This window comes from Perognathus longimembris, chromosome 4 (genome assembly GCF_023159225.1).
Source record: "Perognathus longimembris pacificus isolate PPM17 chromosome 4, ASM2315922v1, whole genome shotgun sequence".
Lineage (NCBI taxonomy): Eukaryota > Metazoa > Chordata > Mammalia > Rodentia > Heteromyidae > Perognathus > Perognathus longimembris.
This window is the reverse complement of record NC_063164.1, coordinates 42,698,419-42,770,507: the sequence shown is the minus strand read 5'-3', so window position 1 is coordinate 42,770,507 and position 72,089 is coordinate 42,698,419. Positions and strand designations below refer to the sequence as shown.

The 72,089-nt window shown below is 39.5% G+C and overlaps 1 protein-coding gene across 1 annotated transcript; it reads right to left on the bottom strand.

The window, feature by feature from the left end:
• Window positions 1-38,538: 38,538 nt before the first annotated feature.
• Window positions 38,539-67,001, bottom strand: Frzb (frizzled related protein). Its single transcript, XM_048345134.1, has 6 exons — window positions 65,968-67,001; window positions 58,912-58,959; window positions 48,280-48,345; window positions 43,624-43,828; window positions 43,172-43,235; window positions 38,539-40,092 (listed from the first exon to the last, which is right to left on the bottom strand). Exons 1-6 carry the CDS (start codon window positions 66,677-66,679, stop codon window positions 39,976-39,978), a joined length of 1,212 nt encoding a protein of 403 aa, XP_048201091.1. The 5' UTR covers window positions 66,680-67,001; the 3' UTR covers window positions 38,539-39,975.
• Window positions 67,002-72,089: the final 5,088 nt, after the last annotated feature.

Sequence of the window (72,089 nt, the reverse complement as noted above, 5' to 3'; positions counted from 1 at the left end):
AACTTCTAACAAGGTAAGAAGTAGAACTGTGACTCTCAATCCTTGAGGAAAAGAAGCTCGGGGACAGTGCCTAAGCCCTGAGTTGAAGCTCTAGGACAGGTACCCAAAAAAAGGCAAGAAGAAAATTAGCCATTCTCCCATCTCAGTTGTTATTACTAATAAAGCTAAAGTTTCATTCTTTACATAGGGGAGCTTCACTCCAGAGCTCCCTGCAAGTAACCTTAAATTCACTGGAATTTCTATTTTTACAATAACATACTTGAGAGGGAAATTTATTGAGTGTGCCTTTAAGATCTACAGTCCATTGTTTCCTGTAAATAACCTGAAATATTTTCATCAATTAAAGCCAGGCCTGCAAAGATCCACAGACCTGACCATGTCTTCTGAAACCTGTATCCCTATTGAATTGCTTTTTTTTTTTTTTTACTGACTTTGTCTTTGGGGTTCACATGACACAGTGTGGGATGTTGTAAGAAATGGTCCTAAGAAAATTTTACTGGAAAATAGTCTTCTTTATCACATAGTGATTTCTTTATGAGAATTTACAAGAGAAATTTCTTCCTGGCCTCCCAACCAGAAATAATTATGCTACTATTGAGCAAATAGTTTGTTTTTAATCTCCTAAACACTATGAATCATGCCACTGATCATTTTTCCTTCTCCGTTTTGTTTGCCAAAAATCTTAGAGGCAAATTTGTGGTCAGTCTGTAGCAGAACTGTAGGACTTTACAATTCCCACCTTGTGTAATATTAGCCTTATATTCAGCTTTATTGTTGAGTCAGTCAAGTGCCATAGAGCCAGAAAGCCTGAGTTTTAGGCTACAATGTTCTAACTTGAAATTTGTACAGGTATCCTCACTTACTGATGCCTCTTTTTTTTTCTCCTAATATACATTAGGATGCTTTTTTAAAAAAGCTGACGTGGGCAGATCGGACTTGTTCTCTGGAAAATCTGATCTGCTTGCTAAAGGTTCCATTCTATTATGTGGTATTTTAAATGAGTGTCTATTATGCTTCAGGCTAGTCTGTTGGAGCCTAGCTCAACTTAATGCACAGCAATGTTTTCCTTTGTTTTAACACAACCATACAAGGCAGACTTGATCACACTTAGAAGGCAGATAGGGCTTTCCTTCCTCAGTCCACATTCACTTCATTTTGGAAACAAGGACAGTTGTATTCCCAAATGAGAGCTCACATTCTTCATTTCACAGTAATGCTGCTAGCATGGAGTCTTCTTCTATTGCCTGCCCAAGCATTAGGGCCTCTGCTCCTCACTGGTTTCCCTTGCATATAAATGATGCATTTAAACTCAAGTGTGAAGACCTTCCATCAATTATAAAATCTGATTATTTATGCCTGACCCAGTTATACAAAAATCGAATTCATCTTTACAACCACTGTGTACGTGTGAGCTGCTTAGACTGACTGGGAGAATTTGCTTTGCTCAAAGTTGTGGGCCTATTCAATCCTCCATCATGCTTTTAGTAAGTAGCCAGGAGTTAAAGTCCTGCAGTCTCCCCCAGCTCTTCTATACCTAATTTCACACATTTCTCTGACCTTGATGAGGACAGGATCCCAGCTGCAGCTCCATTGCCCCACTAATTGACATCTCAACTCTGGTGCAGGGGGGGTTGAGATCCCTGAAAACTGCCTGTTTGCTCCATAGACAGACGCCAGCCTGAGTCAAGACCTTGCTGCTGGCATGAGAAGGTCAACCCTTGAGTGGCACCTTAACTGGCACCTCAAGTGGCAGGTTGTCCAGGCAGGCTTGAGCACATGTCCCAGAGCCACAGTTTGACTCTGGCACCAAGCGTATGAGGACATTTTAGATGCTTTTCTGGACCAAGGCTAAGCAGAACCAACAGCAAATGCGTGTCCAGCCAATGGCAAAATGTGTGCACAAGACTAAAAGTAGTTCTACAAGAATATATTTACACAGTAGCTCCAATATGGATTGTCATTGAGATAGACCTTACTTTAGTATTTGTAGTTTTCTGAACCTATTTGATGTCTGAACAAGCCCTAATTTGCTTCCAGTTACAATTTGTGCTAATGATGGATTGTATGAGTAAATCCCTTTATACCCTGTGACCATTCAAAGGGCACCGGAAGAACATCTGAAATTCTTGACCAGTACACAAGATAAGGTCTTAACATGGGCATTTATTTACTTTACATTAATTCCCAGAGCATCTAGGGCTCTCAAGAAGCTTCCAACTGGTTTCTTGGCTCTTTGTTGTATGCATGGAAACCATAAAGGATATCCAACAAAAAGTTACAAACTAGAAAAGGACATAAAAAGCACTGAGCATACACTTTGGGTAAAATAAAACTTTGTGTTTTAACTTCATGACTTAAACATTACAGCTTCTGTTTCACTTTTCTGACTCTGGTGCAGAAAGAGACTTCATTTTAGGTCAGAGATGAAAGGGATGTGTACTCTAGTCATTGTTATTTATTCCTTGAGTTTTACTCACAGAAAATTTTCTATTAAAATAAAAATAGAGGCTGGGAATATGGCCTAGTGGCCAAAAGTGCTTGCATGGTATACATGAAGCCCTGGGTTCAATTCCCCAGCACCACATATATAGAAAATGGCCAGAAGTGGTGCTGTCGCTCAAGTGGCAGAGTGCTAGCCTTGAGAAAAGGAGGAGGATGGGGAGGAGGGGGAGGAGGGGGAGGGGAGGGGGAGGAGGGGAGGAGGGGGAGGGAGAGGAGGAAGAAGGGAAGGGGGAGGAGGGGGAGGGGAGGAGGGGGAGGGGGTGGAGGGGGTGGAGGAGGAGGAGGAGGAGGAGGAGGAGAAGGAGAAGGAGAAGGAGAAGGAGAAGAAGAAGAAGAAGAAGAAGAAGAAGAAGAAGAAGAAGAAGAAGAAGAAGAAGAAGAAGAAGAAGAAGAAGAAGAAGAAGAAGAAGAAGAAGAGGAAGAAGAAGAGGAAGAAGAAGAGGAAGAAGAAGAGGAAGAAGAAGAGGAAGAAGAAGAGGAAGAAGAAGAGGAAGAAGAAGAGGAAGAAGAAGAGGAAGAAGAAGAGGAAGAAGAAAGAAGAAGAAGAAGAAGAAGAAGAAGAAGAAGAAGAAGAAGAAGAAGAAGAAGAAGAAGAAGAAGAAGAAGAAGAAGAAGCAGCCAAGTGCTCAGTGCTAAGGCCCTGAGTGCAAGGCCCAGGACTGGCAAAAAATAAATAAATAAAAATAATCCTCAGACCATATCTTTGACTTTGCTTTATCGACTTTTTGAGACAAGTCTATGGTATTCCTAATAAAAGTAGGTTTGAATAAAAGAAGGGACTTTGCCAAGAAATAGGTATATGGGCTCAGTAGTCATACAACAATATAATTATCACTGGCAGAGAATCCTCATGGAAGGAGACCAGGAAATATCAATGCATCACATCAAGAGAGGAAAAGAGAATCATTAGCATGGTGCAGTTGCACACACCTGTAATCCCAGCACTAGGGAAGTTGAGGCAGGATGATTGTGAATCTGAACCTATCTTGGACTACATAGCAAGATTCTACCTCCCTCTACCTCCTGCAAATAAACACAAAACAAACCAAAAAGTTATAAAATGGAAAAGAGTGATGGTGAGAAGCACAGGGCTGGAGCAAGAAAGGTGCTGCTTAGCCAGGATGGCCAGAGAAGATCTCACTAATGAGAGACAGGATATCGCCAGGGGGTCTGGTGAGGGAATGGGTTACAAGATAGTGAAGGAAAACCACCCAGGGAAGTTTCTGGAGTTCATTTTGCTGGCTGCTGAACAAGAGTCAAATTCTGAGTCCTAATCTTGGCTCTGACAGCAACCTGCCCTGCTTCACCTCATCTTTCAAATGAAGGTAACAATGCCTGCCCTGTCTGTACTTTGGAGCTACTGAAGTTTGAGTTTATGTTTAGAAAATATTTTGAGCCCCACAGGCAAAGAATATTAGGAAAGCACAAGGTACAATTAAGCTATTTTGCCCTTATTTTTCTCCTGTCCTTTTTAATTTTGGCTGTTAGTTTATTAAAAAAACAAACAAACAAACAGAGTTGGTGGCCTATGCCTCCCTCTTAGTAAGCTAACCTCGTCTGTCAGCGTAAACACACTCAATCATCAAGTGCAGTCCCGATATCATCCTCTTCAATGAAGGGTCAAGATCCACATCAGACTAACAGGAAAAGTTCTACAGAACATTAAGACACAGTATCTCAGTCATTGCTGGACTTGGTGGATAAGGGTTAACCCTTACCAGAAAGATCCTCTATAAAATTTATTCTGAGAAAAGCAAATGAATGCAGGATGTTACTGAGTCTTCTAGGCAGGAAAAGAGAATTGTGTAGATAAAGCTCTGGCAGAGACAAACATACAGAAACCCTGTAAGCCATGGCTTAGTTTTTCTAACAGACCTTTTCAATAGCCATTACTTACAGTTTTATTCTGACCTCCCAAGGGTTGGAAGCACTGCTTAAATAGAAGAGTTCATGTCCAACAAGCTCAAGATTTCAACCCTTAACACTGTTAAAAAGAAAAAAAAATAAGAGGAATGCACTAATAACTTCCTTTCATGCTTGGGAATATGGCTTAGTGGTAGAGTCCTTCCCTCGCCTGCATGAAGCCCTGAGTTCGATTCCTCAGTACCACACACACAACAAAAGCCAAAGTGGTGCTGTGGCTCAAATAGTGGAGTGCTAGACTTGAGCAAAAGCAGCTCAAGGACAGTGCCTAGGCCCTGAGTTCAAGCCCCAAGACAGGGAAAAATAAAAAAAAAACTTCCATTCATTATCTTTTACATAAAGTAGTGCATGATAGTAAATCTGGAGGAAATAGGAGTATTGAAGAAGAAAATAATTAGGAAGATTTTTTTATATATAACACTATGTATTAAGTAATTTTATTCTTTTAAAAATAGAACTTTCAGGGGCTGGGGATATGGCCTAGTGGCAAGAGTGCCTGCCTCCTATACATGAAGCCCTGGGTTCGATTCCCCAGCACCACATATACAGAAAATAGCCAGAAGTGGCGCTGTGGCTCAAGTGGCAGAGTGCTAGCCTTGAGCAAAAGAAGCCAGGGACAGTGCTCAGGCCCTGAGTCCAAGCCCCAGGACTGGCCAAAAAAATAAAATAAAATAAAATAGAACTTTCAAGAAATAATTGATCATTTAAAATAATATTTTAGATCTTTGAAGCATAACTATTTTAGTATAAAAGCATCAAGAAAAAATAAATATCCAGTTTAATTTATAATTAGGAAGATTTTTAAAGTATTGAATTAGATGATGAACAGCAAAAATTATAGTTTGAAGTTAAATTTAGTGACATTTTTAAAAAACAACTCTACCACAGAAACTGCCAAGCATAACATTTAAAATAGAGTTAATGGGATAGAAGGTGTAAGAGATCAAACTCGGGTCCTTATGCATGCCAAAAATATGTTCTACCACTGAATTTTTCCTATGTCCCCTAGTATATAAGGTGATGAAACCCAAATATGCATCATGCAACTTTTAACAACTTTCACTTCATTGCCACTTTGTTTCATCTGTGCCTGGATCCAGATCCAATTTTCTTGGGTTTTATTGTATTGTGTTGATGAAAAACCCAGCTATATCACTGCATCACTAGGTACAGATGATTTTTAATCATCTTGATGGTTACATTCTGGAAAGTCTTCACAAACACTGAACTCCCAGGTACTAAATCACTGCTCCTAGGGAAAGCACAAGGCCAGGTCCCTATAAGTCTCTGGTTACATTTTTTTGTCTACCAGTCAATATGGAACTTTGCTTTGTGTAGGTGGCTATTTAAAGACACCTGGTTTACCATTTTCAGATCAATTGGTTCAATATTATGATTTTACAAAAATAGCTAATATGTACAACTAATTTTATATTGTTACTGCATTCTTAACAACTTAGTTGTAATTGTTCCAGATGAATTTTTACTTAGGAAAACCTTTTTTGACTATAAAGCACCTTAGCTCGGAAGATGAAATAGATATAAAACAAAGAATGAGTAACAAACATAATTCTCACATAGATAATATCTGAATCTCCTTTAAAAAAAAGTTGTTGGGTCTTGTTAGTACCAAACCCAGTAGTAAAGGTTGATAGAAGAAAAACAGAAAATCAAGGTCTAAAGATTCCAGTGTAAATTTCAACTATTTTAATCTATGTCCTTTGAGGAATGTAAACATCTCCACCAAAAAAAGAAGGGAAAAAACTGAATAGTTTCTAAACTTCATTGCTGATGTTGCCAAAATTTTGTTTACCGAAATTGAACTGTCATAACATTCATCCCATATATTCCTACCTTGAGGACATGTCTATAACTGATTTCTTTGTGCTATTTTAAAACCTTCTTTTGGCTTCAACCCCAAACTCAAAGAAACAACTACTAGTTTTACCAATTTGAATTTTAATTAAAGACAGTCTTATGCTTCAAAACTAGGTTCCTAAGTAAGACCAAACATCACACTCTTTATCTGTTTTATGGAGTGATTGTCAAATTTGACCACAGAGACAATTCTTTTGGAAGAGGACTGTAATACTCAAGAGGTCAGAATGGCTGCAGCTGGACTATAATGCTGCTAGCTATTGATAAAGGTAGGGCTCCACCTTAGGGTTTCTAATTCCTAGGTCAATTCCTTTTCCACGATCAATTGGAATACCTTTTCAAAATGTTAGCAAATATTACACAGAATGAAAAACTTAATTGTTCAGTCAAGAAATGGTACATCCTACTCTATTCTTCTAAACAAATTTGAGTGTTGTTTGATTTTGGTCTCATTGGTACCCACATTCACCAATTCAGAAGAGAGCTATCAGGCTGGGAATATGGCCTAGTGGCAAGAGTGCTTGCCCTGTATACATGAAGCCCTAGGTTCTATTCCTCAGCACCACATATATAGAAAACAGCCAGAAGTGGTGCTTTGGATCAAGTGGCAGACTGCTAGCCTTAGCAAAAAGAAGCCAGGGACAGTGCTCAGGCCCTGAGTCCAAGCCCCAGGACTGGCAAAAAGAAGAAGGAGGAGGAGGGGGAGAGGGAAGGGGAGGAGAGAGAAAGAGGGGAAGGGAGAAGTGGAGGGGGAGGGGGAGGAGGAGGAGGGAGCTATATTCAGACAGGCATTGATGGCTTATGCCTGTAATCTAGCTACTCAGAAGGCTGAGATCTGAGGATCGCCATCCCAGGCAGAAAAGTCCCCATGAGATTCTAATCTCCAATTTAACCCCTCAAAAACCATAAGTGCTACTGTCTCAAAAGGTAAAGTGCTAAACTTGAATACAAAGAGGCTCAGAGACAGCACCCAGGCCCTGAGTGCAAGCTCCACAAATGACCAAAAACAAACAAAATACCTATCTTCATTCATAACTGAAACATACTTCCAATTTACTTTGAATATTTTTAACATTCATTTATTCATTTAATGTCTCCTGCCATAAGAGTGGACATTACATAAAGGGTCTCTTGTTTTGATCTATTTACCTAGTTTTCAGAGCAAGTGAGCATTGCATGGCATCCTAAAAGAACATCAAAACAAATGGCTTATGTAGGATCTTGAGCACATTTTTCTTTTTTGGCATGAGTAGACAGTACTGGGGTTTGAACTCAGGGTCTCATGCTTGCTAGGGTGGTACAATATCACTAAGCCTCTGATCTTGTTTTCCATTGGTTATTTTTTGGCTAGAGAATCACTTCCTGCCCAGACCCAAACCTGAGATTTGATTTTAAGATTAGTTGGAGTCACAAGCTTACACCACAATATCCAGTTTCCCTCAACGGAATTGTGATCTCATAGATCTTTTAGCCCAGGCAAACCTCCAACAGTAATCCCCTCATTCTGATCCTCCCAAGTACCTAGAATGATAATTTGTTTGGCAGAGTAGGTTCCTATCACATGAGCAACTGACAATATGTTGTCAATTGTGTTGGCTGCCTTTCCAGAATCCATTTACTGTCTTCCCAGGCTGAATAGCTCACCTCTCTGTACCACTTCAGGACCTCTCAGCCCAAATCATATCTTGTCTCAACACCATGTGGACATTGTCAACTCCACGGAGTCAGCCTGCCCATGCAGAGCCCTAACATGAGGTAGGTCTCACAATGCACAATTTCTTTTGATCAACAAGATATGAAAGCTATTGGGTAATTTATTTTTCATAACATAACCCTTTTCTGACATAACCCTTCACATTATTTCCAACACTTTTTTCCTTAGTCTTCAAATTTTCAGTCTTGCCAATCTTTTCAACCCCATTCTTTCTAACTCTTGTTTCTTTAGGGATTTGTTAGGTTGTTGTGGAAAGAAAAAGGAAAAGAAATAGAGAATACAATGCATTAAAGTGGATTAATAACTATAACTCAGCCCAGACAGGCATATCGCTGATGGGTGACACAACTCAAACTGCACTTTACCCTTGGCACATGGAGAGAGAAACAGATACCTAACAATACTTCTCTATAATTTCCCCAGTTCTCCCCCATCCTTGGGATCCTCTCTCCTCTTCAGTAGGAAACTCTGCCCAGCCTGTACTTCTGAAATTCAAAACTTTCAGCCTGATTGGAATACCTGTAACCCCAATATTTATTGGCTAAAGCTAGCCTGAGACTTACTTGGGCAACATAGTGAGAGACCTGTATCAAAAATTTTTTTCAATTTCAATTTTTCTTCACTTTTTAAAATAAAAATTTCAACATTTTCCCCCTAAAAGCCTTTCTAAAACTGGAGAATATTATGATAACCTTTGCCACAGGGTTGTTGTCCAGTCCTCTTGCACATCAGAATCACCTGGGGAGGTCTGGGGACATTTAGCCAGATTGATTCTGGGAACCTATCCCCAAAGATTCAGGGTCAGGTGAACTGTTAGGGGCAGTGGTGATCACAGAGTTTCTATGCCAGGGTGCTACAACATTGCACTTTCCTTATCGAAGAACTAAATGAAAAAATAATTTTTCTCTTGTGTAACATTGTTAGAGAAGTGGCAGAGGGGTAGATGCTACCATTTTCTAGTTAGACTGAAGCATTTAGATATTTTTCACTCTGGAATTCACTCTGGAATTTGACATTAGTGCTAACGTATGTATAGATCAGGATTGCCTGCCTAGGTTTTCAAACTTCCCTTCATAAAAATATAGAATCTCAGAGCAGCACACGTGGTAAAACTGCTTAAAATAAACGAACCTATTCCCAGCATCCCAGCCACCTGGACTGGGGAGCGAGTACTCATGCTTCATTGATAGCTGGCTGGGTGCCTTTCCCTTTCACAAATTTGGCAACCCTTTGGGTTGGTGGCCTGGACAACAGGCCTTCTCACACCCTCTTCTCCACCCCCAATCCTTTGGAACTCAGCTACAATTCCGCTAATGTCTTCAGACAAAGGCATCATTTTATTCAGCCTTTATTAATAGCAGTAAGTGTTAGAAACTTTGTAGACTGAATTCTGTGGGGAGAAAAGTTAGAGCCCGGGTGTGGATTTAAGCATTACCATCACCTCATCAGTTCATGCCTCTGTTTTCTTTTCCTTAGAACCAAAATAGACAAAGGGAAAAAACATGGATTACAGTTTTCCAGCTGGAAATGAAACATTGCTTTGGGTTTACTAGTGATGTTTATGTTTACATAGAATAACATAATCAATCTCTATCTTTTGTGGCTTGCTCTGCCTCCCTTTTGTTGCTAGGTGCTTTGATTCAGAGATTTTTTTCTTTTAACTCACGTACTGCATCTAGTTAATAAGTAATAAAACTTCTTTCTTTTAAGAAAATTAATAAGTAGCATATTGAAATTCTAGAATTTTTATCTTGTTTGCATGAATTACCTTTTCTCCTAACACTAAGCAGCCCTGAATCCAAAAATTAATCTGATCATCCCAGAAAAAATTGTCTTGCAGCTGCTCAAGGAAAACTAGCAAATGCCATGTGGTATGTGGCATACAAGGAACTTGAGGGCCAGCTGGTCTCCGTGTCAAGCAACAAACTGTTTCTTATATCTGTTCTGTGCTGGCAGTACAGTGAATATAAAAGACACATTCGAAGCCAGGCACTAGTGGCTCACACCTGTAATCAATCCTAGTTATTCAGAAGGCTGGCATCTGAGGATTGTGGCTCGAAGCCAGCCTGGGCAGGAATGTACACGTGACTCTTATCTCCAATAAACTACAAAAAAATAATAATAGCTGGAAGTGGTAGAACACTATTCTTGAGTTCAAGCCCCAGGACTGGCACACACACACACAAAAAAAGAAAAATGTCATACACATACAAAAAAAGTCACTGTAGTACTCCAAGGTGAAAGCACATGCGCTCTTTTGCTCATGATATTCAGGCCCATTCTGGGAATAGAGACCCATTACAAAAACTACCTGCTGAAATGCTATAAAATCACTAATCTTGCCTTGGAAATTACCTGCAAAACCAAAAGAAAACAAAAACTAAAGGAGGGGCTGGGGATATAGCCTAGTGGCAAGAGTGCCTGCCTCGGATACACGAGGCCCTGGGTTCGATTCCCCAGCACCACATATACAGAAAACGGCCAGAAGTGGTGCTGTGGCTCAAGTGGCAGAGTGCTAGCCTTGAGCGGGAAGAAGCCAGGGACAGTGCTCAGGCCCTGAGTCCAAGGCCCAGGACTGGCCAAAAAAAAACAAAAAACTAAAGGAAAAGAACTGGTCCAAGTCAGACACACAGTATATACACGTACCTTGTAATTCCCTTTAATGTAGCTGTCCCTGGGCTGTCAGTGGTGTTCTGTATGTAGTAGAGTACTGAAGAGAGATGGAATTTGAAGTACCTTCATCCACACACAAATTATTGGTGTACAGAATACAGAATCTGAAGTTAGCTAGGGAGTTAGGAGCAAAGGTATGAAGAGAGCCCTTCCCCTGTGACCTTCTAAGTAACTGAGTTCCCAGGAAGAGTTGGCCAAAGGCAAGTTAGCAGGAACAGGCAATGTTCCTGAATGAAACCACACAGTATGGAGGAAGAGAAACCAGACGAAGAGCATAGCCTGTGTACCCTCTCTAGCTCCACAAAGAGAGACAGAGCTTCAGGGCCCCTGTGGTGCAAGCTCCAAGCCTTGACCTGACCCAGAGATGTAAGGTTTATGAGAAGCCTTGTTGGTTGTGGTGCACCAGAATGGAGAGTCTTAGCTCTCCCACAGGGAAGAGCCAGGAAGAGTTAGGGCAAGGATTTCCATCAGACCTGATCAACACAACCACAGCCAGACCCTTAACCCTAGCCCCATTCTGAGCCACAACCAACAGGCCTGCAAATCTGTAAGGTTACAACTCTAACTTCTAACTGCTGGAACATTCTATCTCTGTCATGGGTGTGCAAAAGACTCTGGTGGCAATCCTCCACACACACATCAGCCATGTGTTAAGCAACCTTTGCTAGCCCTTCAGACTGGAGTAAATACACCAGGTGGGCAAGGAGGAGTACATACACCCTTGATAGACAATTTAGAGCTTCATCTACTTGAGTGAATGTTAAAAAGAGCCCAGTTAAGCAATACATTTTGCTTGGTTTTTCCACATGGGCCAAATAAGCATAGAAAACTGAAAGATTTAGTGACCCTCCTCTCCCCTTCTGGGCCATTATTACAAATAAAATTACAACTCTGAAGAACAAGCACACAATGAAAATGAGCAGTTAAAATATAACAGATTTTAAAGCATCCTAATTCATGATAGATGATTATAGCACCCAAAAATAACAATAACCAAAAAAATTTTTGAACTTCGAGATTTGCCCTTGGCAATTATTTAAAAAAAAAATTTGATCTGCAGATTGGTCAGCTAGCTATATAAAGCTAAAGTTAAAGCAGATTTTAAAATGCTTAAAAGTTACATGAATGTTCAGTGGAACAAAATGATTGTGTCCGTCTTGGTGTCAATCAAGTGCAAATAGTTGAGTTCAGAGGAGACAATGCTTTCAAAGTCTTGAAAGATGTGTATAAACTTATTAGTGTAAGAAAAGCCAGAAATTCTAGATTTGAGAGACAGTTAAAAACAATAATAATAATACACTGGAAACTTCTACATAGAGAATGTAAACTATTTTTTTTATCACAAAAGCATTTTAAAATATTGGCTACATTCTGAGGATTGTGACTCAAAGCTAACTCAAGCAGGTAAGTCAGTTAAGATACTTATCTCCAGTCATTCAGCAAAAACTCACTGTCTTACGTATGAAACTGTAATCCCTCTGTACTTCACCTTGACAATAAAAAAAAAGTTAAAACAAAACAAACAAACAACAACCAAACCAAAAAAAAAAAAAAAAAAACCAGAAGTACTATGTGGCTTAACTCGTAGGGCACCAGACCTGAGCAAAAATGCCAAGCACAAGACTCAGTGTTCAAGCCCCACAACTAGCACGTGCTCACACACCTATATATACACACATACACACACACACACACACACACATCACAGACATACCTGATAACATAAAACATCATAATGTAGACATTTTCAAATTCATGAAGGTAAGTAGCATCGGTTATACTTTTCCCGGAGCCATAACACTAATGAAAGGTCTGCACAATGAGGCATCTTGGTAGATAGGTCAAGTCATTACTCCCCATTTACAAGAAATCCCAAGCCTGACAGATTTTATGCTGGATTTATGACTTACTTCCAAGTTCACCCTCCTGACCCTGAAGTGATTGCATGGCCTTGTCTCTTGTCTCTATTACCCCCTTCAGAAGTTAATAACATCCCCAGGAGTGTTTTCCACCATTGTAATGTAACATGGGAATTACCTTCATGGCATAAGTTGTAAAAGTAACTGTCTCTATTTTTCACTTTTTATTTGGGGATCTTTACAATTTTGATGGTTTTAGTATATCACCTACTCCCTTTGTCTCTTTTTTTAAATCACAGGCCAACTATCAAATATAATTTTTTTTTTTTTTTTTTTTTTTTTTTGGCCAGTCCTGTGGCTTGGACTCAGGGCCTGAGCACTGTCCCTGGCTTCTTTTTGCTCAAGGCTAGCACTCTGCCACTTGAGCCACAGCGCCGCTTCTGGCCGTTTTCTGTATATGTGGTGCTGGGGAATTGAACCTAGGGCCTCGTGTATCCGAGGCAGGCACTCTTGCCACTAGGCTATATCCCCAGCCCTCAAATATAATTTTTATATTAAATATTTGGTTTTACAGAAATGAGGACCAGAAAAAAAGCTGTTCTCATATTCTAGCAATTTTCAAACTCAGATTTTTTAAACACAACTAGAATCATCATATACCTAACTTTGGGTGTTTCTTTATTCACTTATTTTCTACTTTATTACCAAAACATTTAATAGCTGATACTCTCCTGTCAAGTAGCTAAATCATGGCATCTTCTACCCTGTGATTTAAAGCTAAATTTAAAATATACACATTAACCTCTTTAGCCCTGGAGCTCTAGGAACTAATCAGTGGTTCCTGCTCTGAGCTGGTAGCTAAAGGCTATTGCAATCAGTAAATAACATAGCATGTCACACTTGATCAGTTTTTACCATATTAACAGTGATTACATGTTTCTTGAGTTTCACAGGGAAATCAAATAATTGACCACAGCTGGCAATATTTTATTTTACATGGAACACCACAGCTGGAGGAATTCCAGTCTAACCTTGAACAGGGCTTTTAATTGACTGCAAACATTTCAGAGGCAAGGTCTTATGCTGCTTGATTTTCTCTCTGCTAACCTACCATTTTGTTCTGAATATTCTCTATAGTTCTTGTAGGAGTTACATAGCCTTCATTGAGGTCCAAGAAAAATCCAGGAACCCAAACAGCTTTGTTCCAACCATGAAAAATAAACCCAAGCGTGTAGGATACAACACAAGGATCTTCTACACAATGATGCTTTGAAACTTATTTGATCCTCCTAAGTTTTATAGCTTCACATCACCCAGCAAGGACAGTATCTTCAGAGAATGTATTTTGAATACTAGTAAGAATGGCACAAAAAAGACAAACACAAGAAAAAGCAATACTTTTTCTACTACTTAGCTTTGCAACCTTTCACTGACAGTTACTAGAATCAATTGTTGATTAAACACAGAAGTATCCTGTGTGTGTGTGTGTGTGTGTGTGTGTGTGTGTGTGTGTGTGGTATGTGATGTGGCTTTCTTGACTGATACTGTGTTCATTAATTTTACAAGAATTTTAACACTGTAGTTACAATAATTTTGGCTTTAGAAAGAATGTCAGGCCTAGAAGTCGAGCTGTAGCTCAAGTGGTAGAACACTAGCCATGAGCTAAAAAGCTCAGGAAGCATGCTTGGGCCTGGAGTTAAAGCCACATGACTGACAAAAGAAGAAAAGGAGAAGGAGGAGGAGGAGGAGGAGCAAACGGAGGAGGCGGAGGAGGAGGAAGAAGAGGAGGAGGGGACTGTTTACCAGGCACTAGTGACCCATGCCTAGCTACTCAGGAGGCTGAGATCTGAGGATCTCAGTTTTAACCCAACTGGGGCAGGAAAGTCCATGACACTTTTTCAATAAACTACTCAGAAAAATCTAGAAGTTGTGCTCTAGCTCAAGTGATAGAGTGCTAGCCTTGAAGCTCAGGGACAGTGCCCAGGCCCTGAGTTCAAGCACCAGCAACAGCAAAAAGACAAAAAAAAATGTCGAATCCATTCTGCTGGCCTAATCCACATAATTTTTAAATGACTATATTTTTATTGTGATTATAAAGGTGATGTACAAGGGGATTACATTTATATGACAGGTAATGATTACGTTTTTTGAATAGTGCCACCCCTTCCCTCAAGCTCCCCCAGTTTTTCCTTCCCATCCCCACCCACAAATTATACATTCATTTTCAACATAGTATCCATTGAGCATCACTACTGCATTCATTCACCCTTTGTTCTGCTCTTTCCATGTCCTCCTTACCCTCACCCAAACAGATAAACTTACAAACAAAAGTTGCCAAAAAACAAAAACTGCAACAAAGGAAAAGAAAAACCTTGCTTCCATATCTTAGAGTTCATTTCAATAAATATTGTTTTATATGATAATATGCATTATTTCCCTCATTTGTAGTAATTAGGATATGCCTATAAATCTACAAGTGAGCATATTGGATGGTAAAAGACAAGAAATACACCAGCACATGATAAATTAGATAGGTCTCTAGACATTCACACGGTGAGACCAAAGGAGGATATTCTTAGGAGAGAATCACAAAGGCTCAATAGCTATATGGATATGATAATATAATCCATGTAAGTTTAATAAGCATCACAGATGATTTTAGTGTTCTTTAAGATGATTGAGTGCACAGGGAACTGGTGGCTCATGCATGTAATCATAGCTACTCAGAAAACTGAGATGTTAGGATCAGGGTTCAAAAATAGACATATCAGGAAAGTCCACGAGACTTTTATCTCCAATTAACCACCAAAAAGCTAGAAGTCAAGCTATGGCTCAAGTAGCAGAGTGCTAGCCTTGAACAAAAATGCTCCCAGACAGCAATCTGGCTCTGAGTTTGAGTGAGCCCCAGGACTGGCACACAAGCATGTATACACACATATACATACATGTTGGGCACCACTTATAGCTTTAAGAGGCGGTCCTAGGCCTGCCTTATCTCCTGGCCTGGGGCCTCACAGATGCTAGCCCCGCCTCCCACCTCCAGATCGCATGCGCGCCAAGCTGGTAGCCTGTGGAACCCAGAGGGCAGTCCTATGGGATGTGACAACCGCCCATAGAGGAAATCCTGTGACGTCACTGTGATGGACAGCTCATAATCAGCCTATCGCCGTGTCTAGTTAGCCACTCCAAATCCCTCCCCTTCCTGCTGGTCATCACTGCTATATAAACCCCACCCTGAGATTAAACGTACGATTTTCGGCCTGACGGTTTCCAGAAGCACCTGATAGCCTGAGTCTTTATTTAAACGTAAGGGTGGGCGTTATTCGTGACTTGCACACGTCCTTGTCTTGTCACACTAGGGCACACTCCAGCCATTACCCCGCGGGTCTGGAGAGAGCGCATGAGGGCCAAAGGCCCTACACATACACACACACTCACATACATAGACACACACAAAATTAAATCATTCACTGGAGACTATAAAAAAGAAAAATAAGGCCATAGGTAGCTTTTGGTAAGACATGTTCTTAATTTACCAAAAGCAAAGACCCAGAAGCAGAGAGCACAATCTTATTAGAGCTGTTTTTTACTTGGCAGAACAAAGAACACTGCTGTCTATAGTAAAGACTCTCAAGGTCAACACTTGAAATAGCAAAAATAACCTAAAAAAATTAAACAGCTTCAATATGTCATTCCTAATCTTAAAAATAATTAGGAAACAATTTTAGTCAGCTGAATAAAAATATTTCCAGATCTAATAATTGCATGTATATATATATATATAATACATATATATAATTTCCTATAAGCACTAACATTCTATAAAATAATGTTAATTTGAAAACTCTGGTAAAACAGAACATGCCATTACATAGCAAACTAAGAACAACAAATTGTTTTCAATTTCAATACATAAATTTAACATGTCTTTGTTTGTGAGGGGGAAGAGCCTTTTAAATTACAGTATTCAATTTTTAGTAACCGTTACGTGTTTACTTTCAGTACTTATAAAATTTTACTTTTGAGAAGTAGCCCTTCAAGACTGGGAGTGTGGCTCAATTATTAGAACACCTATCTTGCAAGCATGAAGCCCTCAGTTCAAACCCAAATACAACCAAAGAAAGAAAGAATGGAAGGAAGAAAGAAAGATAGGGAGGGAGGGAGGATCTGTCTACAGTTTCTGTGAGCCATCTTTCAGACCACAACACAAACATTTCCCTTTCATATACTGTAACAACAGGGGTCAACAGCAGGGGTATGAAAAGTCTCACAGGTAAATTTCTCCACACATTTCAGTAACCCTTAGAATTAAGGTATTGAAGTGCCAGACTTTGAAGTCAGGCCCCACTTTACCACACGAACCCCACTTTACCACGCGAACCTGATATAAGCAGGCCCTGTGAGCAAACCCAGGACAAGCCCATTAGGGCCCAGTCGGTCTAGAACTCTAACCGCTGGGAATGCTTAACTCTGACCACCCCTAGAATGCCTCGAACCCTGAGCCAATCAGATTTGTACTTGTGTCCTAATCTTGCTTGCTTGAACACCTGATTGTTGTAACTTTGTTTTTTTTGGCCTTTATAAGCCCTGTGTAATCGCAGCTCAGGGCTCCCTCCTAACCTCCACTGTGTCGGTGGGTAGGACATGGCCCGAGTTGCAGCTCACTTGAATAAAGCCTTGCCTTGCTTTTGCATTTCAGAATGTCTGAGTCTCGGTGGCCTTCTTGGTGGTCGTCTCACGACTTGGCACAACATTTGGGGTTTCGTCCGGGATCGCCCCAGAGACCCCCAAGACCCCAGACTCCGAAGGTAAGGAAACAGCGCTGTTCATTTATTTGTCTTGTCCTGTAATTTGTCTGTCTGTTTGTCTGTTTTGCTTTTGCTTAAAGGGGTTCTTTAAGGGGTTGTCGAAGCAGACGCGCTTACTTGGCAATCCCGGGGAGACTGGGGGACGCCCCAGACTCTGAGTCCACTTGGGTCCACTCCTCCTGCACCCTTGCAGGAGGTTGGGCCAACTTAGGTCTGCTCCTGCTGCTTAGCAGGAGGAGGCTTGTGGGCCAATCTAGGAGATCTCCAACTCCTAACTTTCTTATTCTCTGGCTTGTGTGTTGTATTGTTTGTTTGTTTTTGTAGCCTTTTGAACTAAACATCTGATCAGAGGTATGGGTAACGTTCTGTCTTGGGGATCTCCATACCCTAGCTCACTGGAGGGAGGTCAAGGAAATAGCTCAGAACTGTGGTGTGGCCCTTAAGGAGGAAAAATGGATCACCCTGTGTAAGTCAGAATGGCTCACCTTTGAGAGAGCTAATTGGCCGCCTGAGGAGAGCTTTGACATAGTTAAGATCAGTACTTTACAAAGCCTAATCGAAGCCCCTCGTTCAGGCTATATAGACCAGATTCCTTATATAGACACCTGGAGGGAACTAGTTGACAGGGACACTCCAGCTTGGGTTTGGCCTTTCTTAAAATGTTTCAGCTGTGCCCTCCGCTCTGGAAGGTCCCGACCAGTCCTGGCACCAGCAGCCCAGGGCACGGAGGCGTCGGCCTGCAGCCGCCGCCGACAGGGGCAGACATGGGGCCAGCCCAAGCCACCCGCAGGCGGTGGGGAGTTACCCCACTGCGCAGGGCTGTCGTCTGTATTTGTAAGTCTGACAATCTCTTTTGTGTCAAACCTGCATGAGACAAGGCGACAGCTCACAATCAGTGTGAGTGTCCCCAAAAAGAACTCTAGGGGAACCACCCACCCAGCCTTCTTAAGCAGAAAATTATTTGGTGTGCTAAAATGTTTTACTAAACCTAAAAATGTTTTACTAAGACTATCAAGCCCTGGAAAATGAGGCTGGAGAATGCTAAAATCATATATTAAAGGTTTTGTCTTAAAATTTGTGTGTTGCAGGAGTAAGATTGGCAAAAATATCTCTTGCCACTGGAAAATGTACAGCCAATGTTTATTTTGCGCGCTTTAAGATCTTTTGAATATGTATGTGTGTGTGCATGTGTGAGTGTGAACATGTTCAAGACTGTTAGTATGATGTAAACTTGAGTGAGTTTAAGTTTAAATTCAAATGGTCATCAAGTTTGGGCATTACCAAATGCTTTAAAGGATTATTGTATTGTTTTAAAGAGGAACTATAGTTTAAAAAAATGCTTAATTGGAGCTAAGTGTCAGAAATTTGGATTTAAAAGGATATATATTAAACTAATGGGGATAGAAGTAAACTCTCATTAACTCTATGTATGGAGGAAGAAATGGCAAAATAGGACAATGTTTCTCACTAATATATTGGAAAGCTGAATGGATAGGTATTTCTAATTGTAATTCTTGCATTAAGAAAAATTGTCATTTGAGTTCAAAGGTTTTCATGCCATTCAGTAACTGGGACTGAAGGAAAAAAAGAGGCTCTTTTGAAACAAGCAGCCCGTAGGCAAAGGGCGGCACCTGGTTTCAGAATGCCTGTGAGCTTCAGTTTTTCCAATGCAGATAAAAGCTAAAGTGTTGTGTTAGTGTTAAAAAGGCTTTGGAAAACAAGAATACATTTCTAGATAAGAAATTTGGAAGTAAAATTGTCCTAAATAATTATTGCAAAGTGAGAAAAGGAGAATTATGGCTACCAAAATGCTTAATTGCCATTCCAGCTTCTTTGTAGGTTTTTTGAAACAGTTTCCAGCAGGCCCACAGAGAAGCACAGGTGATTCCTACAAGTTTGTCAAGATCTAATACTGGCCCTTAATAAGTTCCAGGTAAGAGAGCATGCTTAAAAACTACTTCTGTGTGGACCACCTTGTTGCTTTAATTGGAGTAAAGTGGCCTCTTGTAAGACTCACTGATCTGAAATCTGCAGTTCGAAGCCAGCCCGGGCAGAGAAAGGTCCCTGTCAGAGACTTGTCTCTAATCAGCCAACAGAGTGCTGGGAATGGAGTTGTGTGGAGCTCAAAGTGGTAGGGTGCTAGTCTTGCGCTGGAGAGCTGGGGGACAGTGCTCAGGCCCTGAGTCCAAGTCCAGTGGAAAGTCACTCCTCCTGGGACAAAAGTGATGGAGCATCCAGAGTCAGCTTGGATGGCAGAGATGGTGTCAGATCCTAGAGTCACTCCTGTTTGGCCTTTCAAAAGTTAAAGCCGGGAAGTCCTAGAAGAATAGCTCGTAAGCATGCCTTACTAATGCCCATGTCTGTCTACTGGGCAGGAACTTGCCAGTCATCTGTGATAGTGGTTAGTAAGGGTAAGTTTGTCAAATGAGAGGATAGTTTAAAATCCCAACGCCCACATCTACTCAAAGCTCTGACTGGCAGTGAGAATTTTAAGCTAATACATCTGTTCAGGAAAGAAAGCTTGTAGACCTGAGATTGTGTCCTTATTGAGATCTGTTAAAGGCCTGCAAAGGTAATTTTTTTAGGTCATCAGAGATCAGTTCCCCAGCCAGTCAGGAAAAAGCTTTTACAAACTAGAATGTTAAAAGGCACAAATTTGTAAACCTGAAGTCACCTATCTGGGCTTCATATTAAAAGAGGGCAAGCGTTGGCTGTCAGATGCACATAAAGAGACTGTGCTGAAAATCCCTGTGCCTAAGTCAGCCAGACAAGTCACAGTTCCTGGGAACAGCAGGCTTTTGCCGGCTGTGGATACCTGGGTTTGCTGAGATGGCCAAGCTTCTATATGAAGCCACCAAAAACCTCCCAGAATTTCATTGGACTGAGCAGATGCAAAAAGCCTTTGAGGCAATCTAGAAAAGCCTTCTGGAAGCCCCTGCCTTAGGCCTACTTGACATGAATACCAAGAGAGGGGGCTACTGACAGCCGAAGGAAAGGCCATTAGAAACAAGCAGGAGATTTTAAGCCTCATCCGGGCCCTATGGGAACCAGCAAAGATTGTCATTATGCACTGTCCGGGTCATCAAAAGGGAGTTGATTCGGTGACTAGAGGGAATAATCTGGCCGACCAGGCAGCTAAGGAAGCAGCCCTTCAGCCCAGAGAATTATTGACCCTAGTAGACCCAGAGCCACGAGCTTTGCCTCCTGTGCCCCAGTATTCCCAAGAAGACTTGGAGTGGATAAAGAAAATTCCCATGGCCCATAAAACCCTGGACAGAGAAGGAAACAATGACTGGTGGAAAACTTGTGAAGGGAAACTTATCTTGCCACAAGGGCTGGGTAAAGGGATCCTTAAGAGAATCCACCGAGCCTCTCACATGGGAACCCGAAGAATGCAGGACTTGCTCCGACACTCCAAAGTAAAAATTAGACAAGGAGACCAACTTATTGAAGATATTGTTAATTGCAAGGCCTGTCAGCTCACCAATGCCCTCAATCAACAAGTTACTAAAGGAGCTGGCCTCTGTGGGGATAGGCCAGGTGTGTATTGGGAAGTAGATTTCACAGAAATTAAACCTGGAAATTTTGGATACAAATATTTGCTAGTTTTTGTAGACACCTTTTCAGGATGGGTTGAAGCCTATCCAACAAAGCATGAGACTGTGAATGTAGTGGCTAAGAAGATCCTAGAAGAAATCCTACCCAGGTATGGCTTCCCATCCACCATTGGGTGGGACAATGGACTGGCCTTCGTCTCAAAAGTAAGTCAGGGAATAGCCACTGCACTGGGGATGGATTGGAAATTGCATTGTGCTTATAGACCCCAGAGTTCAGGACAGGTAGAAAGAATGAATCGGACTCTAAAAGAGACCTTGACTAAATTGGCCTTAGAGACTGGCACAGACTGGGTGTCACTCCTTCCTTTTGCTCTGCTTAGAGTAAGAAATTCTCCCTATCAGCTTGGCTTTACTCCTTTTGAAATAATGTACAGGTACCCCCTGCCCATTATCCCTAGCCTTCAGACTGAATTGCTTGCTGATTTGGATGATGCTGAATTTTTGTGTAAACTTGATTATTTGCAGCTTGCGCACAAGAATATGTGGCCCCAACTTAAAGCATTATATGATTCTGCTTCGGTCCCTACCCCCCATTTATTCAGACCAGGGGACTAGGTGTTCGTCCGGAGGCATAACCCCAAATCCCTAGAACCACGGTAGAAGGGACCATACGTGGTGCTACTGACTACTCCCACCGCTCTCAAGGTAGGTGGCATCGCCACTTGGGTCCATTGGTCCCACGCCAGGCTAGCTGACCCCTTTGCCCTGCACAACGACTACTTTGGTGGAACATGGGAGGTCTCCAAGCACCCAACTCAGCCGCTTCACCTTCGCCTCAAGAAAAGAAAGTTAAACTGAACATTGTTATAATTTTCTTTTTGCCTTCTACCCTGGCTAGTGTTGATGTTATTTTGGCAGCTCACTCCAAAGTGAGGTGACCCCCTTATTTTAGGTAGTTTTGGGCTTGCTCAGGAATACAGGTATAGCCACCCGACCCTTAGAGCACAGCTGAGAAGTTTATTATTTTGTTGCTTACATTTGGATACTAAACACTATACAGCTAATGGTAAGTCTGTATAGCTGAAAGTTAATTTTCAGTTTGCAGTAATCCTGCAGTCCCTTGATGAAGTAGACTAAGGCTATAGGTTCCTGGCTAGGTAAAGTCAACGCCCCTCAGTCAGCCTGAAGAAGCTACAGAAAATGGATGATCTTCACCCATCAGCCCCCCCTTAAAACCAAGGGACCAGAGTTGGTTTTGGTTACTACTTTGGGCCCTACTGGCCCATGCCTTATCTCTATATCATCCCCTAGACATGCAAGCCATTGAAATGGACAGAATGGAGCCATGATTGGCTCCCAATGTACCAAAAAGAAAAAGGGGGAAATGAAGTGCCAGACTTTGAAGTCAGACCCCACTTTACCACACGAACCCCACTTTACCATGCGAACCTGAGATAAGCAGGCCCTGTGAGCACACCCAGGACAAGCCCATTAGGGCCCAGTCGATCTAGAACTCTAACGGCTGGGAATGCTTAACTCTGACTGCCCCCAGAGTGCCTCGAGCACTAAGCCAATCAGATTTGTACCTGGTGTCCTAATCTTGCTTGCTTGAACACCTGATTGCTGTAACTTTGTTTTTTGCCTTTATAAGCCCTGTGTAATCACAGCTCAAGGCTTCCTCCTAACCTCTGCTGTGTCAGTGGGTAGGATGAGACCCGAGTTGCAGCTCGCTTAAATAAAGCCTTGCCTTTGCATTTCAGAACGTCTGAGTCTCGGTGGCCTTCTTGGTGGTCGTCTCGCGACTTGGCACAACAGTATCATTTGTAGTTTAGGACAATTTATAAATAATTTTGTAAAGTGCTTAAGTCCAATATGGAGGTCAGATCTGGCCAGCACCATCATTGGCTGTTGAGGGGTGTCAGATTGACTCCATCTCAGATTAAAGAGAGCAGAAGTCAACTCCATCTTCACTAAGATCTCCCCCGCCCTATCCAGGGAAGTTCCCCTTCACTGTGATCAGATTGTGTAAACTGCTTGACCACCTGAGTTGTGGAACATTCAAGGTTAAAACTGTGCCCTCCCATGAGTAGGCGTATCCATCTGCATCATGTGAGCCCCGCCAAATCCATGCGCCAAGTCTAACTAAAATGATAGGTTACTTCAAACAGTTGCTATAAGGCAGATTGTAACTCCATTGGCCACCTGTGTGTGACCTGGCCTGCTCTGTAAGTGTTGTAACCTCATTGGCCACCTGCATGGGGCAGGCTTGACCATGTGGTATTTACCTTTATAACCTGACTCGACCCAAGTCTGGGCGGCGGCCCTGGCCAGCCAGCCTGCTTTTTATGGTCACAGTTCCAGCTCTTGAATCTGGACGATGACCCTGACCAGTCAGTATACTTTTTACTTCCCTAATAAATCCATCTTTTTGCTTAGACTGTCTTCTGAGTGGTGGACTCTTGGAGGGATGGGGGATACCCTCCCCTCGGACTCCATTATATTGTGGTCCCCTCCCTTAGGGGACCCTATTACATTAAGTAAATGGTGAAATTATAAGCTATCGGTAAAAAGTTAATAAATTCATGCAACTTTAAAGGCTGGTATTACATTTACATAACTATGGCACCTATAACTGCCAGAAAATGCAGTTGTTGTTGTTTTTTATTTTATTCTTTTTGGCCAGTCCTGGGGCTTAAACTCAGGGCCTGAGTGCTGTCACTGGCTTCTTTTGCTCAAGGCTAGCACTCTACATGTTGAGCCACAATGCCACTTCCAGCTTTTTCTGTTTATATGGTACTGAGGAATCAAACCCAGGGCTTTGTGCATACTAAGCAAACACTCTACCCGTAAGCCACATTCCCAACCCCTAATTTTATTCTTATTTTTAACCAATCTTAAATGTCTGTGGTCCTTCCCCTCCCATCTGTGTTAGCAAAGTGCCTTTGTGAGATGCAGTTTAGTAACCTTTTCACCTTGACAATTAGAAATAACAACGAGGTATGCATTCCTTCAGTATAAATGCTTACCATTAATAGTTTGGCCAGGATCAGTGAAGTTATTAGGCTGGGTCCTATCTGGCCCATTGTGTTTCTGCCTTAGTAAAATAAACTTGCAGTGAAGCTTGAGGCTAGGCACCAGTTTATTGGGCAAAAGGCAACAGGACTATTTAACTTTTAGCTAAGTGCTTTTCCATTAATTGGGCCACACATTCTTACAAGCACCACTGCACAGTTTAGTCCTGAGAAGATTTGCAAGTGTTTTGGGTGTCTTTTGTTAGCTCTAATATATAGCTTACCCTTGATTTAGCAGACCACAGTTACACAAGACTGTTCTTAATTGCTTTTCATGCATACTTGGGAGAAACAGCAGGCAGCCTTTAAATGAAGGTATTGTAGCCTGAAGTGGTAGCTTCAAGTGCCTGGCTTTCCTGTGTTTATTGTTGATAATTCAATTAGCATGCTAAAGCAGCTGTGTGCTTTAGGGGGCAGGTCAACTAGACTGCACATGCAACTAATTTTATTAAAAGAGGAGCAAAGTTAAGATTAGATCCATTTATCATTTACTAAACAGCACAAAAGATTGGGGAATCTAGCGGGTTTTCCCAAATTTCCATTCACCTTGTAGAAAGTTACAAATATAAGGTATTTTTTCCTGTTAATGACTAAAAGAAATTTACTCACTTTCTCACTCTTCAAGGTTTAATAATAGCCACATTTGGCAACAATGATATAAAGACCCCCATATTCATTAAAAATTATCTTTCAGCTCAATATAGACCTACGCTATGACCCAGCCATACCACTCCTAGGCATCTATCCTGAACAGCAGGTCCCAAGATATCAAAAAGACATTTGTACTTCCATGTTTATCGCAGCACAATTCACAATAGCCAAAATATGGAAACAACCCAGATGCCCCTCCACAGATGAATGGATCAAAAAAATATGGTACCTATACACAATGGAATACTACATAGCGATTAGGAATTATGAAATATTGTTATTCGCAGGGAAATGGTCAGAACTTGAACAAATAATGTTGAGCAAGGCAAGCCTAGAACACAGAAAACAAAGGGGCATGATCTCCCTGATATATGACTGTTAAGAAGGGGTGACAGAGGGCTGGGGATATGGCCTAGTGGCAAGAGTGCCTACCTCGTATACATGAGGCCCTGGGTTCGATTCCCCAGCACCACATATACAGAAAATGGCCAGAAGTGGCGCTGTGGCTCAAGTGGCAGAGTGCTAGCCTTGAGCAAAAAGGAAGCCAGGGACAGTGCTCAGGCCCTGAGTCCAAGGCCCAGGACTGGCCAAAAAAAAAGAAGGGGTGACAGAGAGACAGTAGAGACCAGGTCTGTGAAACCAAAAACTGCTTGTCAAATGGTATTTCCCACAGGATTGGGTCAGCGACCCAACATTATGTAATTAAAACCAAACAACTACGCAACATATAAAGGTCAAAAATTGACCTCTCAGTGGAATACAGTAGCTCAAAAGCTATGTATGTACGTTCATATAAGACTACTGTCGACATATCTAATATCAACATTACATTTAAAGCCCTAGGCGAATTTTCTTGGGCGTAGGCCACGTGGCTACTGTACATGTTCTTGGTACATTGTGTATTGTATGTATGTCTACCTGACCTAGGGAAGGGAAAGAAAAACAGGTTGTAAGATATCACAATAAATGTACACGCTGCCCTACTATGTAACTGTACCCTTTTTGCACAACATCTAGTCAAAAAATTTGTGTTTAATTAATAAATAAATTACAAAAAAATTATCTTTCAAGGAAAAATAATTTTTAAAACAGGACATTTCATAGATATCAAAATAATTCATAGATAAAGAAGCCCAAATGATTTTGGGTAGCCATTAACATACCTAGTTATTTAGCTGCCCATGTTTTTGTTTTTGGTCAATCATTGGGGCTTGAACTCAGGGCCAGGGTACTGTCCCTGAACTCTTTTGCTCAGGCGCTACCACTCTACCACTTTGAACCATAGCTCCACATCCAGTTTTTGAGTGGTTAAACAGAGATAAGAGTCTCACAGGGATTTTTCCACCCAGGCTGGCTTCAAACCTCGATCCTCAGATCTCAGCACCTGAATAGCTAGGATTACAGGCATGAGCCACCATCAGTGCAGGGGCAGTGTTTGCTTTTAATATCTCTCTGTCTCTCTCTCTCTCCCCCTCCCTCCATCCCTCCCTTTCTCTATAGGTCATAGGGCTTGAACTAGAGGTCTGTGTGCTGTCCCTGAGCTCTCTTTCTTAAGGCTATTGCTTTACCAGTTTGAGCCATAGTATCACTTCCAGCTTTCTTGTGGTAATTGGATATAAGAGATGCCCCTCAGTAAATGAGCAGATCAAGAAAATGTGGTACATATACACAGTAAAATTCTATGCCTCTATCAGAAAGAATGACATTGGCCCATTCATAAGGAAATGAAAGGACGTGGAAAAAAGTGAAATGAGCCAGACCCAAAGAAACATAGACTCTATGGTTTCCCTCATCAGGAATAATTACTACATGTCTAGGATTATCCTAGCAGAAGATCACAATAACTCAATAGCTATAGACATATGAACACATAAGATGATGCCAAGTTATAGAAACAAGTGGTTTATCATTGTTATTGTCACTTTCAATGTACCTTGTGAAATTTTGCCTTTTTCCTTTGTCTTTTCCTTTCCTTTTCTTCCCATGATTTTACCCCTGATATCACTGTAACTGATTTTTATACCCTGGATATTGTATATACATGTATTGGAACTAGGGAAAGGGAATATCAAAATGGAGAGACAAAAGATAAAAGACAAACCAATACAACAACAATACTAACAAAACTATATGCTGTAAACCAACTGTACTACTCATGGGAGGGAGGGAAATGGGGAAGGGGGAGAGTCAGGGAGGTAGGGAATGAGGGAGAAGGTAACAAGTTGGATAAGAAATGTATGCACTGCCTTAGATATGACACTGTAACCCCTCTGTACATCACTTTGACAATAAAGAAAGAAAGAACATTTTAAAAAGAAAACAAATAATCCAATAGGTTATGGGTGAAAAAAAAGTCTCACAGATTTTTCTGCCCTGTCTGGCTTTGAACCATGATCCTCAGATCTCAGCCTCCCGAGTACTAGGATTACAGGCTTGAGCCACCAGTACCCAGCTCCTGTAGTTGTTTAGATGTAACAATGAAAGATGCCCAAATAGTGCAATAGATAAGCTGAGGAGCAGATGGAGAAGATGCCCCAGCAGCTCCCAGACAGATACTCCTAGCGCTTCTGGAGCATCTGCTCCTGGAAACAGACACCACTGATCCTTGGGAGTGCCATTAGAGGCAGAGGCTTACTGTGTAGTTCAGCCATGAGACTGAAGCCATGCTAACACCTTTGGCCTGATCTACCAGAAACAGGGATAGCAGTCTTCTCAGATGCCGTATTTGGCATCATTGACTTCTTAGTAAGAGCATTTACTTTTAATTGATTTTGGTTATCATAATAGGAAAACAGCTACAGAAAGTCTGAGTTGGAGGCAAAGACCACAATGGATGCAACCTCACAAGGAAGTCACTTGAGATGGCCTTCTAAGCCTTCCCTGTTTAGTTTACATCCTTCAGTTTTTAAAAATGTATTACTTTTCTCTCCCTCACTATTGGCTAAGTCTCCTGAATCATTTTATTTCAATCTTGTGATAGACTTCTTACTATTAATCTGTATTCATTTAAAGATGAGTACTAATGACAAACAACCCAAAAGATATTATCCCCCCCCCCCCACACACACACACAAGTCTGCCTTTTATGGTTGCTTCTCTTGCCTTTTCTTAAGCATTCTTCACTCCTACCATTTTTTTTTCTGGATTAGACTTCTAGCTAAATCCATAAAGCCCTAGTCAAATCCAGAAAATATTTCAGAAAGTGTTCCAACATGGGGGAGTGGCATCCAGTAAGGATAAGATACAAAACCCATGGATCACCAACTTTAACTGAAAAATAATCAGCAGAACTGAGATAGAAGATAAGATGAAAACTAATTTATAATGCATTCCTGATGGAAAATCACATACAGAATTGAATACCAATCAGAATCTGGTATTCTGATTGCACTTACAAACCAGCACCCCAAACAGCTTTATGGTCTCCTTCTTTATTCCAAAGTTATTTCTATACAATGCTACAAAGTAACTAAGACTAAAAAAAAACACAAAGAAATGTATCCAATGCCTAACGTATGAAACTGTAACCTCTCTGTACATCAGTTTGATAATAAAAATTTGAAAAAAAAATAACACAACTTTTCTTGCAAGTACTGGTTGACTGTATATACTCTTGTACATTCCCTTTAGAATATAAAATGGGGGGGATAAAGCAATATAACAAATTACTTCTCCATTGTGGTATATCATTTCCCAACCTTTTGTCATTATATCTAATTTTATAGACCCTACCCACAAATATATTGGGATCCTCTACCTTTAGATCATGCTTAGCAAAATACTTCTCTTAGTTGTTTATTTGAAAAAATAACTTCAATTTAAAAAAGAAAACAATTCTTAAAGTCAACATTAACCCACAGGTATCACATTGGCAGCATTTCGTGTAGGTTTGAAAAGTCTGCTCTCTTCATTGATTGGAATGATTCAGTGGTGATCATATAATTGCTTCTCCCAGGCCACCAAGAATATAACTTAACTGAGGTATCAAAGTTCAAGTTTTATTTATTGAGATAGCACTGTATACATATTTCACATACCTAATTCATTCCTGCACACTCACATGGGATTTTAAGTGATGCAGAATCGTGTCTAAATCCATAATCTTGCTTTTGGATCATATTCAAAAAGATGTCAACACTGGTGCATTTACACATTCAAAGTCACACCCATTCTAATATTAATAAATGCCCATCTAGATACTACTAGTACAACTCTTCTGTGGTTATTATAACTCTCTGACAGTATTTCTACCCAACCCCCAGCATCATTGAGAATCCCACATTTACACTGGAAGTAACTCTTCCATTTAGCCTTCATGCTGATCCAGTTTAGAGGATTTGTCTTGACTTAAATTATGGAGGAGAGACCAATATTAAGAACAGAAATATAAACTGTATATACTTATTAGACATATGTTTAACCAAGAGTACTTTGCTGATTCCTGACCTAGTTTCTTTCTAAATTTAAGACCAGAACCATATATCTGACTGCCTACTCATCCTACCTGCTGAGTACATTTCTCAAGCTTGCACAACCAAATTAGAATTGTTTACTCATGCTCTTAGGCCTTTCTCACTCTGGCTGATACTAACATTACTGGCAAACCAGTCAAAGAATTATCAAGTCATTGTTAACTCTTTTTCTGTTCCCCACTGCCTACATCCAACCATCATCCAACTAGCAGTCCTAGGGTCAAAGTCTAATATAGCTCTCCCTCCCATCTGTTCACTTTTCTCCAAATGCATTGACACCAACATCCTTCAGCTGGAATACCATGCCATTCTCTTCTCAAATCCTTCCTTAGAGCATATAAATTCTCCCTGTAGAGTCTGGGCAAATTTTAAGAACAAAAATCTGATCATGTTGTTCTTCAGCTGAGAACACTCAAGTGGTGTTAATGAAAACTAAGTCTCTACTATGAATACCGTGGCTCTCCATGATTGTCCCTGTATTTCCTGGCGCGCTCTCTCTTCCTCGGTGACTCCACCCATAGCTCCTCCAGATGACTGCTGATGGCCCTTCAGCACACTTGGTCTACTGTCTCCATGGAGCATAAGGGATAGCACACCCTCTCAGAATCACCTAATGTCTACCTCAGAGAAGTCTCCCCTAATCGGCAAGAGTGAATCCAGATTTTATAAGTCCCAAAGTTTATATGACTTGAATAAAAAACATTTTGTGGGAAAAATAATTTATCCCTTTTATTTACAGTAGTAGGGACTGTAGGAAAAGAACTTTTTAAAATCTTAAATACAAACCATATAAACCTCTAAGTATGGGAATATCCAGGTCCTCATATAAGGCCTTCTAAAGGACCTCATGCTTAAACTTCACAGTGATCTCTACTTTGTGGCTACCCTATTAAGCAGGTTCTTGCTCCTCTCCACCAGTATTGTCTGGGTTATTGAATCATATTTATCCTTTCAAGCCTCTCTCAGTTTATCACTGGAGATTGACTGCCTCTTGCATTGGACTCCATACTCCAGCAATATAGGTGCTGGGAATCCACCTATCATGGCACAGTAGCATTCAGTAACCACTTGTGGTTGTAAGACTGAATAATGAAATGCATGTTGAAATGACTAGTTCTAGATGAATGCAAAGAACTGCTCAAAAATCTGTATACCATTTAAAAAGCCTTGCTTTCTTTGTTGCTCATAAGAAAAAGTCTGGGGTGTGGCACAATTCCTAGTAGACGGGAAGCAACTGTTATGTCCTATCTACCACGAGCCTCTGAGATATTTAAGGCCACAACCTATTTCTTAGGCTGAAAATTTTTTTTCTGAGAGGGTTGGGCCTGGTTACTTGTGTCAAAAAGAACCACCACCTCTGTTTCAGAGGAAGAATTCTGCTTGAACATGGCTTCTGGTTGTGGTCATGTTAGACTGAGCCCAGGTGTCAGCAATATCTGTGCAGCCCTGGCCTTTCCCAACACAAGTTCACCCTCTCTGGATGTGTGTCTGCACCTGTTCCCTCATTTATTCATGCATTTACAAGTCAGTCTGAGCTCATTACTGCAATGCAACCTCTGGGTTGTGGCCTGTGGTTTGCCCCCTTTCTCCAAGGAAAGCTGACATCAGAACCAGGCATTGTTAGAACTAAATTCTCCCCTCCCATTTCTGAACTTAAAGGTGAAAATGGAGGAGTAGGGAACAGGGCTTGAAATATTATTAAGTAGATGATAGTCAAATACTTTTCATTTTGGTTAAGAAGAGTTCAACAAGCACTTTCATAATTTTCAGCTAAATATTTCCTCTGTGCCAAAATCTGCCATGTAAATGCTAATGGCAGAGATTTTTTATTGACTCTAGAATTACCTGTACATGTGATCACTGATTTTCCATTATATTTTCAATGAGATAGGTATGCCACTTTCTTTTATGGTCTGTATTTGTTTGTTTTTTACCCTGGACTAAATAAGAAACAGTGCAGAGTTTTAGGTCAGGAATTCTATAAAACCTTTGTCTGCCTTCTGTTGGAAATTTTTTGTTTAACACAGAACAATAGTAACAAGTTGCACAAATTTAGGAATGAACACCAGGTTCTCTTGTATTTATGTGAACAAACTGCATTCCATTTGATGAGTGGTTTGGGATCTACACCATTCATTTATCTGGAACAGTTAAACAAGTCTTCTAGAGTGTATATTTTATGGTTAAATTAACCTGAACTATGTTCCTTATGGTAGCAATGAACTTCAGTCCTCTCTCTAGCAGATTGAACCTTAGTATGACCATATTCAAGTCTAAACTCCAGTATATCAAACAAACTTCTGATTGGGAGCTGTTTCAGGATCAATTTACATTCAAATAAAAAGGCACTCCAGTGAGAGCACATTAAGATGTTTAAATTATGGGCCATGTGGGATCCATCAAGCAAGGAAAGCAGTTGTAAATCAAACTCCGGTGAATGGGTTAAACACACAGAGGGTTTTAGTGCTCAGGCCACACTTCCTAAGATCTTTAAACAATAAAAAAAGAAAGAAAAAGCTTAGCAACATAAATGAAAATTTAAGGAAAGACTGAAAATATGGTTTTATAAATAATAACCGCAACTATGCTTGAGATCCTAGGTTTGATCCCTGACTCTACAAAAACAAACAAGAAATATACATAGGTAAATGACAACTACCTTTACATTTTTTCACTACTGCTGGCATTCCAGATTGAAAATTAAGTGCCAATGAGTGGTAGGCCACAATTTACTGTCTCAAACTAGAATGAATAGGAGGGAGAATAGACTGAAAAGACCAATCAACAGGTTAAGAAAGTCTTTTCTAAAAATATGTAATTATCTGCCACTTTTTGCTCTTTTTAGATTCTATTACATTATATGTGGAATTTCATTGGTGAGTATCCTATTCCACATCTTACCTTCTAACCACTGATCTTTGGGCCAAAATAGGTGTCTGTCCATAATGATGCCTGATGGTAGGCATTGTGTGTTAGAATTTGAGTACTCATTCATACACAACTGTTTTCCTAAAGAATGTGCCTGTTTGCTGGGTGCTGGTGGCTCACACCTGTAATTCTAGCTACTCAGGAGGCTGAGATACAAGGATCACAGTTCAGAGCCAGCCCCAGCAGGAAAGTTTGTGAGACTCTTATCTCCAATAAATTACTCAGAAAAAGCCAGAAGTGGCATTGTGGCTCAAGTGTATCCTTGAGTACAAAGAGGCTCAGGAACAGCACCCAGGCCTAGAGTTCAAGCCCCAAGACTGGCCAAAAAAAAAATGTGCCTTTTCAGGGACTCTGTGTGTGTGTGTGTGTGTGTGTGTGTGTGTATGTATGTGTGTAGTTATAGGTGTATATGCACATACACATATATGTATGTCAGTGTGTCTGTGGGTATGTGGCATATATACATATATAATATAAATATGTGAGAGATATATACATATATACATGTATATAATATAAATATGTGAGATATATATACATATATATATATACGAATGGCTCCTATAAATAATTGTTCCCATGTTTGCAGGACTAACTGCCTTGTTTTGTGTCTCCTTCCTTTCAATCCCCTCCACTCTACTGTACTTTAGGCACTGAGTGCTCGCATGAAGCTTTTAGGGCAGGCCAATAAACATGAAGAACACACTTCAGCAAATTCTTGAAGTGAAAAAGTGTTTGATCCCCAGAGATTGAACTTTTAAGGGTAAGACTTCAGGCAAAGCTCCATTTAAACACAAAGGTAATGTATTTAGTAGCTAATTTCTATGTCACCTAAACTAACTTCATAGAAAAAAAAAGAGTAAGAATTTGATTAGTTCCACAAGGTAGGCAAACCCAGTTTATCTGCTAAAACTCCTGTTTTTGTAAATAAAGATTTATTGGAACATAGCCATGCTCATTCATATGTTCATTCATTGTCAATGTTACTTTTAAGCCCTAATAGAGATGAGTATGCAACAGTCTGCAAAGCCTCCCAAACCTTAAATATTTACTGCAGGCCCCATTACAGAAAAAAAAAATGCCAATCTCTGAATTAGGTTGTTCATTTTTCAGCTGGATTTTTAGTTATCATCTAGTTTTTCCAGTGCAGTTTCATTGTCTAAGCCTTTCATGAGTAATTCTTATTTCCTAGTTTCAGCAAAAGCCACCACTGTTTTGAGAACCCACAGTGTGTACCCTGGAATGCAGAGCCTTCACTTGGGAACATAAACACTTTGTCTTGATATAATTTTAGTACTTCGGCAGCTCCCTATGAAATGAAAAACACCAAGAAGCTCCTCTGACAAAAATTCAGCTCTTACTGAGAACACAAATCTTTCCAAGTACTTTCTCCTTGCTGACCTTAGTTATGAACAATAGCCTTGTGGGGAAGCCAAGCTTTTACAAATAACTTAAGTGAAGATGGTTTTGCCTGTTGTGTTCTTTTATGGAAAGTATTATAATGGATAGTAGTCAGTACAACAAACTCCATTCTACTTAAAAGTTTACAGATTGTCTTATTTTGGCAGTTGACATTTTAATAGAAATAATCAACATGAACTATTACACTTCCTATATGTTAACCATCCTCTGTATCTAGTTCTTTGATTCCTAGATAAATCATAAAGCATACATTTGTAAAAGTGATGTCAGTGCATATAGAATTCAATACTTTGTGGAGATTCCAGGACCTTTCTACCCTTTGATTTTTTTGAGACAGGGCCTTACCCTGAAGCACAAACTGGCCTCAAACTTGAGATTGTCCTGTCTAGCTTCTCACTGCTAGAATTACAGGCATGAGCCACATGCCCTTTTAAAAAAAAGTCAAATGAGCATTTTGTCCACTCTCCTGATCATGCTATTTTTTAAGCACATCTGCCTTGCTGGAAGGGGGGAAAACTGTCAGTCTTGATTTTGAGGATGTCTCAAGACAACTTTGGCTCAGATATATTTAAGTTGGAAGAGAGTAAACAGGGTGAAGATTAGGCATTCTTGGAAAACACTTTTTTCCCCAGGCCTGGTGAGCATTTGTCTGAGACCTCTTTGGGAGCTGTTTGCCTCAGAGAGTATTCAGAAGTAACAGGTAGAACAGGTGTGATACTTCCTATGCACTTACATGTTCCAGGTTCTGCTCAACAGCTTCTACCTAGCTCATATCTCCTGAGTTTTAAATTCATGGACAAGGCCAAAGTTAATCCACTGCAAAGTGGGAATTTGAACCCAGGTATCCCAAGTCTAAAGTACTTTCATTGTATGGGAGAGGGACTCAGTGATTAAATATCTCAATGGACTGTTCCCACAGAAAAAAAAGATTACGGAAAACCTTAGCTCCAGAACTTTTAGCTCCAGAGCAGCTTAGAGCCAGATGTGGTGGTATACACCTTGAATCCTAGCTACTCAAGAGGCCCAGCCAGGATCTCGAGTTTGAGGCCAACCCAAACCAAAGTTAGCTTCACCTTATTTCAAAAACAAAGCACATACAAAAGAGGTGGAGCATGGATCAAGTGGTAAAGCCAAGAGTAGCTTAAAACTAGACTATCTGAGCTGGCAAATCTAAAGAAATCAAGATGTGCTTGATGTTGTTTGATACATTTTAAGAATGCCCAATTGTTCTATTAGCCTTAAACCCAATCCTCTAGCAATTCTGAATGTAATTAAGGCAGGCTTGTATCTGACTTAACTCATCAAGCAATCTGAGAAACAGAATAGGTAGAAAAATAAGGAGGAAAAGATGCATGTGTGCAGACAGGACAATGTAGACTTTGTTGGTACAGCATTTTCTGAGTTTCCTGGTTCTCTTCAAAGCTCTGATGTATCACTTGTGGTCCCAGGGAAAGTTTCTCAATTGTGATTTTTTTCATATTGATACTTTCTTTTGCTGAGTTCTCCCAGAGCTAAGTTGAAATCATTCATCTCAAGTTTTGCCCTCTAATACTAATATAGAAATGTCATTTCCAGGATTTGCGGTTCTCCCACATAAACAAAGTACTGGAGAAAAGGACATCAGAGTAAACCCACCACCTTCAGCTATTTGCCATAATGTTTAAATAAGAAAATTTGGCATAAAGTCAGTCTACTTCATGGTGCTAAATATGTGGGGATAGGGTGGTAGCCAGAAGTGTGGGCTCAGTATCACTGCATGATAAGTAGCATCACACACCTCCACCCTCCACCCCTGGGCACACACACATCCTGTGGTTAGTGGTAAGCAATCTTCTTTCATTTCCGCATTAGTCTCAACAATCTACAAATCCTTTGCTTTTGGAACAAATTCCCTGAATATGTCACAGCCTTTTCTTCTTCATGGCCCAACAATGTAAGTGCTTAACATTCACCAAAGCAGAAACATAATGATGTAAGGATGCTTGCATTTGATCCAAAGAAAAATATCTCTGTCTTTCAGCAGCATGTTGCACCCTTGTCAGAGCAAAAGTATTTCATGAAATAAAGCAAGGGGAATTAGGTCATATAAAATAGTTTTCTTTCTAGATTATGCAGGATTCCAGTGGTGGTGGGCATAAAATGAGTGATGTAAGTATGAGAAATGAGTTTCCAGTGCATGCTAGACATTCTGGTCATATTTGTAGTAACCACCAACTTTTTAATCTTAACTTTCCTTTAGGCCTTCTTGAATACTATTAACTTCATACTTTTGTCCAAATTCAAGGGAAAACAGATACATAACATTTTTTCCACTGCAAATAATATATCTTTAAACTATTAATGTCAAAATATTCACTTTGTTTATTCACCTGATCATCCTGTACTGGAATAGTTGTGTTACAAATTTTATTTCGGGGGAGGGGGGAACAATTGAAGTGGTAGAGTGGCAATGTTAGGGTTAAATTGAGATTTTATTATATGGGCTTTCTGACACACCATCAGTAGACCTCAGTTTAAGAAATAAATACTAGCAGCTGCTCATTGGCTCTCACTGAGCATTTTTACAATGTTAAGATACACTTATCTTCTTGTCCGAAATTACAATAAAATAAATAAATAAATAAAAACATGTAACTTCAAAAACAAAAGCAAGGGAATCTAACACTCAGCTCTATTATGTATATAACTGAGATCCTGAACCCTTACTTTAAAGAAATCTATGAAACAGGAGTAGCAGTGTCTACTTCCTAAATTTTCAAGGGACAAATAACACATACTCAAGTGTTTGTACAGAATTCAAGCCACTGTTAGACATTATTACCCCCAAAGAAATCACTATCAAAGGTATGACTTTACTGTTTTTGTTCTTATTAATACAATAAGGCACCATATTTTTTAATTCCTTTGGCTGAATTCCAATAACACAGTCTTGGAAACCTCTGTTTCACTTCATTTTTATCTTCTTCTTCAATAATGGTGCATATTGAAAGACATTAAAAATCCATGAAGCTAAATGAATGCCAATCTGGAAATTGTTTTTTAAAACACCATTTTGCTGGTGGGATGTAATAGCAAATAATTTCTTGCAGAAGGCAGTTAAGTAGTGCTATTTACTCACTGTGATTGTAACTTTTGCATTTGCCTTTTTAATAGGTAACAGATGTGGAAAGACACGAGTTTGTCCCACCCCACCCCCAAATGCTCACTGCAGCATATGGCCCTGCATCCGATTACACTAGATGTGACACAGTAGAATAATCTTGCATCCACTGAAAAGAGGATCTTAGTTTACTACTGAGTTTCCCTAGTTTATACAACACGCATCTGACTTTCTTTGTTATTTGGCTAAGGAAACTAAAATCCTAAGGAAATCTCAAGGTAACTTTATAGATCTCAAGCTTACAAGGGTGCACATATATTAAATTTTGGTGACTTTCAAAGATAGTAGCTGCAGGGCTGGGGATATGGCCTAGTGGCAAGAGTGCCTGCCTCATATACATGAGGCCCTGGGTTCGATTCCCCAGCACCACATATACAGAAAATGGCCAGAAGTGGCGCTGTGGCTCAAGTGGCAGAGTGCTAGCCTTGAGCAAAAAGAAGCCAGGGACAGTGTTCAGCCCCTGAGTCCAAGCCCCAGGACTGGCAAAAAAAAAAAAAGATAGTAGCTGCAAGAAATGCCTGCAGAAAGGCACAAATAAAAATTATTTTTGCAGTCAGATTCAAAATGTGACCTTCATGACCAAATGCCATCCTCCAATTAATGTGCATATCACAAGTATCAAACTGGAAGAAACTCACGTACTTTATTCTTAGACCTTACCCCATTAAAATAAGTGACAAAAGCTGCATACAGACAAGCAAAAATCAAACCACTAATATAGATTGTTGCAATGGAAAGCAGTAATAATTACCTGTGAATCTGAGAATCTAGTCCTTTTTGTTTATAAATGTTAATTTATCATAAATTGTGTGGAATTGCTACAAAGAAAATAATTAGGACCTTTTTACCTCCACATTCTAAAAGTATACCCAGCAGTAGCTAGAAACACTTGTGGCTTTCACTGTACATCAAATATTTCATTACTGGGCTATGGGAGTAGCTCAGTGATGGAGCACTTGCTCATTGTTTTCAAGGGTGTAGGATTGACCCCTGACCTCTTAAAAATAATTTTTAAAAAAATAAAATTTTATCACTTAGAATTGCTCAGGAAAGGTTGGTGACATTTGAGGAAATTGAGATACAAGTTTCTTTAGGTCTTCTGTAATTCATTATTACCCTTCTCAGGAATTAATATAAAAGAGCCTGGGGCAGATGCACTCCCTTAGGAAACTCAAGTTGAAGCATAAATTCCATGAAAAGAAACTCTACAGCTGTTGGTTCATACCTATAATCCTAGCCACTCAGGAGGCTGAGATCTGAGGATTGTGGTTCAAAGTCAGCCACTGCAGGAAAGTCCATAAGACTCTTACCTCCAATGAAAAGTGGAGCTATGTATCAAAGTGATAGAGTGCTAGCCTTGAGCAAAAAAGCTTAGGTTCAGGGCCCAGGCTCTGAATTCGAGCCCCATGACTGACCAAAAAAAATTTTTAAAAAAGGAAAGAAAGAAACTCTATTTCTCTTCATCATGACCCTATGCCACTCAAATTCACATAAACATTCTGCAGTAGCTTCTGGATGTCTATTTCCCATACTTCCAAAGGGAAGGCAGCATTACCTAGGCAACTATAGGAAGTCCTCCGTGTAAGAGTGGGAAAGTTAATCAGAAGGTGAGGAATGTTTTATTGCTTTTATTTTTTTGGTTTTTGTTTGTTTGTTTTGTTTTGTTTCCCAGTCCTGGAGCTTAAACTCAGGGCCTGGGCACTGTCCTGAGCATCTTGTGCTCAAGGTTAGAACTCAGCCACTTGAGCTACAGCACCACTTCTGGCCTTTTCTGTTTATGTGGTACTGAGAAATCAAGCTTAGGGCTTCCTGTGTGCTAGGCAAGCACTCTAGCACCAAGCCACATTCCAGCCTTCTTTGCTTTTAAAAGAGAGCATTTCAGTGAATTGTTATTTATCAATGTAAGAAACGTTTGTTCAGGAATGAGTTTCATCTTTTTATGATTGTCCTTATTGAAGGAAACACAGCCCGATTTGCTTCAGGTGCATTTTATTTTCAGCAAACCACTTAGAAACTAGGTTCTAGAATATTGCACGTGTAAATCACAGGGAATGAGACTTTCAAGTGATTGGCACATGCTCTAAGGAACCCTCCTAGGGGAAGGAAGTAAAACATAATTTCCTCCCATGCTCCCAGGGTGATTCACTGCAGCTTGGATAATGAGAATGTATATTTGATTTAAAGTCAGAATACATCTGTCCTGACAACCATAATTCTTTTTATTAGGCATTTTTGAATAAGCACTAAACAATATAAATCCAAACAATAATATCCAGACTAGTGCCCAGGCCTATAATGTAGTCAAGCTTATGTGTGTGAGTGCATAAACACCCACATGCACACAAATATTGAAATGCACACACCATCTTCGAAAAAGGAAATTGTTTTCATTTTTCACTGTACTGTAAACAACTCCATTTTATAGAGCTAGATATCTTTGAAAAAAACACCTGGGTACACATGCATACATACTTTCTTTTCCTGATCAACACAGCAAGTCCATTTTATGAGGAAAGCAGACAGAGACAGAGATTTGAGAGACAGACTTTCACTAAGGAGTTGAAAAAAATCAGATTAAACAGAACTATGCTGGAAATAGCAGATGTTTGATTGTGAGTCACTTCCTTACTACTGATTAATGTATTCAGAAACATATCAAACGTATGTCTGAAATATGAAGGCTACTGTTCATGTCCTCAGGGGTACTGATTTTGATTGTGGCTCCCAATCAGGCAAAGTGTTCTTTCCTTGGCTCCTAACACTATTTATTTTGCTTCCTGCCAATCTAGAAAATAAGTCATCCTGTATCATTATCTCATAAATGTTTCCTGGTGCTTAATTGCTTTGCCTGTGCAGCATTTCATTTCAAACTGCCATCTTACCTTATAAACATTTAGAACTTTCTAAGCATGAGGAGAGTGCCCAAAGGCATACACAAATGAGGCTGTAATTAGATCAATAAGAGACTACTTCACAGCCTATCTAGCTTTCTTTGTATACCAGAAATCTCTCCTTTATTACTGCTACATTCCCAGTCTGAGTGCAGAAAACAAAATTAATATCTGGGGGCTGGAGCAAAGAAGTTCTAATATCAACATGTTTAATTTACTATTATTGCAAAAGAACAGTTTCCCCATGATTAGTAAAGTAGAAAACATACAATATATTTAAGGCTCTAACCCCAGGTCATTAAAAGGTGGGGTTAAAAACACAGAGAAAAGAGAAATGTCATCAGTTACCACATGATTTTTGTAGTAAACAATAGAATATGCCGTGCAATAGTGCAATTTTCCTTTGCCAGTCCAGCAATGCCGTCTCCATGGAAAGTCCATTGATGTTACTTGTGCATTTCAGGATTTAGGTACGCACTTGCCGAGGGTTGGAGTTCCTGCCAGACTTCTGATTCTGCGTGGAATCACTAATGCCAGAGTCAGTTTTACTCAGTCCAAGATGACGGAGCTTCACATCCCAGCGCTGTGAAATAAATGGCAGAACACAATCACCTGCATGTACTGCTAGCGTCACCATTTCTATGACTTTACCACCTAGATAAGACTACAAAGTCGGAGCTCTAAGCATTTTATTACTTTTACAGAAACATAAAATTCCTACTCATGGTTTCAGTGAAACACTATATGAACATAATGCTTTGATTTTAGAAAGTACAAAGTACACAAACTATAATATACTCAATAATGCTTTCATATTGAACCTTAAAATTAAAAATCTCCATGGCTATGCAAATATCACCACTCTCTGTGGCTGTTTCCTGGAGCAATACACAAATGAAAGACTTACACAGAGAATTCAAAGGAAGGGCTACATTCACATCCTCTGTTAAGATACATAACAACATAAACTTTTTATTTTTTATTTATTTTATTTTTTTTTATTTTTGCCAGTCTTGGGGCTTGGACTCAGGGCCTGAGCACTGTTCCTGGATTGTTTTTGCTCAAGGCTAGCACTCTGTCTCTTGAGCCACAGCACCATTTCTGGCTTTTTCTGTTTATGTGGTGCTGAGGAATCGAACCCAGGGCTTCCTGCATGCTAGGCAAGCACTCTACCCTAGGCCATATTCCCAGCACAACATAAACTTTCAAGCAGTGAAAAAATAATGTTGGTAGTATCTCTAAATTTTTTTCTAAGTTATCTCTATTTGGTACCTCAAAAAAGCCAAGTCCTTGCTCTTACCCCAAGTTTACAAAGTACACATTGCAATGCTTTTTAAATACCCACAATCATGGTTACTAATATTTTAAGTTAACTCTAGCAACAATGATTTCATGTAATTAAATTAAATGTAAGTTACATTCTGAGAGTGGAAATAATAGATAATAAATACATTTGCACTTGTCAGACTTCCAGGAACATAAAAAAAAAATCACCTGGAAGACTTGTTTAAAAATGGACAGTTTCATTCAGTAGGTCTGGGATGGAGCCCAAAGCTTTCCTATCCAACAAGCTCCCAACTGAGGCCTACATGGCAAGAAGCTAATTGTCAGCTGGCCCACACTCAAATTCTAATGCCACTACTTATTATGCAGTTTCTTAGTAGACTTCATTTCTATATTAGGATTAATAGTAGGTTCAAATTATATGACTGTTCTAAAGACTAAAGAAAAATGTATAAAGAGTGTGCACATAATCCCTTAGCTGATACTGTTTTTCCATTACTGAAAATCTTCAGTTTAGAAAGCTTTACTTCCATATTTATTATTTCTCTATATTTTTTAAAAATTCTAATCCTCTTGTGGGCAGGAATGGGGGGGGGAATGGAGAAAAAATATGGAAGGGGTGACTTTGTTCAAAAAAGAAATGCACTCATTACTTGACTTATGAAATGGTAGTCCCTCTGTACAGTACCTTAATAAGAAAAATAAAATTATTTTTTAATGTCTGATTCTCATCTCCCTAAAACAGTCCAAATATCTAGATTTGAAGGATCTGTTTAACAGATACTTCAATACATAATTATTTATGTGGGAAAAACCGAATGAAGTTCTTAAACAAAAATACTTGGTGTACCCGCTTAGAGAAAACCTCAGTTGAAAAGGACAACTCTTAGTTAAATTTTAAGAAATTAGTATCTTCCACAAAAATTGTTTTTTACATTCTCAGGTTAAGTGGAGAAGTAAAACAAGAATCCCAATAATTCTGACAAAAAAGAAAGATTTTCACCCAGAGTTTTTGGCCCTCAGTATCAAATGCTCAAGTTATTGGTTTATTTCTTCTCATTAATATGTTTGTATCCAGACTGAGGATGAAGATGACTTCACAATAGCTAGGTTTCCTGCAGAAAGCAGTAGAAAATATCTTCACCTTGCTATAAAACAGGACAAAGAATCCATGTGTCCTGTCAGCAGCATAAACAGCCCAGCTTGTTAAGTGCCCTGGAAAAGAAATGTTGTAAGCTCTTGCAACTGGTACAGGAATTTAGGACAAATTCCTGTTCAGCATTAGCAAGCTGAAAACCAAATTAAAAGGACGGAAAGAGATTCCAAGACACTGAAGAAGAGCCACTGCTACAACAAGCACCAAATGAATAGAGGAGAGATACAAAAAAAAAAAAAAAAAAAGACTGCCCACAAGTTTGCACTTAAAACAAAGCTCACTTCTGAAAAACATTATGGAGAGTGGGAAGAGTTTAAGGAATTTAACTGGTGATAGTTTCTCCTTACAAAATAATGCCCTCTGCATTTTTCTGTAGGTCAATTAAATTCAAAAGTGTCTGGTGTGTTGAGTGCCAGATGTACAAGATCAACTGCCCAAGGGTGTTTAACTTAGCCTGTAAATGTTTCCCAAGCCTTCAAACACGCAGAAGGAAGAGGATGTATTGTTTGGTGCCGTTCCCACTGCCTACCCCCACTTTCTATACATATCCTTAGAGATTCTTGATTCGTGCATTTTCCCCAAACATTCCTATTCTTCAAAACAGATTTATTTAGTGCAATAGGAAGAAATGGAAATATTCTGTAATAAAATAATTTAACAATTGCTATTTACTTTCCTCTTCTCGCAGACTGTAATTTGTTCAGAAATCACTATGTGTTGCTAAAAAAGAAAACCTTCCATCTTCTAATCTCCCTCTGTACCTAGGAATTGACATATCACTCAATCTTGACTACAACATCTACAAAATGTTACTGAGGAGAACTCTTGAAAATCTCTTATGTCTCCTCTTTCTTTCTTTACAAGCCTGCTGCTGGAGGTAAAGTATGGCCTTCATGGAAATTGGGTAACACTCTAAAAATGGCAGAAAAATAAGCTATCAGAATAATGTGGGACCACCATACCAGGATTGGATTAATTCCAGCTAGAATTGTTATGAGAAGTTAGGGTGACCATAGTTGCATTTTTGATACATATACAAGGAACTCGTCCCTTAAAAAAGACATTAGATACAAACTCAATTCTTGGCATGTCAAGGATTTAAATATATGTGTATTATGTTTTCTCATAAAATTGAGGATAGCTATTTCATTTATATGACCAATGGCTGGTTTCCTTATGCTTTCTGTGTAGTTTATGATTTCGAACAAAAATATAGGCTTACCTTAACTTTTTTACCAAGTCGATCCTTCCATTTCTCAGCTATAGACCCTTCCACCAGGAGTAACCTGCATTTTTAAAACAAGCAACCACTTTTGAAAAATTAAAGCAGAGTACCAAGAAATACAAGAAAACGATGCCAAGACAGTCTAATACGATTATTGTAGAATAGGAAAGCCAAGTTTTAGAACAGTAAATCATCACCATTTGGGAGTCACAGAACCTTTTAAGACCAAATGAAAGTATGATTTTCTCTCTCCAGAAAAGTTTGTACCTATAAGTTCTATACCCATACCTTTCTACCCAATATAAGAAAATGAGGAATCCAATTAAAACCTAATCCCTAAGAAAGTAGAAAGGTCCCAAGGTAAAAACACAACAGTAAGATCTCTAAAGAAAAAATACAGTGGGTAGATGGGCAAAGACACTATTCTGCATCCTTGAGGCATGAGTTACCTGGAGCGCTCCTCATCTTCATAGCCCATAATGATATACTCCTCGTTCACATGAAGTGGAGGGCACAGGCAGCCAGAGCTAGTATACAGGCTCACAGTATCCCTGGGAATGTTCACCAGAGATGCCTTTAGAATCTCCTTCACCTCCACCACTGCAGTCACATCATGGCACTTAGTCTTCACCTCCTTCACTTTAGCTCGAATGACTGCAATAAAAGATAACAGAGCCAAATTCATGATATGAAACACAACAGGTGCCGTATTCAGGAAAGACAGTAGACTCCTTTCAAATCACTCTTTTTGCCCTTGATGCTCAGTGATTAAAACAAAAAATTCAGCCAGATACTTTTGCTTTAGACTGGAGTGAGTGATAAACTAAACAGCACACCTGCCCTTTTAATGACTTCCCCTTCCAATATTTAGTGTGCAAAATGGTGTCTTTGTGTTTATAACTGCATGCGCATGCATGCTTTTCATTTTAAGAAATCCATTTCGTTTATCAAAGCTTGATTAAAATCATATGACATCATTTTCCTCCAAAATTTCATTTTGGATATAGATGGGAGTGGTAAGCATACAGCCCCAAATGCTGCCAACAAAAAGCAAAATATGAAGTGGCACTGTGGCTCAAGTGGTAGAGCTCTAACCTTGAACACAAAAAGGCTCAAGGACAATGCCCAGGCCCTGAGTTCAAGTGTCAGGACTGACCAACAAACCAAAACCAAAAAGAAAAACAAAACACAAAACAGTAAAGAAGGAAAATATATGAACTTCATCATACATAAAGCCTAGATGCTAACATTCTTTTTTGCTTCATGAACATTATTAATAGATTTTTCTCAAGAAGGAGTCTCTTTTTAAATTTGGTCATGCTGTCCTGTTCAATAGTGCTCCCAAACTACTTCTGCCATCCTTTCATCTTCCTCATCTTAGCTCACTGTTCAGATATTACCTGTTTTCTTTCTCTGTTACAGTATATATTATCTTTTCTCTTCTCCTTTAAGTATTTTCTTCTTTAATAGACCTTGGTTCTTCTATCATTTTTGAGGTCAGACACCCCAGCACTCCTCTCCAATAAGGTATCATGGAGTGTGTTCTAGCATGCTAGTTCTGACAATCTACCTCTCACAATGGTGATACTGACACCTATCTCATCCCCCTCATTAGAGTCAGCTCAACCTTCAGTTGCAAAGTCAAACTATTTGACTTAGAATGTAGCAAGCATGGGTGTGATACTTTTCTAATCTCTCCTTTGGAAAAGGTAAATCTAAAGAAGATTCCTTTTTCTGGTAAATGAGCATTTTAAAGATAAGGTTAAAAATAAAAACAGTAAAGAAATTAAACTGGTAATTAGTAAGCAGTCAACAGAATTTGCTCAGACACACTGTGCCCGTTCAAGATCTATGGATATTGAAGAAATCACAGAAGACCCAAAGGAGAACACAGTGAGTGCATTTTTGAGCCTGCTTTTTAAATTTTTTGTTGTTGTTGTTTATGTGGTACCAAGAAATTGAACCCAGGGCCTCATGCATACTAGGCATGCACTCTACCACTAAGCCACATTCCCAGGCCCTTGAGCCCACTTTTTGAAAGCTTCTCAGGGACAAGTCTGCAAACCTCTTTCATCTGTGGAGTTTCCTGTGTGTTTTATGGGCTCAGAAATACAAATGATTAGAAAAAGTAATCCATGAAAATAGAAATACTGTGAATAATCCATGCCTTCATCAATGCTCTAACTCCATTATAGAAACTTAATATCGCTCCAGTTCAACATAAGAGAAATTAAGTTAGTGATTAAATTTTAAGATCCTTAGGATAAAACCTAATTTTGGAATCAAAAATATTTTATTCTTTAAAGAATTCATTGCCTTAAGAATGAGAACTTGTGGCAAACAAAATGTACTGTCCTAACTGGCCCTGCCTGGCCTGATTTGCAAGTCGAATCTCTTTCTGTTCCTGTTTTCTCAGTTCTTTATTTTAACAAGAGATAAGTTTGCCCTTTTTGGAATGTCACTATAGAGAATTGAATGATGAATTCTTAATTGCAGACATAGTTTTGTGTCCTGGCTTCAGTGACTGTACCCATAGTACCCATCAACTATTAGCGATTAGTGAGCTGTGTAAATGTTCTTCAACTAATGTTTTATTTACCCAATGTGTCTACTGTTTTCATTAGAAATTTTTAGCACATGTACCCACTCCAAAATAAATATCTCTCTACAAGACCTACTTTATTATTCAAGTAATTTTGTTAAAAGTCAAGAATTTTTAGCTGAATGAATCTGAATGAGAAAGAGGTTTTATATGGCTTAGCAATTATTCCTACCCTTCGTTGTTTCAATATACAAATATATAACAATATACAAATATATAAAGTAAAAATAAACATACTTCCAAAGTAAAAGTACATTTCCTTTTCACAGATTTTTCTTCTTTTCAATCATGGGGTTCCCATAAAGGAGCTTAAAGCAACTTGATGATTGTTTGACTATGAAAAAAAAAAATCTCCTCCTCTCTAGTAATTAGAATCCATATCCATTTTCCTTTATAATATTCATTTAATACCTTCTGTAACACTATCCCTGTCAAGTGACTTGTAACTGCTAATATTCTAATCTTTAATAAAAATACCAGCAACCAGGCTTCACAGCACCCAAAATAGTTGTGTAAAGTGAAAATTAATCATAATTAAAGACAAGTAAATGGCTACATTTCCATGATACAATGTTACATTTTTACTTTTACACTAGGTATATTTAAACATTTATATTGCTTTTTGGTCTTAAAAAAAAATACCTAGTCTCTAATGCCAGGCATCAGTAGCTCACATCTCTTTCCTTCCAATTTCCAAAAACACAGAAGGGGAAATAAATCTGATGTATGTATATATGTGGGTTTGTGGGAGGTGTCCCCTAAATGGAAAGCACATAAACATAACAACTCTCATTTTAATAGTAAAATTCACTGTAAAAATCAGATTGCCAAATTTTACCCATTGACTTATCAACTGGAAAGCTCTAGTAACTGCCCCTTCGGAATAGGATGGTGATTATGACACTAAGGCACCAGTATTCAATGTCAATTTTGAACAATTACAGAAGGGCCAACTTTGGTTCCATCAGTGTTCTCAGGACAATTCATTTCATGGAAGAGTTGAGAAACTTAGATAAGTTGCTGTGTGGAATCAAGCTAGAATATTCCCTTACACAGCAGCAGCAGGCTTTTTCCCCCTCCCATTAAGCCAGTTATATTTAGATTAGTAGCTCTACAATTAAATGTCAGATTTTTAGGTCCAGCTTGATAATGAAGTATTTCCTCTGATTAATTTCAACAATTTTCACTAATTGCTACATTCCAACTCTGTCGGTGGGAAAAAGTCACTGAAGGAAGCATCTCACCTTCCTATGCCTCCAAGGCTCTTTTCTTCCTCCCAGCAAAGCACAGCCTCTGGGTAGAGAAGAGTTCTTCTATTTTGATCTGTGGTTCTAAGATGCCAACCGTACTGCCAGATTGGTTCACAGTCAAGCATCTGTTAAGAACATTGCCCACGTGACACCTTTTCATTGGCTCAAACAGAGGCTTGTGTTTTTAAAAGTTGTACTTTGCCAGGCACTGGGTGCTCGGGGCTATAACCCTAGCTACTCAGGAGTCTGAGATCTGAGGATGGAGGTTTGAAGCTAGCCTTGGCAGAAAAGTCTGAGAGACTCTTATCTCCAATAAACCACCAAAACCCTGAAAGTGGAGCTGTGCTAGAGCTAGCCTTGAGCAAAAAGGATCTAGGACAGTGCCCAGACCATGAGTTTAAGCTGTAGGACACCCTGCCCCCCAAAGAAAATGTCTTTTGTTTTTAAGTACTATAAACCACTCTGCTCGCATACAAATATGTCAGCATACACATGGGACACGCACATATTTCTTTTATTTCCAACTCTTGAAATCATATGCTTTCTCTCTATTACCAAACACTGAGGCAAATATTATATTGAGGAAAAGGGAGGAATCACGCTTTGAGTGACCTACTATAGATCTTTCAAGGGGGGAAATGTGCATGCAACAAAGGTAGTTCTACAGATAGCTATTTGGCATCTCAACAAAACATTGTCATGGTTCTAATCTACAAAGGTTTTTAAACTTAGTTATAATTTTATTACCTTTAGTTATACTGAAGGATTACCATTAAACATGTCATCTTATCAGTATAATGAATCTTCTTTTATTGTTATTGTGAAGGTGATGTACAGAGGGGTTACAGTAGGTCAGGTAATGACTACATTCCTTTTTTAACAGTGTCACCCCTACCCTTGCTTTCCCTCAGTTTTTCCCTGCTGCCTCCCCAAGTTGAATAGTTCACATTCAACATAGTGTTTAGTGAGTACCACTGCTACATTTGTTCCTCCTTTGTTCCATTTCTGTGCTTTCCCCTTACTTGCCTCAAAACAGATAAACTTACGAACAGAAAACAAAAACTGCAACAAAGGGAAAGAAAACTTTTATTTCCATTTCTTGGAGTTCATTTCAACAAATATCATTTTATATGATCATATGCACATAGTTATTGAGATTTTGTGAGCCTCTCCTAAGAATATCCTCCTTTGGTCTCACTGACACACACATTTCTTAATCCAGGAATATGACTCAATCATGAAGTTATTCTTACCATAGTTGTAATTGTTCCGGAAATAGGTCTTCTGTGTAGCTCTAATTGGCTTGCATTTGCAGCGTTCTGAAAAAATGCAATGTAGTTATAAGCAATTTTTCAATATTACATTTCTTTTGTGTACTAGTTTTTTGTAAGCATACATATGAATTTGGTGGTGATAAGAACAAATTCTGTAATTCTGCATGCATAGTCTCATTCTCCTGAATCTACATGTTTTACTATTGGTAGAACAGCATAGAATGACTGCCATTACACACACTGGTATTTTTATGCTTATTTCAGGAAATTTCTATGCATGTATTTTTATATAAGCTCCACCTTTTAGAAATAAGTAATCACTGTCTGGTAAACAGTAATGAAAATATTTTGTGTACTACAGATATATACAATAGAAATTCCAACTATTCCAAAATGTTTCATCTATAGGCTAACATATTGAAGAGTAGATCACCATAGTTTTTTGGGGTTTTTTTAAAGCTACTCTGGGGCTGGGAATATGGCCTAGTGGCAAGAGTGCTTGCCTCCTATACATGAAGCCCTAGGTTCGATTCCCCAGAACCACATATATAGAAAACGGCCAGAAGTGGTACTGTGGCTCAAGTGGTAGAGTGCTAGCATTGAGCAAAAGAAGCCAGGGACAGTGCTCAGGCCCTGAGTCCAAGCCCAGGACTGGAAAAAAAAAGCTACTCTGCCAGGATTACATAATGGAGAAATGTGCAGCATTCTCAGTACTGTCGATATAATAATAGAAAACAGTATACAATGACCACAGGGAATATTTGATTTTATGTAAAGGTTACTCTAAAATAAAACTCCTAAGCCAGGCACAGGTGGCTCACACTTGTTTCATCCTAGCTGCTCAGCAGGTTGAGATCTGAGGATTCCATGAGACCCTTAACTCCAACTAAGAAGCAAAAAGCTGAAAGTGGACCAGTGGCTTAAGTGGTAGAGCACAGCCTTAAACAGAAAAAGCCAAACTAGAAAGGGAGGTATTGAGTTCAAGCCCCTAGTGCTAGCACAAAAATAAAATAAAACCCCAAAGGAAATTTGATTAAAAATTAAATGGTATATATTACCTGTATTTTGACACACATGATGGAAAAAAAGAACATTTTGTTTCAAAAGTATCTCATGTCAATATGAGGATCAATAAAAGATGGATGTTATGTTGACCACTTACTGTATTTCTAATCAAAATTAATTTGTTTTAGCTGAACCTATAAATAAGCAGCAGCAATCCTAAGCAGATTAGTGTCCTACACAGTTGAATTCTATTGTGTTAAATTTTCATCATAATTCCAAGGCGGATTCTTTTTTTTTTTCCCCTAGTGCTAGAGCTTGAACCCTGGCACTGTCCCTCCACTTCCTTGCTCAAGGCCAGCATGCTCTACCACTTTAAGCCACAGTGCCACTTCCAACCTTTTCTGAGTAGTTTATTGTAGATAAGAGTCTCACAAAAGGGCTGGGGATATGGCCTAGTGGCAAGAGTGCTTGCCTTGTATACATGAGGCCCTGGGTTCGATTCCCCAGCACCACATATACAGAAAACGGCCAGAAGTGGTGCTGTGGCTCAAGTGGCAGAGTGCTATCCTTGAGCAAAAAGAAGCCAGGGATAGTGCTCAGGCCCTGAGTTCAAGACCCAGGACTGGCCAAAAAAAAAAAAAGAGTCTCACAAACTTTCCTGTCTGGGCTGGCTTTGAATCGTGATCCTCAGATCTCTGCCTCCTGCGTAACTAAGAATACAAGTGTGAGCCACAAATGCCTGGTGAGACTGGCCCATTCTAATCAGATCAGTGTTGAAGTTGTTTTCCCTCATGCCATATACTCTGTATGTTTTATGTCTTGGTATTTGATCCTGAGACCCATTTTCCCTCTTCCCCTCCACTTTAATACATGTAGAAGCAGACTGTACCAAAATTTAAAAGATATTTTAAGGTAGTTGTTATTTGAAGATCTATATTCTTTACTCTGACATGGAAATCAGATTTATATAAGGTGTCTGTGAGAATGTACTTAAGTAATTTTTTAACACATTTGATGTTTAATCTTAAGAAATCATATATTTGTCTTTCTTTGACAGACATGATGGAGACCTCTAACTCCAAACCCTAGGTTATCCATGTTTTTCTCAGTGTGGGAATATTCAAGTAACTTACATATTACTCTACAAAAACTTATTGAACCTCAGCTACATTTCAGGCTCCATAATAGGCATGTAGGACACATAAATGGCAGATAAAATAATCCAGAAGATGATACAAGTATTGAACAAATAATTACACATAAAGCAATTTACTATCATGTGTGAGACATACTATAAGAAACATACAGGGATGGGAATATGGCCTTGGGTTTGATTCCTCAGTACCACATATATAGAAAAAACAGAAGTGGTGCTATGGCTCAAGTGGTAGGTTGCAACAAAAAGCCAGGGACAGTGCTCATGCCCAGAGTCCAAGCCCCAGGACTGGCAAAAAAAAAAACAAAAAAACAATGTGTGTGTGAATGTGTGTGTGGGGTGTGTGTGTGTGTGTGTGTGTGTGTGTGTGTGTGTGTGTGTGATAAGAAGATAACTTGATATCCTAAACAATTTAACCATCTGGTCCTCTGAGAAAATGTTAATTAAGCATAATACTGAAAGATGAGCTATAGCTGTCTAGGTAAGAACTGTATTTTGATATATGTTAAGATGTTGAGGCAAAAAATATTATTTTTCAAGAAAAAGAGGGCAGTCTTCTGTGTCAAATGAGCATCAAGGTTCAAACTAGTTACAAGACAACAGGCTTCACTGAATTTAGCTGGTAAGGAGGCAACAGGAATTCAACAGAGGAGAGACCAGGATGTTGAAAGCCAGGACACAAAATGAAAAAGGAGAGGGGTATGGATGTTGACAAGGTAATAAATTTGCTGGGAAGGATGAGATAATTTCTTCCCAATGGCTTTAACTTTCTCATTGAAGGATGAAGTGACATCAGCTGTCAGGAATGAGAGGTTAAAAGAGGCAGGATGTGGGGTGTCAGGAGACAAAACAGTTATTTTGGGTATAAAGGCAAAGTTTTTAATATATAGTATGGCTAGACAATGTTGACAGTCTATTTGAATTTTTGCTATCTTAAAGTTTATTAGCCAAACCCAGTTGAATGCTTTTCTTTTTCCAGCAACTATATTTGGAAATTTTCCAGGAGAACACGGCAGAGGAAAAGAAGCAAAGGAATTGAAGATGTTTTCAAGGAAATTATTAATACTGTAGACAGTGCAGACAAGGAGGCCAGGGGTTGAATGGGGAGTAAGTGGTAGTTGATGGATCAAGAACTCTAAATGCAGGATGGAAAATCAGCAGTAAGGTGCCACCAGAAATCAGCTGGAAGGAAGCAGTAGTAGGCAAAGAGTGGGGTGCTTGAAATTTCAGACTATAACGGCAGTGCCATTGCTACATACCAAGGATCAGAATTTCCCATGATAGTAAGTGGCTGGGATGGAACAAACAAGAATGGGAATACAGAGAAGTCAATGCATTAGATGGTTCATCAGCTCCATTATCAGTCATCAGAAACAACAGAGATGAATGCCATCTTGAAATGCCTTTAAATGGAGGAGATACAATATCCCATTTAGCTTTGTGAGTTTACTTCCACTATCCTTCTAGATGCAAAGAGTTGCAAAACTTTTTCTACATCCTAGGACCGGTTACATCCCTTCATCATCACACAAGTTATCAAATGGATACTTTATGGAAAATCTGCAGAGTCTTGTTGTTCCTGGTACATTAAAAAATCAAAACACTGGAATCTTAACATTCTGATCTTAATGATGAAATGAGTATATGAGGAAGAATAATGAATAATATTAATGCAAATCTTACAGAAACCAAAATTAGAAAATATAAGAACTATATTAAAACCAAGAGCAACTTTTTATATGTATGCTAGTTCTGGGCTTGACATCAGGGCCTGGTCACTGTTCTTGAGCTTTTGTGGTCAAGGTTTTACTTGAGCTACAGCTCCACTTCCCGCTTTTTGGTGATTAAGTGGAGATAAGAATTTCAGGGACTTCCCTGCCAGGGCTTCAAACTGTGATCTTCAGATCTGTGTCCTTAGTATCTAGGTTTATAGGCATGAGCCACCAGCATCCAGCTAAAACAATATTCTATTTTTAACTTAAAATATCATTGATATAATTCTCATACATTATTGTGCATTGAAAATCATGAAATGATGCACAGATGTGACTTTAAATATGTGACTTTATAATAAGCAAAAGCAGCCAGTCACCAAAGACATACTTTGTAATTCCTGTGTTATGTAGTGCTTATGTGTTATATGATATTGTCTGAAAATCAGACTATGCCAATCTACAACAATAAAAATTAGAACTCTACTTAGGGTATACACAAGGAAACTTTCAAAGATGAAGGAAATATGTTTATCTTGAGCTAGGTGATGGCCACTAACATACATTTGACATATATTTGTCAAAATTCAATGTGGCACACAATTGAGAGTTGTACATTTTATTTAAATAAATTCAACCTTAATAATGTGCCATTAACATAAAAATTTATTGAGATATTTCATTTTCCATAAAATGAAATGTCCTGACTTAAAAGCAATTTATTACATCTCTAAAATAATATTAATTTCCTAAACATACAAAGAGGGCAAAAAAAAAGTACTGTGTTAAATTGGGGTTGGGCAGTGTATGGAAAATGTGATGAAGTTGACCAGTGAATCTAGATAATATAATAAGGCTTTAAAAAGCAAATATAACATTTGCTCAACTTAGCTGCAAAAGCAAGCCTCAAATATTGCAATAAAGGACTCAATTCATAGTAATTTGCAGCTTAAAAAAGGGAATTACTTAAGATTGAGAGAACTAACACTATTAATAAAAAGGGGAAATTCAATTAACTTTTTTTAGAATGTATGCTTTTGGAAAATCTTAAACTCCCTTTCATAAAGTTTCTGGAACTACTAAGATTCCAAAATATAGAAAGACACAATGCAATATTTACTATTTTCCCTTAGGACATATGAATGGATGTTTTCTCTGGTAGACTCTAAAAAAAGTCAGTGAACAAAAAAACAAAAAGGACTCACAGACTTTCAGATGCCTTATCAACTCAACGCCAATCACTCAGGAAAGAGTTAGAAGAAAATGGAAATACCTCCTTCATTTCATGATTGTGGCATGCAGTGTGCCTGGTACCAGGACTCGTTCATTACATTCCTGATGAATGTTGTGATGGATGATGAAAACCAGGCATTAAGTTTCAGTACTTGGGACCAAGGGAAAATTATGGTGCCACATCCTAAATAAGAATGTTGCGGGCTGGGAATATGGCCTAGTGGCAAGAGTGCTCGCCTCCTATACATGAAGGCCTGGGTTTGATTCCCCAGTACCACATATATAAAAAATGGCCAGAAGTGGTGCTGTGGCTCAAGTGGCAGAGTGCTAGCCTTGAGCAAAAAAAAAGAAGCCAGTGACAGTGCTCAGGCCCTGAGTCCAAGGCCCAAGACTGGCAAAAAAAAAAAAAAAAGAATGTTGCAAGGAGGAAATTATTCATTAAAATATTATTTTGCTTACTAGATGTGTGATATTCTACCAGTGATAGAACTACAGTGATAGAAATACTCTCACTAAAGTGAGGATGAGCTGGATGAGTTTCAATGAGAAGAAATTACCATAAAGAGAGAGTAAGAGGTCAAGCATGGGGCCTGCAGCTGGGGGCCAGGAGGAGAAGCACTACAGCAATGTAGGTAATAGGTGAAGAAGACAGCTAAGGAAAGATAAAAGACACTTCTGATCTCAGAAGTAGCAATTCATCAAAAGCATCAATTGTTGCAGAGACTAATGAAAAGCATCCCTTGTAGTTATAAGATACCGTATGGTGACAAAAATACTATTCATCTAACACATTTTTCCCAATAAGTGTAGAGGTTGGTCCAAATTAATCCAGCCTCTACAGTTAGTAAACATTTGTAAAAGGGAGCTCAGAGATCACTACAATCTGAAATAGACCCAGCGATATCATTTGGTCATACAATTAATTACTACCAGAATGTAGCAAGTGTATCTCTTCCCTGGGACTTGAATTCAGGGCACTTGCTTTGCTGGTGGTCTACCACTTGAGTTACACCACCCATATAGCTCTTGCTGGTTAATTGGAGATAGAATCTCCTTTCTTCCAGAGCAGGTTTTGAACGGCAAGCCTCTGGTTCTCAGCCTCCTGAGTTGCTCAGATTATAGGTGTAAGCCACTAGTTCCAGGCTATTTGTGCACTTTTGAATGGAAATGCTTATAAGCTGGTTGCCATCACAACGCACGAAACTAGGAAAATTTTGGCATTATTAACACATCTTTTCACTGAACCTTTTGAATATTTCCCTTAATCTCCTATGCTGATTTGACAAAGTGACTCAGTGAAATAGAACTAAAATTGTTTGCTTTCCATATCCCATGCTATGCTCATAAAGGATCTATTCCATATTATGATAGTGGGTTTATAATGGTCAAACACATTTCACAAACTGGAAGCTTCTAAGTTATCTCCCAAAAGGAAAAGAATAGAAAAATTGTTAAAATTTGAAGCAAAAAATAAATTAACTGGAGTGCAGGAATTTCTTTTCCAAATACCAGACCACAAATAGCTTGACCCTTTGGAAAGAATTTGGTATGTGTGCGTGTATATGAACACACATGTATGCTCATGCCAGTCCCAGTCCTGGGGCTTGAACTCAGGGCTTAGCCACTGTCCCTGAGCTACTTTTGCTTAAGGATAGTGTTCTACTACTTGAGCCAGAGCTACACTTCCAACTTCTTTTGGTAGTTTTATTGCAGATAAGAGTCTCATGGATTTTCCTGTCCAGGCTGGTTTTGAATAGTGATCCTCAGATCTCAGCCTCCTGAGTAGCTACAGGATCATAAGCATGTACCACTGGTACCCACCAATTTTATGCTTTGTTTCCTGTTTTATCATGATCCACTCTAGCTGTTATTTTTCCCCCTGGAAGTACAATTTTTTTGTTGCCAGTCCTCAGGCTTGAACTCAGGGCTTGAGCACTGTCCCTGGATTCTTTCTGCTCAAGGCTACTACTCTACCACTTGAGCCACAGCATCACTTCTGACTTTTTCTGTAAATCTGGTGCTGAGGAATCAAACCCAGGGCTTCATGTATAGGAGGCAAGCCCTCTACCACTAGGACATATTCCCAGCCCCATTACAAAATTTTTGAGGGTGAAATAATTATATTTTCTTTTTGAAATATGTGAATATACTAATGGTTGCTCACAAAATGAGCTTTAGTTTTACTTGTTTGTTTCTCTTTCTCACCCCCATTAAACAAGGAAACAGAAAAAAAATATTTTTAAGGGAACAGTAAACACTGAACATAGAAACACTATAATCATTCTAGAAAGTCTTCCATGTTGAACTATTTTTATATATTGTCTAGTGTTGTTGATGTCTTCTCTCTTTCACATGTTAAAATTCTGTTATTCTAACCATCATTTCTGGGCAGATTGATAGCAATGCACTGTCCCAGAAATTTTGACTCACCAGTATACTTTTAGATTAATGAGCTTTTTGGCTTGTTTTAAACAAACATAATAAAAAGAAGGCTTCCTAAAATACCCCATGGCTGGATACCCATGACAGAACAACAGTCTCAATTATATCAAGTGATAAACAAAACAATTCTAAATCACTTTAATTCATCTATGTTTTTAGTAAGATTAATAGTTGTTTGAGCTAATTTTACTAGTAATTGTCTCAGGATAAATACTTGTCACCTGATAAGATGTAAGTAACAATGAAAAGTGTATGAATCTAATAAATTAATATTTAAAAAACATTTGCACTGGTGGCTCATGCCAGTAACTCTCACTCATCAGTTGGCTGAGATCTGAAGATGACTGTTTAAAGGAAAGTCCATGAGACTCTTATTTCCAGTTCACCACCAAAATGTCAGAAGTTCAGGTGTGATTCAAGTGGTAAAACCCCAGCCTTGACTGAAAAAAATCTAAGGAATACTGTCCAGGTCCTGAGTTCAAGCCCCAACACACACACACTCACACTACACACACACGCATATACACACACACATATTTATAACTTAAATAAATATTCCTCTTCCACTTACAAGAAACCTAACAAAATAGGACACACAGGCCTAAATCAGAGCTAATTTCTAGAGGGAAGTGAAATAGAATAAATATATTATTACTGAATGTAGCCTTTAGTCACAGTATGACAGCAGAAGCCAATCCAAATCACCATGAGTATCAGAATGGGAAATGTGAGGCATCTCCAATGGTAGACTACTCTAGGGAAAGTAAACTGAAAGACTTGCTGTGGACAGCAAAATGAAGAGCAAAAGAAGCCACCTACACAAAAAATATATTCTGCACAATTTCATGGATGTAAAATCAGGTGAGGGCTGGGAATATGGCCTAGTGGCAAGAGTGCTTGCCTCCTATACATGAAGCCCTGGGTTCGATTCCCCAGCACCACATATATAGAAAACAGCTAGAAGTGGCGCTGTGGCTCAAGAGATAGAGTGCTAGCCTTGAGCAAAAAGAAGCCAGGGACAGTGCTCAGGCCCTGAGTGCAAGGCCCAGGACTGCCAAAAAAAAAAAAAAAATCAGGTGGAGTTAGTGACTTGGAGGTTGCCGGAGGGCTAGTGATAGATACTTTGGGATGTGTGAGAGTGTTTACTTTATGAAAATGCTTGAATAGTACACTTTTTCTGCACTTTATTAGAAGGCGTATTTTATAGTGAGATGGAGAAATTAGAAGCCATCCTATTTCTCCCATTGAATATAGATCTAAAACCTAAAAAGAATGCATGAAGCACCTTCTTAAGAAGGCACAAAGGTAAATAGTAGCAGGCCCAGCAACCTGATAATGGTTTACCAGTTTTCTTTCTCTGCTATCTGCCTGTCTAGTTTGCACAAAGCCTGTGACCTAGGATGGAGCATTGTACAGAGAATGTTCCAGGAGAACCCCCTAGTGCTAGATGAATAAGTGGAGGGAGGCTTCACCACACTCTGGTCTCTTGCACGCTACCCCTCAAGCAAGAGTGGGGTGGTAGGATAGCAGTAAGAGCAAAAGCTGCATCAAAGGGGCCAAAAACCTAATGGAAGAGAACTTTCCTTCCTGATTAGAAGACCTGTGGTGTCAGAAAACCGGAATGAACCCCAATGTTTGTCTATCTCTGCCTACTTCTTGGCCTCAAATGCAGGAGCACAAGAAATGAATTGCACAATAGAATAAATAAGGCCCCAGCTTTCTAGCCAAAGGACCAAAATGGGGGCTCAAAGGACTGACAAGTACTGAAGACATCACAAAGATAATATATATATATGGAAAGATCTTGTAATACTGTCGACAAACTACAGGACTCCCTGTATGAATATGACATGAAATAATTTGCCTGAGACCTTGAACAATGTGCTATGGAATACATTATCATCCCAATTTCATACTGCCCACTGTGTGGAACACTTATGGAAGTGGTATGAAAGGCACTGAAAAGACTTTGGGAAATGTAACTGACATTGAAATCACCAACCACAGAAGACTAGTGTTTGCACTCTGGGTAAAAATTATCAGAACTGAATAGACATTTGACCAAAAGGATATATGAGGATGGCAAATAAGCCTTGAAAAAATATTCACCATTATTGGCCATTAGGAGTATGCAAATAGAACCAAAATGAGCTTTCATTACATCCCTAGTAAAAACTTTTTTAATTGGTAATACCAACTGCTGTTGAAGACAGAAAGCAGACAGAATTCTTATACAAAACTAGTGCAAAATTAAACAGCTATTTGGAAAAACATTTTGCATTTTCATAGAGTTAAACACTCACTTAGCAATCCTAGTCCTACAAATTTAGAGAAATAATATCTTACATTCACACAAAAACCTGTAATATTAATAGAAGCTCTATTTATAATTGCCTAAACTGGAAATAACCTAACATTTTTCAAGTATGGGAGGGATAAGCAAATAGCAATAAATCCAAGTAATAAAATAGTCATCAACAAAAGGAATGGGTCATTGATACATATGGCAACTTCAGTAACTCTCACAGTTACTCAATACAATGCTTCATGGGAAAGTCAATCTCAAAAGGTTATGTACTTTGTCATTCCATTTATCTGACAATCCCGGAAGATATTACTATAGTGAAAGGGAACCTAGGAGTGCTGGCCAGAGCATATGGAAAGGGGAATTTTAAAGGGAAACAGCATGAAGGAATTTTTTGGAGTCATAATAGAATTGTTCGGCATCTTAATTGTAATTACATGAATCCATACACACATTAAAATTCCTGTTTACCAAACTTACTATACCTCTACTTCTAGTTATTTGGTCATTAATTGGAGATAAGAGTCTCATGGACTTTCCTGCCTGGGCTGGCTTTGAGCCTTGGTCCCCAGATTTCAGCCTCCTAAGTAGCTAGAATTACAGGTATGAGCCACCAGTACCCAGCTACAGAAGAACTTTCATGTGTACTTTTTAAAGTATTATGGCACAAATTTCCATAAATAAGTCCTTGAGTATCAAAATCACATAAAAGACTAATTAGACCCCAAATAAAAACAGGAGGATAGTGCTATACTCACCACTGTTAACCCCTCTACAGTTTCCATTATTGGAATCCATGGGAAAATCTGAAACAGAATAAAGAAAGCATAACAATATATTTATTATTTCAAGAATTTCTACATAAAATCTAATCCAATGATGAATTTGATTTGGATAAGAAACAAGTGTCTCAAGTAAGTAGATCTTTGTGTTGTGAGGTTAGCATTTTTAGTGGGTCAGAATAAGGATGAGATCTATGCTGCAGTATGACTGAACAGTGTGTTGAAGTTTCCTCAGCTGAGCATAAAGATATTAGGAATTAGCCAGGAGCCCAGGGCTCATGACTGTAGTCTTATTTAGCTACCCTGAAGGCTAATATCTGAAGATCAGTTAAGCCAGTTTGGGCAAGAAAGTCCATGTTACTCTTATAACAAGGACCGGAAGAACTGTAGCTCAAGTCATAGAGTACTAGTGCCTGGACTAAAGCCTCAGTTCTAGCACAGAAAGAAAGAAGGACCAAAGAAAAAAGAAGGAAAGAAGGAACGAAGGAACAAAGGAACGAAGGAAATACATGCACAAAATAAAGCAAACACATTACACAACCAACACTAATTCTGAAATATTTTGTTTGATCTGGGCATAAACTATTACCTTTTGTTCTCTTTTATTATCTGTAGGCAGTTGTACAAAGGAGTTGCCATTTAACAAAGTGACTAACAAAATGACTAATTCTATTCAAACTTCATTCATCATAAATGTATGCACATTTTAATGTGATGTGCCAATAGTTTTTCTCTTCCTGAATAACAATGTGATAAAATGCATATGGTTTATATAAAAATCATCTCCCTGTAGATGAATAAATTATACTTGTGCACATTTTAAGTGTTTCGTATTCAAAGTTTTATGCAAGTTGGAAAACAAAACTGGTGGAGGAAAAACTCCTTTGAAACAGCTAAGTCAGGAGAATGGTTCCTTCTTTCATATTCATAGTCAAAGGGATGTGTCGTTATACCTTTAAAGACACGTAGAACTCAAGTGTCAAAACTCTAAGACAGAGTGGATTTTAGAGTGGAAACTACTCTAAAAGTGGCTTCCTGATCATTTAAAAAATTACTTCCAGAGAGTTAAATTTATGAAAACTATCATCAAAATTAGGTAAGAAATATACAACTTGAGTCATGCCCTCTAGCATGAAAATTATCCTGAATTAAAATATTTAAATACTGTATCACTAGTAGATTTTGTGTCCCAAGAATTTCTAGGGGATGTCATAGATATTTCCATAAGAAGAGTTTGGGTAGGTGGTGAGGGAGCCAGAAGCAATGACAAAGGATTTTAAGCAACCAATCTGCACTTCAGAAAAACCATGCTGTTAGACTATAGTGGAAATCAAAAAATCATTTATAATATAGGCCATAATCTATGTGAGAGATGATCCCTATGAAAATTACTCATAAGAAAATGGCATTCGAGAAGGTGGAAAGGAAATCTGATACTCGGTAGATCTAATAGCACTTGATACTTATTGAATATGAGAATTAAGAAAGGGGTAGAAGGCAATCTGACTCTCAGGGCATAATGTCATCCTCAACAACAAGAGAACACTACAGGAGAATAAGTGAAGGTGGAAGAGGGATCTGACCACTTCCCGGGGGGGGGGGGGGGGGCATGCTGAGGCTGCAGAACTCAGGATTCGTTGAAAAATCTATGAGTGTATGTTCTCTTCTGTTTCTCAGCAGTGCAACCAAGTAGTAATTTCTTATCCCTTGAATCCATTGTCCAGGGCCCTTATATTTTTTTTCAAAAAGCATTATTCCTTTAACTGCAATCAGGTGGGCAAAAGACACCAATTCTTCATAAAATTAGTAATCACCTATTTAAAAAAACAAGGAAGAGTAGCATTGAATAGACTCCTTTTTATTTTTTATTTTTTTGCCAGCTGAATTAGTTTGGCAAGCCATCTAATTTCTCCATACACTTTGGCTTTCCTTTCTGTGAAATAGGATTGATAGCACTTACCTTATAGCTGTTAGGAGAATTCACCTGCAGGATGCACTTAAGACAGTGCTAACAACATACTAAGCACCATTAGCTTTTATTCTGTGGCTGCTAATTATCTTTGTTCCCAAAGATGCTATTAAACATTTACAGTTGGGTTGATCAATCACTTAGTGGAAGCATTTCTTGGATTACTTCCAATTCCTTCTGTCAAGTGTCTTGCTCAAAATATAAAAAAAAATGATGGCAAATTTAGAAGCCAATTTATGGCCTCTACTCCAAAACTGTGGTAGTCTCTAAATGTGGAAAATATACTTGATTCTTAATTATTCAAAACTATTATGTCTATATAGTGTGTTTCAGTCTGCTCTTCCTAGAAACTTGGTAGCAAAGGGAAAGGCTTAATATGGTCACATTTGCTCTTTGGAAAAAATATTACTTGAAAGGTTGCTGGAAAAGAGACAAAAAGAATTATTAAAATAAGATTTAGATATGCTCTCAGTATCAGTAATAAACTTGTTGCTGATTATCTAATTTGCTCTGTTTCATTTAAGCAAATAAAATCAATGCTATAATACTGAGATATTCCTCAACACTCTATCCAGAGTGTCTTTCAATATTTCACATGATGAAAAAATCCTTAGAATCATGGTTTCTCTCTAGTCCCCATCTACAATTTCCATTCCTATCCCTGCTCATATCCTTGCTTCTTAGTGTTTAGTCCCTCAAATGTTTGTAGGCTAGGGCTAAAGAAAAGGCTGCCTCTTCCTTAGAGAGAAGAAATGATTAAACAGAAGTTCCTGCCTGTGAAAGTTGAGTGGGGGGAGGGAGGTGCTCTGCTGAATGTTTTCAGCAAGAGTTAGGGTACAAGTCAGCCCAACCAAGAAACTAGCAGTAACTGAGAGGTGACTATAAAGCTTATGGCATAGCAAACTGTAGATGTTGAACAAACAGCTGTGCAATCTCCAAAGTCTTCTTAAATGTTGAAGTTTTGAGGTGAACTATTTCTGATTTACAAGCACTCATCAGTCTCATTCTTTTATCCTGTCACTCCCAACAGAATTTGCTCTCAAGCCTGAGGCCAAAGTGAATTTGTAGAAAATGAAATGTCAACTACATATGCAGAAGAAACATGATGCTTCTCCAGTAACATCCCAGTAATACTTGTCTGATAAAAGTTCCAGGTTGTACATACATTTACTTAAACGTTCTTGGCTGTATCTCCATTTGACAGGTATTAAGAAACTGTATCCAAGCAGTTTTATACTTGTTCTGCAGGAAGACAGCCAGATATAAAACTGGCAACAGTTGATGTGAGCAAAGTTGAGATTAAATACCTGATATGCCTGACTCTACTTTCATACTATAACTAACCTGCTGAATGGCCAAATGAAAAGAGTTCTCAGTTAAAACACAAAAAGTACTATTACATGAAAAATAAATTCTATAATAAGTAGAAAGTGGGTAGGGAAGATAAATGTGAGAGTTAACTCGGTAATGGCAATGTGTAACCTTTTTTTTTAAATAAAAGTATGTTTGGGTTTTTATTTTGTTGTTGTTTGTTTTCTTTTTTGCCAGTACGGGAGGTTGAACTTGCTAGGCACATACTCTAGCTAAGGCGCATCTCTCTGTTCCTTTTTACTCTGAGTATTTTAGGATGTTTTGTTTTCTTGTTCTGGGCCTTATACTCTGGGTCTGGGCACTGTTCCTGGGTCCTTTTTTGTTGTTGTTCAAGGCTAGCATTATACCACTTGAGCAACAGCACCACTTCTAGCTTTTTCTGTGATTAATTATAGATAGTCTCACAGACTTCAGACTTCCCTGCCCGAGCTGGCTTCAAACCTCAGATCTCAGCCTCCCGAGTAGCTAGGGTTACAGGCGTGACGCACCGGCATCCAACATTACTATTGTTATTTTTTGAGGTAAGGCCAACCTTTTTGCCCAGGCACCTGGACAAGATCCACCTATTTTCATTTCCTACCATTACTGGGATGACAAATGTGTACTACTATCCTCTGATTATTCTGTCAAAATGGAGTCTTTCAAACTTTTTTTTTTTTTTTTTTTTTTTTTTTTTTTTTTGCCGGGGCTGGTCTGGAACCAAGATCTTCCCATTCTTACCCTCCTCAGTAGCTAGGATTATAGGCATGACCCATTGAGACTTGGCTTCCTTTGGAGTTTTGACAGGAGAAAAAAAAGATAATTTGAAGCATTATTCTAGTTCAGTACAACTTTGCTTTGTATAATGTCCTAAGGATACATGTGGAATCACAATACATTATGAAAGGGCAGATAACCATGAGTGGCAGAAGTTGAAAATCCTCTTGATGATATACAGGACTGTGAGAAGTTCTCCTATTTTATTCAGGAAGATTGCATTTTCTATCTGGCTGGATCAGTTCTAGCCCTAAGTTACAGCGACTGTGTTTCTACCTGGAGGAAGAAAAACAATCTGTTTCATGATACATCATATCCCACTAAACCAAGAAGTATATTGCATTGTAAGTAAACCTGGCCACATGTGATAGTTCTTAAGTAATTCCAGGTGTCTGAAGGTTTGACCCAACATAGGGAATGTATAATTTTCAACACTGGTCCTGGAAGCCAGGGGAGCCCTTGGGCTAGAATGTAGCTCTCTACTCTCCACCCTCACCTCACCTTCTACTCCCTCCTTGCAACACTGTCTGCTTCATGCTGAAAGTTGGGGTTGGGAAGATGATCATTAAAATATGATTCCAACAGTACTTGTCCCTACTTATTTTTTGGCAAGAATACTGTCAGCAAAACAAATATTATAACAGTTAGAGCACCACAGAAATCAAGTCCCCTGGATGGACAAATTGTTTCCATGATGTCCTACTTAAATGCTTCAATGGGACTATTGTTTGGTCCATGGTGATAGGTAACTCAGGGACACTTAATGAAACTGTTTCCCATCCAGGTTGACTATAGTTTTTGAGAGCAGTTAGCCTTGCCAAACCTCACTCATTCCCGATCCATCTCTCTAGGAGAGTTTAAAAGCAAGTTTTGTCCTTTTAGGAGAGGATGACTTCAGAGGGAACCATAGCCACTTATGGTACCTAGCCCTTGACCTGAGAAAAACACCAACATTTAACTGACTCCAAGTGCCTAGCCAACAAGGACAGCAACTGAATTACATTCTCCAGAGGCTGCAGGACTTCAGGGACTACAAAGGCTCAGAGTTCTCTTTTAGGCCAAAGAGTAATAAGAAATACACTTCTTTCTGGTTACTTTATACAACTAGCTCCTGACTCTTAACACCAAGAAGACAACAGGTTTGGTGGTGGTACATGCGTAGTACCCAGCATTTGGGAGATAGAAGTATGATAATTGCAAGTTCAAGGCCAGTCTGAGCTACCTAGAAAAACTATCTCAAAAGAAGAAAGAAGAGGAGAAGCAAAAGAAGGCAATACTATCATTCAAACAGCAGTAAGCTAAGTGAGGTGACCATCAAAAAGATCATAAAATATCTTAAGTTTTCACCATTTGTGCTTTTCCCTTCTCTCACTTTATGTTTGAATCACTGCAAAGAAAGTGATTTTTCTGAAGCAACTCTCTGATAACTAAGAACCATTCAATACAAATAACTGGGGATAAGAGCATGCTGAAAGACAGAGAAAGAAATGTTAATGGCAACAAATGAACAGAAATGGGACAACCAAGTCAACACATTTAAGAACAGTTGTTTAAGAGAGCATAAAGAGAACAACTAGTGTTTTTTCAACTTCATTTTAATGTAAGTATAAAATACAGTGTGTAAAATTTGTAGTTTGGGTTAGTTGGTGGCAATATTTACTGAGTGAGACTTAAATGGACCATATTGAACTGGAATTCGTTGAGGCTTTTGAGTGATGAATGTCATAATTATTTCCTACACCGGTGAGAAAACAACTTGTGCTTAATTCTATTAAATGCCCATTTACAATAAGGTTTCATGGTAGAAACAGTGGTGTGAACATGTAGATGATAAATGACAAGTATAATATAAAGTATTAGAGACGAGTCAAGAAGAGAGATTAAAATAGCATTATTTATGGTAATATGAAGCTAATATGCCTAAAACATAACTCCTTTTTACAAGTTAACTTGGAGACAAACAAACACGTGGGCATGTGCAAAGAGCCAGAGAGTTCCCTCTGCCAGCTCTATGGCTGGAGCAAGCCATGGAAGCTAATTAGCATTGCATAGCAATAATTCACAACTGTCTCAGTCTGTAATGGAATTACAAATTATCTCATTGAAAGAAGAAATTTAAGGTGAAGGTAATTGCTCAAGTTGGATTTTGAACAAGCACCTACCACTAACACAGGAGGGGTGGAATAAGGTTGCTGGAATTATCTCAGCAATTTTTTTTTAAATGAGGAGAAGAAAATGAGAGCTTTGGCTTTCTGTTTTTATCCATACTGCCCTAAAGAGTTAAAACAGTAACCATACAACTAGTGGTTTAACAAAATCTATACTAAAAAGCTGAAACATGTTTTGTAAAAAAGGAAGAGGCAAAGGGGAGAGGGGATAGAGCAATGGAAAGTGAAAGCGTGGGCCAATACTGTCATTATATTCTATGTCCATATGTGAAAATGGAACCACCTAACTTGAGGGCGTGGATGGGATTGGGAGAGATGGACAAGGACCATAAAAGGAGTGACATTGATGGAGAGGCACTATACTCATAAACTGATGGATGTGTGGGATGGAAATCCCTTTGTACTTAAAGACAATACATAAACAAAAACAACAAAACGCGAAAAAAGATGGAAAACTGATGATTGAGGTTACGGGAGAAAGTTAGAACAGAGTGTGGGTTTTAAAGGCGGCGAAGAGGAGAAAGCAATGGGGTCGGTAGAGATTTTAGAAAGATCAGCTAATGGAATGGCAGCATCTGTTTGGAAGGATGATAGATAGGATGAGCTTTAAAGAATAAAAAGACCAGTACTGAATAGAAGGGGGATTAAAGGAGAGATTAAGTGATCTCAAGAGAAAAGAAGGAAAGGGCATAAAGGACAAAGAAGAAGAACGAGGAGCAAGGGAGGGCCTGGAGAGGGGTCACCCACCCCACCCCACCCCCGACTCACCGGCTCCCTCGGCGGTGACGATGGCCTCGGGAGAGATGCACACGCCGCGATCGTACACGGGCAGCTCCTCGCAGGCCAGGCTCTCGGGCCACGCATGACGGTACTTGACCAGGATGGGCTCGCAGCCCTGCCGCGCGCGCTCGCACACCGACTTGCAGGGTTTGATGGGCTCGTGCTGGAAGTCGATGGTGCAGATGGGCGCGTACATAGCACACAGGAAGAAGAGGAGGTCGGGGCTGCAGTGGGTGCCCAACAGACCTTCGAACTGCTCGATCGCCAAAATGGCATTGGCCTGGGTGCTGTGGTGCAGGTGGTTGGGCATCTTGGTCATGTTCCAGGGCAGCGACTTACACAGGGGGATGCGGACGGGCTCACAAGCTGCTGCCCGGGCTCCGGGCACCTGGAGCAGGCAGAGCACAGCCAGGGCGAACAGCCCGGCCCGCAGCAGCAGCATGATCTCAGCGGGATGGGACAGCGAGCCACAGAGCCCGGGACTGCTGGGTGTCAGCTCCGGGGTCTCCTCCGGCCCACTGGAAGCGGACACTGTGATGGGTCGATAGGCTCGATCGCTCCGGAGCTTCTCCTTCCCCAGCAACCTCTCCTCTTTCTTGGATGAGAGTCCCTTCCTGGGATCCCACGAGCTTCCTCGAGCTCCGCTCCTGGCCCTCTGGCTCCTCTTTCCCAATGCGCACGCCTCTGGACGTAGCGGCATCTATTTATTCCTCGCCCTCTGGCAGAAGCGTGGGACTTCGCACATCAATCAGAGAAGAGCAGGAGGAGAAGCCAGAGAGAAGTACAAACAAAAGTAGAATTCAGCTGAGGTAGTTGGCGTTCTGGGGTGTCAGGAGCCCTGGGGTGTCACGGCCCCTGAATTACAGAAAAAATGATGGGGCGGGGTTGGGGGGAGCTTTAAATTTTCCAAAGGGAGGAGAATAAGGAACAGGAGCGGGGCGGGGGGAGGAGGGTCGGGCCTGGGGAGAAGGGAGGAGAAAACCAGGAGTGAAGGGTGCAGTAAGTTCGCCAAGTCCTGCAGAGGAAGATCTAATTTTCGTTGGGCTGCGGGCCGCTCTGACCGCCGCTGGAAGAGCCTCGCCCCCCCCGGCCCCCCCCCCGTCCCCCGTCCCAGATCTGGGCCGACCACTGCAGCCCCCACTTTACCACCTCAGGGCAGGAGGGAGACTCCGCCTTCCACACCCTCCCACCAGTCCTTCTACTGGGTCCTCTTCCCAGGATGGGAAGGGGCACCGGATGGGGCGAGGGTTGTGGGATGGAGGAGGCGGGATGAGAAAGCCTGGCTGAGCCGGGAGGATAGGACAACCCAGGACAGTGCCCAAAAAGCTCGTGGTTCCCCCTCACCACCACCTCCCTTTTGAGCCCCCCGCCCCTCTCGCAGCGTACTAAAGAACCTAGTCTCTAGGCCCGCCCCACTCCAGCCCCTCACTCCCTGGAGCTTTTTTTCTTTCAGCAAACTACTGGTCAGCTTTTTCTCTGCGATCATTCGCTGTGCAGAAATCAGCGCGGGAGAAGGCTTAAGCAAAGTGGCTTTAAATACCCGTGTCTCAGAAAACAGCCTCCTGTGAGCAGAGACAGAGGCTAAGGAACTGCGAACTAGGGTCTCCAGACGTGTGCATTCTAAATAACTTGGCAGAATTGCCTTTCATAAAGAGATGTGCTGAGCATGGTGACAAATAGACCACTAGTAGTCAGGAATTCTTTTCTTTTCCTTCTTTCTTTCCTTTATTCCTTTCTTCTTCTTTCTTCCCTCTTTCCTTTTCTTTTTTCTTTCTATCTCACTCTGTCTCAGTGGTTCTGTCTCTCTGACTTTCTTTGTCTGTCTTTTCTTTTTCCTTGACACTTTTCTTTGCCCTGAACAATTAAAACTTTTGAATTTTAAATATGAACGCTTAAGAAAGAATAGAAACTGCTTCAAAGCCCTTGGCTATTTCCCTCTGATTATTTTTACGTATATGAAACTTCACTTATTATCTACCACTTCTCAAGAGCAATTTCACATGAAAGAAATGTGCAAGAAAACTAGCCCCACACAGGTACTGAAAAATGGTGATAACAATAATAAAACCCTTCCACCCAAATGAGTTCAGTCTGGAAGAGAAAATAGGAAACAGATTGCTCTGGGGTTGCTCCTTCCACAGTCTTCAGTCTTCCCTTCTCCTCTGGACCCCCTACCCCCTCCCTTTCAGTCATTGTACTAGGAATGACCTTAGTGCTAGGGCCCCTAGCACTTAGCCCTCTCGATGGGAACCCACAGAGCAAAGGGATTGAATAAAGTCAGAAAACACAGCATTCACTGAGAGGGAAAGGAAACAAAACCTAAAACAAAACAGGAAGCCCCCTTTAATCTGCATTATTGAAGGATTTCTCTGCTTTGGTCTAGCCATTTCTGGCTGTCAATAATAAGCACAGAAAATTAAGTCTCCACCTTCCAACACTCAGTGAGCTAGAGCTTCCCACACACACTGGTTTAACAGCACTCATAAAAGTCAACACTAAGCTGAGTTTACAAATTTTTATCTCTTAAATCGCCATAAACAGTTTGTGACTGCGTAAATGTTTTCAGGAAGGCATTTGTTCTACTTAGGAGGAAAAACAACAAAAGCAGATAAGAGTTAGGGAGTCATTTAGTTAACAATTATTTAATGAAATGTATAGGAACAAAGCCAAAAATTATATAAATGAATTAATTAGATGAAAAATGACTCAGCACAGGAAATGTAGGAGAAAAAATAAGTAAAGACACAGCATTACAATATTTGGGGACTAATCTTGATATAAAGTGCCATACATCAAGTGATATAAAAATGTATCAGTGATTTATAATAAATAGGAGCAGAAGTGAGGAATGGATATGATGGACTGCTAAATATGCTTTCCAATTCATCTTCAATTACTTCATGCAGAAAGGAGATAATTGATTTAATGGTTACACAAGTATCTGAATTGAATTCTCCTTTCTTTTCCCTGCACCAAAGTCAGCTATGCCCTTTGTCTAAAGTGTCTTTTTGCAAATTGTCTTTAATCCAAATTTGTCTTTCTCAAAACTCCAATAAGTTTCACCAGCTTTTTTAGTGGCCTAATTATATTCATTTTTCCTGGTTGTTATCCCTGAAGAGTGTTCCATGTTACAAACTATTTGGCAGCATCTGCCCATTTGTTACTTCAAGCGTTTTTCTTGCATTATTTCATCCAATTTGGCTCTGCCTCCCCAAATGGCAAGTACACCTATTGCAAGAAGAGAATTCATCTTCTATATCTTTTGAAATAGGCACTGTAATACAGTACTTTGAATATTAAAAATAAATGTCTTCAAAGAAGTAATGTACACACTGAGTGAGCAGTGAAACTTAAATTTGAAAAATAGCATATGATCATGAAAGAAGCACAAAGTAGAAAAGGTATATAGTTTCCACTGACAGATGAGCTTTTCCCCCAAAATGAGTGCCTTCAACAGGCCAAGCCATCACAGAAATCCAAAACAACACTGAAACCTGGTACCCGAGGGAAAATGGGTTGTTGGTAATTTGCTTCTCTTGTGCTTTATTTTGTGTGGTTTATGTCTAACCATGATTTAGCTGACAGAACACTGATCTTTGTACAAAACTGCACCTGGGCCACAGAAAAGGCAGCTGACTGCTGTGTTAGACATTTCCCTGTAGCTATTGAAATTACCAAGTAGAAAAATCTTCAAGTCACAGACAATGGGCTGGAGAATTCAAGTTTTAGAGGATATTTTCATGGCTGTACTGATCCAACTCATTTTTTGGTACTAAGGATACAAATCCATTTTATGCAAATGGTTTTATATTTGAAAACATTTTGAAGGTGTCAAATGCAAATTACTAATATAAAAAAGCATATGTCTTATGAAGAGTAGATTCCAAAGGCTCTAGGAATTCCATTCACTATGTGCAATAGGTCCCTTCCACGGGGGAGAGCCTATGGCACTCTGAGAGCTGCACCTAGAACCTATTGAGCCCTGTTCTATAGAACCTAGTAGGTGCTAGGAGTCAATTCTAGGATCAATAAGCTGTTTGGGAAGGGCAGAGTGCACTCAGCCCCCAAAATGACCAGTCTTCTTAGACTGAGTCATGACCCTATGACAAATAGAATTCCCTTTATCTTCCTGACCAAGGTTTCTGAAGCAATATCGAGAAAATGCCTCATTAGAGGCTGTTGTTTTGAAATAACCATACAGTGTTACCAAAATCTAAATTGGATCAATCTCCCACAATTGCAATTTCTTGTCAAGAATTTAAGCAATTTAAACAAATTAAGTGATTACATTAATTAATTTCAACAAATCATGTTGTCATCTATTTAAATAAAATTTAAATTTACCCTAGGTAGTTACCATATTGGCATTGCTCCTTACCTAACCTCAGCCGGAAAGGTGGACCTGGGCTTATGAATTTCTCATTAACCTCAGTCCCAAAGGTTGGCCAGGGGTTAGGAATTCCCCAAATTCCCAGTGTTCATAGTGTGTTTCTTACTCTAGAAATGACTCATTTTCAGCCAGTTGAAAATGTATTATTTTAATTTTTTCATTAGGCTAGCAATCTACCACATGAACCATAGCTCTACTTTTTTTCCTAATTAACTTGCCTATTACTTTTACTAATTTTTTAAAGACATAAAGAAAAAAATATGTTTTGCCTGAGGATATAGTAGCTAGAAAATTTCCAAATTCCAAGTCTTAAAGGGTGAATGCGCTGAGCACCAGTGGCTCATGCCCTATAATCCTAACTACTTAAGCTATTCATAGCTCAAAGCCAGACTGGGCAGGGAAGTCTGTGAGATTCTTATCTCCAATTAACCTCCAAAAATAAAGCTGGAAGTAGAGGCATGATTCAAGAGGTATAGCAGTAGCCTTAAACAAAAAAGCTAAAGGACAATGTTCAGGCCCTTAATTCAAGCCCCATACCGGCACACACACACACACACACACACACACACACACACACACACACCTGTTCCTTCTTTCTCTCTCATTCCTTCGCTCCCATCACCATCCTTGAGTTGCTTAGTTCACTTTCATCTATGTACAGTGCAGCTGATGGGCCCCTCTGCTGTATTTTTTCTCTACCCACTTTCCACTCATTCTGTGCCCTCCTCCCAGCTTCCCTCAGATGTGCACACACATACCCTATATATGGTAAAGAATATAGAATCATCTAAAAATGATAACATAATTTCAGAAGATGTCCTTTGTTTCCTTACCTTTGGGGTTCTTTCCAGTCTGTAAATCATTTTATGTACATGTGAAGAGGTGTTTGGGTCTTACTATTTGGTGCTTTTCTCCCCAAACTGTCCTCTTTTGGTCTCACTGCTATCTTTTTTGGTCTCATTGATATCTTGAGTCCTGTTTGCTTTGTTATATCTCACTGCATTTTAAATTGAACACACACATATCAGAGAAACCATGTACCATTTGTCTGTCTGTTGTAGGCTTATCTCACTCAACATGATTTGTTCTAGTACCATTCATTTCCCTACAAATGCCATTATTTTATCCTTTCTAATGGCTGTGTAAAATTCCATTGTATGTAGGTACCACATTTGGGGGGTCCATTCATCTGTAGTGGGGCATCTGGGTTGTTTCCATATCTTGACTACTGTGAACAGTGCAGCAATTAACACGTAGGTGCAGGTTTCCTTGTTGCATCCTGGTTCTTGTTGCCTTGTTGCTCAGGGTAGATGCCTAGGAGTGGTGTAGCTGGGTTCGGTTCTCTTTTTTAATAGTGGCCATTAAAACACAGAAGTCTTTATCACAGGTGAAACTGAACTGACTGCTTTTGTTTCTTTTGTTTGGTGTGCCTCTACTGTCATGCCTGCTCTTATGTTTAAGTTTATGACCCATTCTGAGTTTTAGGCGTGGCATGAGGAAGCAGGTCTAACTTTGTCCTTTTGCATGTACCTATCTAGTTGTCTTAGCACTAATTGTTGAAATATTGCTTTCCAGTCCATTGAATCCCTAGAACTTTGTTGTTGTTTTATTTTTGCTGCTGGGAGTGGAAATAAGGGCAAGTACTGAGCACACAGTCTATTTTGAGTGCATTACAACCCTTTGAGTTTCTAGATATCTTCATTTCTTTTAATAGTAATTA

What these genes read in the sequence shown, in the direction of transcription:
- Frzb (XM_048345134.1), bottom strand. Translation starts at nt 66,679, where the DNA reads ATGCCGCTACGTCCAGAGGCGTGCGCATTGGGAAAGAGGAGCCAGAGG. An exon ending in CGTCACCGCCGAGGGAGCCG is followed by an intron (nt 58,960 to 65,967) that starts GTGAGTCGGGGG and finishes ATTCTGTTTCAG; the next exon opens with ATTTTCCCATGGATTCCAAT. An exon ending in CTGTAGAGGGGTTAACAGTG is followed by an intron (nt 48,346 to 58,911) that starts GTGAGTATAGCA and finishes GCATTTTTTCAG; the next exon opens with AACGCTGCAAATGCAAGCCA.